Source organism: Lithobates pipiens, unplaced genomic scaffold, assembly GCF_037356315.1.
Source record: "Lithobates pipiens isolate NorthernLeopardFrog02 unplaced genomic scaffold, aLitPip1_a1.2 Scaffold_30, whole genome shotgun sequence".
NCBI lineage: Eukaryota > Metazoa > Chordata > Amphibia > Anura > Ranidae > Lithobates > Lithobates pipiens.
Window position 1 is genome coordinate 60,966,573 of NW_027507791.1, and position 72,089 is coordinate 61,038,661.

A 72,089-nucleotide genomic window follows, 5' to 3' on the forward strand; every position below is an offset into this window, starting at 1 on the left:
TATGTTAGATTCAGAATGTAAATTTAAGAAAACTGAAATAATCTTTCCTCATAGTTGAGCTCCTCCATGCCTCTTATCAGTTTGGTTAAACTTCTCTGCACTTTCTCCAGTTCCCCGATATCCTTTTTGAAAACTGGTGCCCAAAACTGAACTGCATATTCCAGATGAGGTCTTACTAATGATTTGAACAGGGGCAAAATTATAAGCATAAGCAGATAGTACCGAAGGGAATCTAGAGCCCACTTCACTGCTAAACATTCCTTCTCAATCGTGGAGTAATTTACCTCATGGGACTTCAACTTCCTGCTGAGGTAAATGACTGGGTGCTCTTCCCCGTTCCAGACCTGGGATAACACTGCTCCTAACCCAACGTCTGATGCATCAGTTTGTACCACGAAGTCCTTAGAGAAGTCTGGTGAGTACAACACTGGCTGGCTACATAAGGCTGTTTTTAAGGACTGAAATGCTTCTTCAGCCCCTGGGGACCATTTAACCATAACAGACTCTTTCCCTTTTGTCAGGTTGGTGAGGGGCACAGCCTGAGAAGCAAAATGGGGAATGAATCGTCGATAATAGCCAGCGATTCCCAGAAAGGCTCGTACCTGTTTCTTGCTGTTGGGACGTGGCCAACTCTGTATGGCCTCGACTTTATTGACTTGGGGTTTTATCACCCCCCTCCCAATAGTGTACCCAAGATATTTGGCCTCCTCCTGTCCAATGGTACACTTCTTTGGATTGGCCGTAAACCCAGCTTCCCGGATAAAGACTAGGACTGCTTGTACTTTTGGCAAATGTGAGACCCAGTCTGTGCTATGGATAATCACATCATCCAGGTAAGCTGCAGCATATTTCTGATGGGGCCTCAGAATCTTATCCATTTTCCGCTGGAATGTTGCCGGTGCATTCTGTAACCCAAACGGCATTCTCTTATATTGGAATGCCCCATCTGGGGTTACAAACGCAGTTTTCTCCTTGGCCGACTCGGCCAGGGGAATTTGCCAATAGCCTTTGGTGAGATCAAGAGTTGTCATATATCGGGCTGTTCCCAGCCGGTCAATCAACTCATCTATACGCGGCATGGGGTAGGTGTCAAATTTTGTAACTTTATTCAATTGTCGAAAATCGTTACAAAACCGCCAGCTCCCATCAGGTTTGGGCACTAGTACGACAGGACTGGACCAGTCACTCTGGGACTCCTCTATCACACCCAATTCTAGCATCCTTTGAACCTCTCCACGTATTGCCTCCCGTCGGGCCTCTGGTATTCTAAAAGGTTTTAGTTTTACCCTTTCTCCTGGCGGGGTGATAATGTCATGCTCTACGCCAGATGTTTGTCCCGGCAGCTCAGAGAAAATCTCTTTGTTACCAAGTACAAACTCTTTAACCTCCTGTTGTTGGGCTTTCGATAAGGTGTCTGCTATTCCAAACTCAGGAACTAAGCAATCAGGCTGTGCTTGTGACAAAGTCTCTGCGACTAGGGATTCCCTATCCCTCCAGGCTTTCAGCAGATTGACGTGATAGATCTGCTCCGGCTTTCGTCTTCCTGGCTGTCTAACCCTGTAGTTCACCTCACTAATTTTTTCAATCACTTCGTATGGACCTTGCCATTTGGCCAGAAATTTGCTTTCAACCGTAGGGACTAGCACCAAGACCCTATCCCCCGGGGAAAAAGTACGGGTCTTGGCCCCACAGTTGTACACTCTCTGCTGTGCTAACTGCGCTTGGGTCAAATGTTCCTTTACGATTGGCATTACCTGTGCAATTCTATCTTGCATCAGGGCGACATGCTCAATCACGCTCCTGTGAGGAGAACTCTCATTTTCCCAAGTTTCCTTGGCGATATCCAGCAGCCCTCTTGGGTGTCTCCCATAGAGCAACTCGAAGAGTGAGAAACCCGTAGAGGATTGGGGTACCTCCCTAATGGCAAACATCAGATAGGGTATTAGACAGTCCCAATTCTTTCCATCTCTATCCACCACCTTCTTTAACATTTGTTTTAGGGTTTTGTTGAATCTTTCAACCAACCCATCTGTTTGGGGGTGATACACAGATGTACGCAATTGTGTCACTTTGTACAACTTGCATAGTTCTTTCATAACCCTGGACATAAAGGGTGTACCTTGGTCCGTAAGCAGTTCCTTACAAATACCCACGCGGCTAAAAACAAGAGATAGCTCTTTGGCTATGTTTTGGCCGAGGTATTTCGAAGAGGAATTGCTTCCGGATAACGGGTGGCATAGTCCAATATAACCAAAATGTACTGATGCCCCCTAGCAGACTTCATTATCGGACCTACCAAATCCATTGCGATCCTCTCAAAGGGGACCTCAATGATAGGAAGAGGTACCAGCGGGTTACGGAAATGTGGCATAGGTGCCGACTTCTGACACACAGGGCAGGAGGAACAATAATTTTCTGTTTCCTTCATGACCCCAGGCCAATAGAATCTCTGCAGTACCCTCTCTCTGGTTTTCTCGGCCCCCAGATGACCTCCCAGAATGTGCCCATGGGCCAATTCTAACACCAACTTCCTGTAAGGTTTGGGCACTACAAGTTGCTCAATGGTTTCTTCTGCCCTTTGAGCCACTCGATACAGCAGGTCCCTTTCCATAGTGAAGTACGGATAAGTGCAAGTCTTATCTGGGTTCACTAACTCGCCATCTATTTTCACCACATTTTCCCGTGCCTTTATTAGGGTGGGGTCTTTTAACTGTTCTGTGGCAAAATTTTCCCTGTGAACCTCAAGATCTGAAAACTCCACAGACGGCATGTTTTCATCTGAGGATGTTGGCTCCTCCCCAGTTTCTCGAGTTTCCCCCGCCAATACCGACAAGGGAAATTCAGGAGAGTCCTCACCACTCCCAGAGGAATTCTGGTCATCTTCCTGGTCTATAGGGGCACCAGTGGGGGGCTCAGGACAATCCCAGAGTTCCCAGAATTTTGGAAAATCCCTTCCCACAATAGCATCATGTGGTAAGTGAGACACTAACCCCACCTGATGAGAGAGGTTACCTTTGGGGGTCTCAAAAAACACTGAAGTTACAGGATACTCTCGGGTGTCCCCATGCACACAAATAACAGCCACCCTGTTCTTCCCAGAGACCTCTGTAGTAATAATTCAGCTTTTATCAATGTTACCAGGCTACCTGAATCCAGCAACACATCAACATTTCTACCATTAATACACATTTTACATAAATGTTTCTCAGGTCCCCGAATGGCAGTGCATGCAACTGTCGCAAACAGCGACTGACGTCTCTCCCTTATAAAGTCACATTGCATAGGCTCATCCACAACTGGGCAATTGGCTGCAATATGTCCCTCTTGGCGGCAGCGGTAGCAAATAATCTTTTTCGCTGCCTCTTGCAGCCTGGGCTTCCCGGGCTGCTCCCGCCAGACCTTAGGTAGAACTCCCACTCTCTCACTCTCTCCACCCTCACCCCTTGGAGTCATCTTACCCGCCACTGGGAATGATCTGGTCTTAGGGTGGAAAGTCCGTGAGTCCCTGGAAGAGGTGGTCAGGTTCTCTGTAGCCAAGTACCTCTCAACAAGATCCACAAGTTTATCTGCATTTTCTGGATCTCCATGGCTTACCCATTTTTGGATGGCAGTAGGAAGAGCTCTCAGGAAACGATCCATAACAACACGTTCCACAATGTTTGGTGCGGTCAAAATCTCTGGCTGCAGCCACTTTCTGCTCAGGTGAATGAGATCATACATTTGAGACCTGGGGGGTTTTCCAACCTGAAAAGTCCAATTATGCACACGCTGAGCCCGGACGGCCAGGGTGACACCCAGCCGTGCCAATATTTCTGTTTTTAGCACCACATAGTCTTTTGCTTGGTCAGGCTCTAGGTCATAATAAGCTTTCTGCGATTCCCCAGTTAACAGAGGGGCCACCAGTCCAGCCCATTGCTCCTTAGGCCACTTTTCCCTTTCAGCAGTCCTTTCAAATGTGGTCAAAAACACCTCCGGATCATCCTCTCCAGTCATTTTTGTCAGTAAACGGTTCACACCAAAGGATGCGGTATTAGTGTAACCACTTGCCTCATTGGTCTGCGGACGTTGCTGTATTAATGTCTCTATTTGCTGTTGAAAACTCTGCTCTTGCAACAGGTCTATGAAGCGAGCTTCAGATCGCTGCTGGGCTTGTTGCTGAGCTTCCAGACTCTGCTGCAAAGTTGCATTTGTCTGCTGCTGATTTGCATTTGCCTGCTGCTGGGCTGCAAGGCTCTTTTGTAAAGCTGCATTTGTTTGCTGCTGATTTGCATTTGTTTGCTGCTGATTTGCATTTGCTTGCTGCTGATTTGCATTTGCTAGAGCCAGCTGTCTCAGTATCTCTTCCATGCTGGCCTTAAAAAAAACTGCCAAAATTCTCCACCAACTGTGAGGGGTTAGCTCGGCAGTGGGTGTGTGTGACCCCCTGGATGGGTTCACAACACAAAATCAGGCACAGCAGACAGCGTTGTAGGTGCAAAAAAACAAAAGATGCGGTTTATTTATGCTCCATGCAGTGAAACATATAACAGCCAAACAAAAATAAAACATGAAAATAAATCCTGGTCAGCTTGACCTCTAATTACACACTTAGATTCCCTATCTAACAACTGAGAGCAGCCTTGTGCTGCACCAATCCCTGTCTCTGTTGTAGGGGTTTGCCACACAGGCGTTAACTCACCGCACAGAACAGGTGTCACACTCCCCAGTCTATACAACACAAAACTGGTTCCAGGATGGAGCATCTCCCTATGCATGCTGGGGTTTTTTGTAGAGGTCTTAATGAGCCCTCTTACTTCAGCTGGGCTCATTAACTCTCCCCCTCTAGTTGTATGTCTGCATAAAGCCTGAATCTAGGGCATACATATTTCCCATCCTGGATACAACCAGGTGACTTTACCTGCCTGCTGCCACAAACATTACATAGCAAGTCCACTTGAATGTGACAAACTACTACTAGACAGTCTGATGGTATATCATTCACACACATTTGCTCCTTGAGACCAATAATGATGGCCACATGTGGCCTGCGGAGCCCTCTGATGTGGCCCGCGACCTCCTTCTCTGGAAGTTAGCAAGACCAGATCGCAGGATGCCGACCCATCATACCACAGCATCAGTGTTGTGAATGAAGCTGGTGCTAGAGGAAGAAAGTGGCTGCAGAGCAGAGCCCCATAAGCCGAGTCTATGGAAAAGCTCAGTTAACCCGCAGGATAGACACGGGTGCACTATGCTGCACCCGCGGTGTGGGTAAAACGCAGCACAGTAGGATAGTCTTAGGCCCTTTTCACACAATCGGCCCTACCCAATCAGACTCTCAATTCACTTCTACAGAGCAGCAGATGTAAACAGACTTTTGTCCGTTTACTCTCGCCTGCCTCTGATCTTCAAAAAAAATAAAAAATCTGGGTGGATTGGATTGGAGGGCCTGTAGAGTAGCCGTGACCTGTCATCCGCCCGCTCCACTCATTGTGGCCCATGACTGGTTACCAAATTGCTTAAGTGGCCCTCGCTCTTAAAAAGGTTGGGCACCCCTGATATGCAGTATGGAGCAAACAAATAAATTTGCTTTTACAAACAGTTTTTCCTGTCCATGTGTTAAGTGTTATTCAAGTTTCTGTGGGTTTCTTTGCATTTTGTGGTTGTGGTTTGTTAACTGTGCATGAAAAATACACCTATACTGTTGTGAGACTCTTACAAGCCACATGATTGTAATATGGAGGATGACAAAAAACTGACCAGCTGTTAACTACCAAATGTGTTTTACTGCATTGAATCTTTTATCAGTCTTCTAAATTATTGCATTTGTTATTTTGAAAAACAAGTATAAAGTAGTAGTAGGTTTAAAAAAAAAAAGTAACTGGACATGTGGAATTGGGGTGTCCTTGTTCTAAAACATGTCTCTCTCGTCTCTAAAATTTAGGACACTTTTTGACTAGCAGAGGTGTTTGTCTCGCAAGAATGGCTGGTCAAAACTACAAATCCTTCAGATGGTAAAAAAGTAAGCATATATGTATATCTATTTGTGTATTTAGCTTATTGCCTAAAGTTCAGCTTTAAAATAACAATTTCCTGAACACACTCTGGGCTGAACCAAACCTTGGCTTCCTAGAATAACATTATATAACCCATATTTAATGCAAAACAGACCTTTCCGAAGCTTTAACCCCATTTGAAAACCTATGCCTAAGCTACATGCCCCAACGTCATGTCATCTCCAGCATTCACAATATTTTCTGGGACAATACCCAGGCTGATGAGGGAACAGCCTGCTAGGCCTGGGCTAAAGATTTAGACACAAACCTGACAAACACTGCCTGGAAAAAATGTCTCTATCCAAGAGAACAATTATAAAATGATTTCACAATGGTACTGCACTCCCTCTGTTTTACACAGATTTAATGCATCCAGCTCAGATAAATGCTGGAAATGCGGACAAGCACCGGGAGATCTCTGAGCCCCTGTACACATGGTCAGAGATTCCGACAACCAAATCCGTCGGATTAATTCCAGAAGAAGTCCGGAAGTGATGTTGCATAGACACGGTCGAACTAAGTTGTCAGAAAATCCGATTGTACATAACGTGATGACGTTATTTCGTTACGACAGGACTACGTTCAGGCTAGTAGCCAATAGCTTTGGTCTAGGAATTTTACCTGAGCATGCGTGGCACTTTGTCAGTTGGAGTAGGCTACACATGATCGGAGTATGTCCGATCAGAGCATTTTGTCGGAAAATTTTACCGGCAAGTTGGAAAAGTTGTTCTGTCAGATATTCCGAAGGAATCAGTCCGATGCACACCACACACAGTCAGAATATCCGACAAAACCGTCCGATAGGACACATTTCGTCAGAATCTCCGACCGTGTGTACAAGGGCTTACACATATGGTGGAACTGCCAAAATGTTCACGCCTATTGGAAACGGGTCCATGAACTAATCAAAAAAAATAACCGCATACTCTCTGGAATTTACACCTACATCATTTTTACTTCATCACCATGAATCAAATGACACGCCATACTATAAGTCATTGGCCATGATGCTAGTAAACGCAGCTCATATGTGCATACCTACACTATGGGGTACACCCAGAGTCCCCTCCATTTCAGATTGGTATAAAAGAATAAAAAAATTGCAGAAATGGAGGAACTCATCTTAATTTCTTGGAATTCTCTGCATAAATTCACTACTTTATGGTCTTGCTGGACCCATTTTCGATCCTCCAAAGACTATCTGCAAATCATGAATCTTCCTCCCCCCTATAACAATGGCCTCTATATACAAAAGGAGTCTAAGACAAAACTATACTCTACTTGACGTTAACACTATACCTGTAAATGCAACCTGTCATGCTGACAATATACAAATACCTCATCCTAAAAAACCTACTCGTCCCTCCCAATACGAACACATACATACATATACAAGTACGCAGACTTAAACTTAAGTAACACATATAACCACCACAACACACCTCTTACCTCCCTTTCAACCTCTCAAATCTTCTTCCATACCTACTCTCCTTTAGTTCCCCCCTGCCAACCACTATCACTATCCCCCCACCCCCATTAATTTCTTATACAAGACCAGATCTGAATACAATTGTTGTGCTGGACACACATATAAACATACAAGTGAACAACCCCAATGCAGAGTCTACTTTCCCAATTGCCACATACTATCCAAGGCATCTAACAAAGACACATTAGATGTAAATCATGAAAGGAAAGGAGTATGGGAAGCAACATATACAACCTAGACGTCATACGCTCCATTTACATAATTGGTTACATCCTCCTGCCGGAACCGCTAAAGTGTTACCCGTTGTTATTGTTATCATTGCAACCCATTATTGTTCTTAATATCTTACTTGTCACCTATCTTTTTTGATAAGATCTGGTTGTGCTTCTATGAACGTACCCACTTTTCTATTGCACTTTTTTTCTTTCCTTTTACTCAATAAAACAAGATTGGAAAAAAACAAAACAATTTCCATTTCAGCTTCCAGAAATGGCCACCCACCCTAAGCCATTTACAGAAATCCCTTAATCAAGATTCCACAGATCAACAAGCAAAAAAAGGCTTCTACATAGGGTCATAGCTGCTTAGGGTTCCATAGTTCAGGGGGCTCAAACAGTAAGATATAGGCCCAAGGGGGTGGGGGGTCATATCAGATCCCTGGGACACCAAAAATGTTCTACTTTTGCACCTTTGAAAATATTCAAATAATATATATTTTCTTTTATTGTACCGAGAAATAATAAAGAATCAGTTCACCTACATTTTACAGTTGGACTGTTCAGCCCCTGGCTTACTATGGCTTAAATAGTTCAGCAGATCCCCCTGAAATAATTTATAAATACGTTTTAGTTCCCTCTGTTACATTTTTACATAGTTGAAATAAATACATCAATAAAGAAGAGTTTGAACCTTTCATACTGGGAACAGTAGATGTGCGTAGTTGGAAGCTTGAGAGCTTCAAACAGACCTCAATTGAGTCCATTAAAGATATTAAGGACTTGCAGGTGGTTATATGTAGAGTTAAAAGTATATTTTAAAGAATATATAGAGGGATTGAGTGTTGACGTCTATGTCCCTGGTAGGTAAGATTCACTGTCTCCATATATCCTGACCACCATTGTCACTGATTGTCACTGAGGCAGAAAGTGATGGGAATTTTTTATAACTGTCACCAGAACAAGAGGTGAAGAGAAATCTTCCAATGGGGGACACCAGTTTCAGTGACAACCGTCCAAGAGGGGAATTTCTCTCTTTTTGTAGAGACTTCCTCTCCCTTCCCGATGCATCTGCAGGACAGGATGTGAAGGGAAATCTCCCCAGCGAGCTAGAGACAGCAAAACACAAACTGACGGGAGTGTTAAACCCTTCACTATGCCACCTAAAACTGCAACACAAAAAAATGTTTGGCTATACATATGCCTCAATGGTCCAGCTTCTACCGAAGACCGAAATATCGTTTTTCGGTGGTCAGACACTTTAGCCCATTTTCTGCCATTGACATAAGACACATTCTGGTGGCTGGGGGGGCTGTTGGCTTTCAGGTACAGTTTCCATAGACTCCACGGTAAATCCACCCCCCTCTGTGAGATTCCCCCGACCATTTTTCTTGGGTTCCGTTGTCCCATCTGCAGGCCAGGGACCTGCATGGCAGCTATAGAGGGGAGAGAGACCAGCGAACGCTTGTTTGCTGATCTTCCCCAGGTAATAAGAACCCGGAAGCTATGAAGATTTCATCCCTTCTGGTGTCACTTTTCCTGGCTGCTGTGTCCAGGGACTAAGCTAAAAGAGCATGATCTACACGCCCCTGAGGTCTCATAAAGAGAACCTGTCAAATTAAAAATGCTTTTACATAGGGGACTTGATAGCAAAAAGTTAAGTGAAAAAAAGGGTAAAAAAAATGATAGTTACACACAAACATGTACATATGTACAAAAACATCAATTGCACCACGCATATCACATATCACTGCATAAGAGTGACAGCAATAATTCGTTGTCACTCGTTTTACATTTATTCATAGTTAACTCCAAATTGATGTCCTGTAAGGGTTTATAAAACAATTCATATGGAAAAATTTTGATACCAAATTTTGGTGGTGTTTGTCAGCTGCACAATATTTTAAGGCTTGACATCTTGGGTATCTATTTACTCTAAGCAACAAAAATGGGTAATATATTCATTTCTTACTTTGTAATAGTTCATTATTTACTGACAATCTGAGCTTGATAAATTGTTGCTCTAAAATATAGACTGCTATCATTTTATTTTCCAGGGTGTCTGCTTTCAGAAAATATATAATGTTTGGGGGTTTTAACAAATTTTCAGGCATAGAATGCTTTTTTTTTAATATGTATGCAAAAACAAAATAAACATTTTTTTCTAACACCCTAGAGAATAAAATGGCGGTCATTGCAATACTTTTTGTCACACCCTATTTGCGCAGCGGTCTTACAATCGCATTTTTTGGGGAAAAAATTTACTTTTTTGAATTCAAAAATAAGACAACAGTAAAGTTATCCCAATTTTTTTTATATTGCGAAAGATAATGTTACGCTGAGTAAATTGATACCCAACATGTCATGCTTCAAAATTGCACCCGCTCGTGGAATGACGTCAAACTTTTACCCTTTAAAATCTCCATGGGCGACGTTTAAAAAATTCCACAGGTTACATGTTTTGAGGTCTAGGACTAGAATTATTGTTCTCGCTCTACCGATCGCGGCGATACCTCACATGTGTGGTTTGAACACCATTTTCATATGCGGGCGCTACTCACGTATGCATTCACTTCTGCGTGTGAGCTCGTTGGGACAGGGCGCCTGAAAAAAAAAAATCGTATTTATTTTATTTTATTTTATTGATGTTAAAACTGTTTAAAAAAAATTGGGTCACTTTTATTTCTATTACAAGGAATGTAAACATCCCTTGTAATAGAAAAAAGCATGACAGGTCCTCTTAAATATGAGATCTGGGGTCAAAAAGATCTCACATCTCATATTTGGACTAATACAATTTGGACTAATGCAATAAAAAAAAAAAAAAATGTGTCATATGAAAAAATGACAACAAAAAAATGGCCCTTTAAGACGTATGGGCGGAAGTGACGTGTTGCCCTGCTATGGTACAGAGACAGGTGGGGGCCATCTTCCCCTCACTCGTATCCCTACCACGGAAGGAGAAGGACCCCATCAAACTCCGCTATTACCGATGGCTCTGGTAAGTGGCAGAGGGTGCGAGAGAGCGGTGGGAGGGGGGGTGGCCCCTCTCCCACCGCCGATAACAGTGATCTCACGGCGAATCCGCTGCAGCGACCACCATTATCATAAACAGAACCGCCCACTAAAAAGCTGCTGCTGTTACCGAGATATCTATCTTTAAAGTGCCGACGTATATATACAGTGGGCAGTCATTAAGTGGTTAACACAATGCATGCAAAAGCTGAGATAACATTAAAGCTGAAAGCCGGGCAGAGGTGGTGGTGGGAGAGGATGGCACCATCACCGCTGCCACCCCCCCAAGTACCACCGTTGCCTGCCACCCCCCAGTACACCGCCGCTGCCACCCCCAAGTACCACCGCTGCTACCCCTCAAGTACTGTACAACACCACCATTGCCACCCCCCCAAGTACACCACCACCACTGCCACCCCCAATTACCACCGCTGCCACCCCCCAAGTACTGTACACCACCACCGCTGCCACCCCACAAGTACACCACCACCACTGCCACCCCCCCAAATACCACCACTGCCACTCCTCAAGTACCACTGCTGCCACCCCTCAAGTACCACCGGTGCCACCCCCCAAGTACCACTGCTGCCACGCTCCAACTACTGTACACCACCACCTGGGTATATAGAAGACAGGCTAGGGTAGTAAAGAGTTTCCCCCTTCCCCTCCTCCAGGGTCTGCACTTACCTGCCGCCTCCCCAGCTCAGGAACTTGTGTGAGAAAGTTCCTCCCGACTCTATGATATGGGTGGAGCAAGGAAGGAGACTCGCTCTCACACTCATCTCCTGGCTCTAGTTGTCAGTGAAGCTTCCAGTGCGGAGTCAGTGAGAGTACCGTGCGGGACAGTGCTGTGTCAGGTAGCCTGTGATACTCTCATGGTAGGGCTGGCCCTGGACTAGGGGCTATGGGCATCAGATTCAGGGCTCTAGCCTCAATAGCCATACCCTAACAACACCACTGGCTGACATAAATACCTGCGTGGATTCTTTATTGGATCCCTCTGTATTTTTCCTCCCTGCCTGTGACAGTGGCTTGACACTAGGGGGTGGTGACATGGAGAAAAGAACTATCTTGTCACTGCCCAAGTGTGTCTCTACAGTCCCAAAGGTTGATGGGATATCTAGTTCTGTGAGGTACACAGGGCTTCATCGGAAATGACCTGTGGTCCCACACAGGACCCTCCGCCCTGCATCCAGCCATGGCAAGAATTTTGGCCATTACTAGTGATGTTACTGGTAGTTAAAATCTTAATTTTTTAATCAAATTAGACATTTTACAATGGACTGATGATGGAGAGTAGAGGATCTGGAGAAGTGTGAGGTAGACTCTGGAGTTCAGCTCTAATGCAATGCAATGGTGTGAATGGGCCCTAAGGCTCACCAATGCTCACCAATGGGAAAACATTCTACTTGGCACACATTGGTCGGGTGTCCTGAAGCCTGATAACAAATCTCAAACCCAACCCCTCATGTTACGTCATGTTAGGCATATCTGGGTCAACATATCTCTGCTACTCTGAGTCTGTGTGTGGAAGGGGAGGAGGTGAAACTTCTTCATTAAGACATATTTCTGATGCGTAGGCGAGAGTTTGTTCTTTTCTAAGGTATTATTTTCTGCAGCTCCAATTGTACAGAGCATGCCACTCATTTACTTCCTGCTGATCTCTGGGGGTAAGGCAAAATTAAAACATTTTTTTTTTTTTAATACATATAATTAGTAATGTATAATTTGTGTTTATTTCAGTTCTAGATAGATGCTGGTGGCTTCAGTCAACCATCTACATATTATATTAAGGACTGGGAAGTCATCTCATATCACCCACAATTTTTAGTGGGAATTGACTGACTCCCTTTATAGCAAGTAACAGACTCCTAATTTTGCTTGAAATTTGGCAAAGTGAAAATTCCTGTGGATTTATTTAGCAAACGATGTTATATAGCACTGTCATGGTAATCCCTCTTAGTCCAATGCCCCAATTGCCCCAAGTATATGTAAACTTAACCATTAAACTTCCATTAAGGCTTTACCATGTTAATTTAATTTCAGAAAAGTAATGTTTAATGGTTATTATCTTAAAATCTGCAGCATTATTTAAATAATATATGTCGATCCTGCCATGAAGGTCCTTGTTCCGATAATTCTTGTTATAGGGTGACAACTGTCTGTGAATGTTTCCTAAATGTACCCTTGCTTTGTCACCCAGCAAAGGGGCTTCTGATGCAGACCACAGGTGGCGGTTTCAACATGCATTATTAAAGTGGAAGTAAACCCATCGATTTAAACAGTTAAAAAAAAAAAAAAGGCATGCCGGGAATGCTAACTGCACATTGGTTGTGCTCTCAGCCAAACTATCAAACCATCCAATGGCTGGTGTCATAACGAATCACATGTGCAGCACCATAGCAGTTGAAGATTAAACAGAGGCAAAGATGGCAGCTTCCTTGGCTGAAAACGATAGGGGAGTTTACTTCCACTTTAAAGGCATGGCTCACTGTTGTCACCATTAGGAAACCCAACTTAAGGAACACCATGAAACCATTGCTGGAGTGGCGTGCAAAATAATTTGCAACATTAATCACGCAAAAGGTGTTTTGTGACATTGGACGGGACGTTTTACAGAGGAACTCTGTATAATGCATTACTGTACATGGTGTAGGGCTCATCTCTAAGCCGGGTTCTACCTTAACTGATTGCCGACCTGACACTGCAGTTATACTGTGGCAGAATGGCATGGGTAGGCGAATCGCCGTCATGTTACATCAGCTCCTAAGGCTGCCACTAGGGGCGTGCGCTGCTCGCTCCGTGATCGCTCGTAACACGGGGATAACCAGGTGTTTACACATTGATACAATATGTTGGCAACAAATGGGCGATCATTACAATACAGGGAATTGCTACAATATGTGGGCAGTGAGCAATCGGTACATGTAGGCAAAAAATGGCAATTTTTACAACATACGAGTAGCAATTATGGGAATATGACACACATGCCTCATCTTAGCCCAAAAGGCCTCATTAAAGCAGGCTCCTACTTCCTCTGTGTGTTCATGCTGCTGCTACATGTTGTGCATGGCAATCTCAGCCCTGTCATCCAGCCAAAAAGTCTTGAGTAAGCACAGACTAGGTTAGCCATTTTTATTGCACACTGCAGCTTGCTGTATCCAGGATGGAGCATACCCCCTTCGCTAAACAAATATGGCAGTCACCTAAATTTATAGCTGGCTATTAGTGTATGGTGCATATAGAGGGGCTTTTCACAGAACAAGCAAAGTAAAATTTTTTTAGCCAGCAAAAAACAAAACAAAAAAAAACAACAAAACAAGACAAAAAAAAATCTGAGGAAGAAGGTAATCCTTTGAAACGCATCAGCCGACAGTGACCCCTGTAATCTCCTCTGTTACCATCTGGAGTCTGTTGCCACTTTGACCAATTGCTATCATCTGGAGACTATTTGTATCACGAGTTTTCGCCCATACATTTGTGAGGAGTTTCCTATTTTATTCTTAATAAAATGTATCTAAGGATAATGCACAAGGTTGGAGCACCCTTGTTTTGTTTCTTTCCTCAAAAAATAAAAGATGGTGTCTAAATTTTTTTGTTAAAAAAAAAGAACATTTGCAAATATATGTAGAAGCCACTCAACCTCATCAAGACCCCTCTGTGTAGTATAGTCCTAACTCTATCTAAGATAGTTTCCATATTGAAGCATACAATATATCGCAATGGATCAATTCAGGCAGCCCATTCCTCCTTAAAGGCACAGGGACTCACCAGAAGCCCAGCATAGAACAATGGGAGCTGAAGGCATTCAGGTAGTAAGAAATCTGTCCAAAAATTGAATTCTGCATTTGGAGAGGACTTGCTCTGTACTATGCGGTTCACAACAAATAAGATAAGCTACACATCTTTAACCTCTTAAGGACTGTCCCACATACATATACTGCGGCAGGGCAGCCCTTAAACGCAAAATCACATACCTGTACGTGATATTCTTCTTTGGCTCTGGGACGTCCGCCACCGGAGCTCCAATCCAGCTGTGATTGGACACAGCAGGTCTGGCGGAACACGATGTCCGCGGAAACCTGGTGATCGTTCGTAGAGAGGCAGAACGGCAGTCTGCATATGTAAACAAGGCCACCGTTCTGCCACAAAGGAAGATGGAGATCTGCTAAGCAGAAACATGGATCTCTGTTTTCCTTTAGTCAAAGCACATCCCCCCACAGTTAGAAAGCACACATGGGGGACACATTTAACCCCTTGATTGCCCCTGATGTTAACCCCTTCCCTGCCAGTGCAATTTATACAGTGCCCATGCATTTTTTTTTTAAACCGATCACTGTATTGGTGTGAATGGTCCCAAAAAAGTGTTATGTTATGATTTTTTTTTTCATTGTATAACAGAAACAAAGAATTTTTTTTTTTCTTTCTTTTTTTTTCATTTATTTAGCAAACAATAAAAAACCCAGTGGTAATGAAATACCACCAAAAAGAAAGCTCTATTTAAGTGAAAAAAAAATGATAAAAATGTTATATGGGTACAGCCTGAGCACGCAATTGTCATTCAAAGTGCAACAGCGCTGAAAGCTGAAAATTGCCCTGGTCAAGAAAGGGGTGAAAATGCCCAGTACTGAAGTAGTTAAACAGTGCGTTGAGATTGGGTTAAAAGTTAGAGACTCCATGTAAGGATGTTCTTCCACTACATAGTTTGGTGTCATCTGCAAACACTGAAATGGTACTTTTAATCCCAATCTCTATATCACCTACAGGATAAATAGGTTGTATGTAAGGGTCCCAACACTGAACCTTATGGTACACTGCTGATAACCTTAGACCATTCAGAGGATGAATCATTAACCAATACTCCCTGAATACGGTCTTTTAGACATTTTTCTATCCATTTGAGCCTGTAGGCTTTACTGTACACAGTAGCCGTATGTGACTATGTGAAACGCTTTTGCAAAATCCAAGTCTACTATATTCACAACCAGTTTTTGCTTACCTCTTTTACCATTTTCCAAAGTGTTAAAGGAAACTTAAATCTACAATACATGTCTCAATAACAAAGCCCACAGGCTGAATCTGACCCTCCAGGCCATTTCATCTGGCCCTCGCACCTCTCTTGAAGCTTTGGCAAGCCGCTTGTTTCTGCCTCCATCTTGTCTCAGCAGCAGAGAGGAGGACAGAACTTCTCTGCCACATTCTGTGCTTCTCCTGCCAGGCCCTGTGCCCAATACAGATCTAGCATACCCTCATCTCAGCCTCCCCTGGTCTCACCATTCAGTTGGCTCCAACCCTCCTCTGGTCATTTTCCAGACCCTGCACTTTCTGTTTCTCTGCTCCATCTCCAGCTTCTTCCCGGCAGCAGCACAAGGTAATGGGGGGGCACTGTGATGTAAGGGAGGGCAGGGGACTCTTGACTTCTGATGGTGGGGCGCTCTTGACATCTGATGGTGGGGGGTGTGGTGCTCTGGACATCTAGTCTTACAACTGGCACTTTGAGGGCAACCATAATGCCGATGCGGCCCGCAATGAATTGAAGTTTGACACCCCTGATCTACACCATTTAAGAATGCCATTTAAATATCAACAAAAATAGTTTTATATGGGTTGCATTTTCACTGTCCTGCAAAATTACTTTTACCTACAAAATAAGAACATTTGTGAGGTTTTATTCTATAGGATATTGGAGAAGAGTGATTGTGTGCAATGTATATTAAGCCAAAGGTTCACTTTGTTATTACAGCTGTTGGGATATTTCTATATCAGCCCCAGGACATCATCTTTGTAACTGCCAGTGGCACTGTGAATATCTCCTGCATCTCTAATACTACATATGTATTAAATGACATTGGGAGAATTTTCTGGTATCGGAAGACATGGAGAGATGGGAATATTCTGACAAGAGTTGCATCGTGTGCGACTATGAGATCACAAACCTATTCCTGTAGAGTGGACACAAATGGCTATACTATAACATTCTTCAACATTCAGCCTGAGGACTCCGGAATGTATTACTGTTCATGTCTTCATTTAAGATCGTTGTTCTTTGCTAATGGAACAATGATAATCGCTGGAGGTAAACTATTCTCCCTTTCAGAACTGTATTCATTTTGGAACATTCAAGGCTATGCATGCACAACAATCCAAATCTTTGTGAGGGTAAAAATCTTTGTAAAAACTTGAGTTAGAGACAGAAGAAGGAAGGATAGATGAGTAGGATGAGGACTCCAGAAGTGACATTTGCCTGTCACTGCCACTTAGAGCTGTGGTGAACTCTTATGCCGCGTACACGCGATCGGACTTCCCGCTAACAAATCCTTGGATTTTTGTTCGAAGGTTGTTGGCTCAAACTTGTCTTGCAAACACACAGTCACACAAATGTTGGACAACAATTCCGAATGTGGGAACGCAGTGATGTGCAACGCGTACAAGGAGCCAAGGAAAAAGAAGTTCAATAGCCGGCGCGGCTCCTTCTGCTTGATTCCGAGCCTGCGTGAACTTTTGTGTGACGGCCTTGTGTACACACGATCAGACTTTCCGACAACAAAGTTTTGTTGGAGGAAAATTTGAGAACCTGCTCTCAAACATTTGTTAGTGGAAAGTCCGACAGCAAATGTTGGATGGATACACACAGACTGAATTTCCGAAAACAAGCTCAGATCCAACATTTCCCGTCGGAAAGTCCGATCGCGTCATAACCTTTCCCAGGCTTTAAATTAACATAGAATTACAAAACGAGGATTGATTACTTCTACATAATAGTAAAGCTAGGATTTCTGATTGGCAATGGCAGATAGTAGAAATGGGTGATTCAGCCTGCTTTTATTTTAGTTTTGGGTCTACTAACTTTTTAAAATGTAATTATAACCTAAACTTTTTTTGTCATTTGACAGGGATACAAAATGAGTTGTTTTTATTGCCCTTTGTGTCCCTCTATTAATTTCTTTTAATTTCCTCTCCCAGAGATTAAATAGAAAGTGAGACAAAATCTCTCTAAACCATTCAACCCTCACATTTTGGATTTTCTATCACCTTCTGTCTGGTGAAAATGGTCACAAAGGCAAACAGAAAGGGTAAATCTTCATAGACAGCAGGTTCTGATCCAGTGCTGTCCGATATCCTTCAATCAGCCCACCTATATAAAAGACCTGCTAGGCAGCCCACTGGTTAAAGAAGGAGCGTACATGGTAGGCTGGCAATGCCGCTGCTAATGGTAGGGTAGAGTTTTAGTGTTGTCAACCTGCAATAGGAGTCTGGCAGGATCTCCATGTGATAAACCTAGAAACAGAGTCACAAGAAATGATTAAAAACTGAATTTCAGGTATGGACCAATGTATGTACGCATGTTCAATACCTTGTCAATCCCTGTAGAAGTAGAAAATCACTGTAGTAGCCACCACTATATCAGTGATCCTTGCTGTCTTCCAGGTCCTTTGCCAAGAGCCTTTCCTGCTGTATAGTATCCACGGGGGGCCACTCGCTTAGCACGGCACCATTCAGAGAATGCTTTTCATTTACATAATGATTCTCTGCATTCTGCAGAAAGTAACGAGCTATGGAATGCATACTTTCATAGGTCGAAGATGGACCAATGTAACTATGCAAAAATCCATACCTGGAATTCCATTTTCATAAAGTGAGAAAAGAGTTACGTTTTTGTTAGGTTTTTTTTTTTTTGGCGGGGCAGGGAAACAGACTGCAAAAAAACTCAGAAATTCTAATGCTTCCTGACTACTTGTGTTCCAGTTGTTGAGAATTTCTATAACTTTACTTTCCCTGTGGGAATAGGGATACAAATGGCAATATAAACTGACTGAGACTTTAAAGCCCTGTACATACGATCGGACTTTCCGATGGAAAATGTTCGATGACAGGTCGCTGCCGGTAAATCCAACTGTGTGTATGCTCCATCGGACATCTGTTGTCGGACTTTCCGCCAACAAATGTTGGCTAGCAGGTTTTCAAATTTTCCATGGACAAATGTGTGTTGTTGGATTATCTGAGCATGTCTACACAAGTCCATCGGACAAAAGTCCAACGTACAAACATGCAGGCTCTGAAGCAAGGATGAGCCAGAAGCGGTCGGTCTTGTAAACTAGCGTTAGTAATGGAGAATAAACATTAGTGACGCAAATTATGAAATCTCCAAATGCAGAGCACAATTCTCTTCTTCTTTAATTGGATAATAATGAAGCTGCTTTGCTGGTGATACTGATGGATTTATTGCAAACGAAGTTTCAAAGCTTTTTATTATTTTATTTTAGCTTTTATTATGCTTTTTTTTTTTTTTTATTTGGGCAAGTAACCACAACACTAGGGATGAGCTTCGTGTTCGAGTCGAACGTACGTTCGACTCGAACATTGGCTGTTCGGGCGTTCGGCGAATTCCGAACGTTTGGGCCGTTCGCGTCAAAATTCGAGTGACGCGCACGCGGACCACAATGCACTGTGGTGGCGCAGTGCATTGCTGCCCCATGATTGGCCAAGCATGCACTGTGACCCCGCATGCTTGGCCAATCGCAGCGCCGGCAGCGAGGAGAGCCATGATTGGCCACAGGCATCCTGCCTGTGGCCAATCATAGCTCAGGCTGTGTAGTGCACGCCCCGCACTATATAAGGCCGCCTTTGAGGCGGCTTCGTGTAGTGTGTTACTTAGCATCTGAAGCAGTGGGTGTTCTGTGTACCTTCAACACAGTACACACCAATCGTTTTTGGCTGATTTCCTATCTTGCTGCTGTGTAGTGGTTGTTGTCTGTGCCCTGACTGCAGTATACACCACTATATTCACCTCACCTATATAGCTAGTGATCTAGCTTTAACCACTTAACAACTGCCCATTGCCGATTAACGGCTTCAGGGGGGTTGTTTAACTCTAAGAGGCCGTTAATTATTATTGCCAATACTCTGCAATACCAGTGCATACTCTGCAGTACCCTGCCATTACTCTGCAGTACCCCGCCATTACTCTGCAGTGCTGTACCCTGCCATTACTCTGCAGTGCAGTACCCTGCCATTACTCTGCAGTACCCCCCATTACTCTGCAGTAACCCCCATTACTTTGCAGTACCCCCCAATACTCTGCAGTACCCGCCATTACTCTGCAGTACCCCCAATACACTGCAGTACCCCCCAATACTCTGCAGTACCCGCCATTACTCTGCAGTAACCCCCATTAACCTGCAGTACCCCCCAATACTCTGCAGTACCCGCCATTACTCTGCAGTACCTGCCATTACTCTGCAGTACCCCCAATACTCTGCAGTACCCTGCCATTACTCTGCAGTACCCGCCATTACTCTGCAGTAACCCCCATTACTCTGCAGTACCCCCCAATACTCTGCAGTACCCGCCATTACTCTGCAGTACCCGCCATTACTCTGCAGTACCCCCAATACTCTGCAGTACCCTGCCATTACTCTGTAGTACCCCCCAATACTCTGCAGTACCCTGCTATTACTCTGTAGTACCCCGCCAATACCCCGCCAATACTCTGTAATACCCTGCCATAAATTGCCATACCCAGCCATACTCAGAGATACCCAGCCATACTCGGTGATACCCTGAAATACCCAGCCATAGACGCCCCCCACCCCTCACCGCCCTCCGGTGCTTCTACCAACTCGCCAGTACGATCAAAGCCAGAATCTTTTTTTTATTTTTTATTTCAGGCTTCCCAGCCTAGAGCTGAGATGTGGGGTCATATTGACCCCCCAGATTTCACTGTAAAGAGGACCTGTCACCCCATATTCCTATTACAAGGGATGTTTACATTTCTTGTAATAGGAATAAAAGTGATCAAAAATATATTTTTGGGGAAAAAAATGTCAAACTAACATAAATAAAGTAAAATGAACAATAAAAAAATAAAATAAAAATTAAAGTGCCCATGTCCCCATGTGCTCGCATGTGCCACACATGTGAGGTATCGCCGAGAATGTTAGAGCGAGAGCAATAATTCTAGTCCTAGACCTCCTCTGCAACTCAAAACATGTAACCAGTAAAAAAAAAATTAAAGCGTCGCCTATGGGGATTTTTTAAGTAGCGACGTTTGGCGCCATTCCACGGGCATGTGCAATTTTGAAGAGTGACATGTTTGATATCTATTTACTCAGCATAACTTCATCTTTCACTTTATGCAAACATTGGGCTAACAAGTGGTTAATAATAGAGCTTGCAGTCAGTAGTGTTAGGAGATGTACCCAGTACATACCGCTATAATATAGGGCAGGCCCCTACTTTCAAACATCCAACTTACAAACATCTCCTACTTGCAAACGCAAGGAGACAGCAGCAAGTGAGATGAAAAAAGATGGACGACAAAACAAATTATACAGGGGTGATAACCCTTCCCTATGTTTTCCAAAAAGCTTAAAGATAGTTTTTTTGACTGGAGCTACACTTTAAAAATGTACCGGTTGAAAATGACAAACAGATTCAACTTAACACAACAAACCTACACAGTCCCTGTCTTGTTTGCACCGCCTGTATACTGCTGTTCTGAGTATATAGGGCCTGGGGGCCACACGCATTTCCTTTTTTTAATATGGGTACGGGGTTCCCCTTAATATGCGTACAAGACCCAAATAGGCTGGTAATGGGCAGGGAGGGCTACCCATGCCATTTTTCTCAATGATTTTCAACCATATTGCAGGAACCAGATATAACATTAAAACCGCAAGCAGTTTTAAATGGTGTTATTTCCGTTTAATGTCATTTTGTGCAGGGACTGTTCTAAACACGGGAAACACGTGGCACTTCACAGGCATACTACAGACACCCCCCAGGCACCATATTTAAAGGAATATTTCACTTTCTTTTTTTCACTTTAATCGTCATTAAAATCAGTGCTCCCGCCAAAACGGCAGTTTTTAAAACTTTTTTTTGCAGTGACCCATGTCCCCTGAGGCAGGAGGCAGGTCCCCAAACCCTTTTTAGGACACTATCTTGCATATTAGCCGTTAAAATTAGCACTTTCCAATTCGAACGTTCGAATCCCATAGACTTCAATGGGGTTCTAACGTTCGTACCGAACGCGGGGGTCGTTCGCAAGTTCTGGTGCGAACCGAACCGGGGGGTGTTCGGCTCATCCCTACACAACACCATTATCCCGTAGTTTTTAAGATCAAAGCTACAGCTATGTTGGTGTCCCTTGTCAATTTTACATTGTATTTTTTAAAATTTAACTGCCTACTCCCAAACTGTCATTTGAAGTAAAACACATAGCCAAGTATTATTCTCCACAATTTTTTTTATTGTGCATTTAAAAAAGAAAACAAATACAATTAGACATGCAATCTGCCAATAAAACTTAACCAAAAAATTGCATTCTATGCATCCAAAAATATAGAAAATATACCAAATCAAATCATTATTCAACCCAAAAAATAATGTCAAAGCAATAACTCCATGGCTAATAATAAATAACACGTTATCTCCTCCGATTCCGTAACATGTCTGATTGACGAACAGCCATTCAGAAACGAACTGAAAAGTGCTAAATGAAAAAAACTAAAAGAAGAGCGCAAATCAACACTCACCAAACTTCTACTAACACTAAATTAGTAGAAGGAGTCCAAAGAGTGGTGCCAAAGAGTTGAAAAAACACGTAGTACATTGGTATGTTCATAATGTTGGCCAACATTTGTTTGGCCATGTGTATGCAAGACAGGTTTGAGCCAACGCCCTTCAGACAAAAGTCCACTGTTTTGTTGGTCAACAATATAATCGTGTGTACGAGGCTTAAGCGTTTTCTGCTCTGTCCAAAGGAAAAACAAAATGTTTGGCTGGTTGTTCTTTAAATTGATAACATTCATACATTTTGGATTGAAATGTTGTAGAAAGTTCAGTAATCAGATGTTGGTAATTTCACATTTTCAGATAATTCCAACACCAACAATATTGGTTATCTCCTGATTACTTCACAGCAACCTACTCCTAACAGTACTATCCAGCTGGCTTGTATAGCGAGAACGTCTCTTGATAAAGGCCATGTGACCTGGAACATCTCTGGAACACGACACACGGGCAGAAGAACCTCTACAAAGCTCCTTGATGGTACATGGACATTATTGAACCTCCTCACCCTTCCCAGAGACAGCTGGAACTATGGAAACAATGTGACCTGTGAAGTCTGGTTCAGCTCTTCTCGTATCGAGATCCATGGGACAATACCACATAGAGGTAATAATGGGCTTGTCTTTTTTACCACTAAGCCAACTGCCTTGCTAAAGAAGCTTTTTTACCTTATGTATTGCAACTCAAAGAGGACATGCATTTCTAGACAGCATCTTTAGATAGCATTGCAATAAGCTATGGACCACTAGAGTCCTCTGAATATTAATTTTTTTGCACTATAAACAAAAAAGACAAACAATTTTGAATTATTTTTTTTCCGCTATAAAACATATCCAAAAAAAAAAAAATGTAAAAAAATGAAATGTCTTCAACAATTTAGGCCAATACATATTCTGCTACATATTTTTGGTAATCCAAAAAATCCCAATAAGAGTATATTTTTTTTTTTTCAAAAACATTTTATTGAAGTTTACACATCAATACAGATAATCAGATTAGCATATAATAGATGAATAACAATGGTTCAGTTACAATTGCCAAAGAATAACAGGCGGACGCAGCCGCCAACAAACATATGAGAACCTTTAAGGCAGTATGCGACTTTTCAGAAAAAGAACAAGGAAAAATATCAGGAGAAAAAACAAGAATGACATGGGGAAAAAACTGTGAACCATCATGTAATAAGTTGTCTTATTACCTAAACAGCTAAGGTAAACCACCGAATCTCAGAGGCTAATTGAGTGGAGTAAAATAAGAGTATATTGATTGGTTTGCGTAAAAGTTATTTTTTTATTTTTATTTTTTTACTAGTAATGACGGTGATCAGAAGCTTATAGCGGGACTGCGATATTGTGCTGGACAGTCGGGACACTAACTTTTTGGGGACCGGTGACACTAATAAAGTGATCAGTGCTAAAAATATGCACTGTTGCTGTACTAATGACACTGGCTGGAAGGGGTTAAACAACAGGGACTATCAAAGGGTGACTGTGTGTCTGACCAGTGTTTTACTACTGTGGAGGAGGTGCTTTTACTATGGGAAGGCACTGACCCCTATTCCTGCTTTGCAGGCACACAGGATCAATGTGTTCCAGGGGCAGACTGACCATTCAACCACTCGGGCACTGCCCGAGGGCCTTGGGCCACTAGGGGGCCCCATCAGGGTTGCCAGCCTAAGTAAAACCAGGGACAGTATGTAAAAATCTGTGGTTATTTTTTACATCTGTTTCTGAAATGTCTCTTACTGACATCCTTTTGGTCAAAAAATCCAGAAATCATAGCTGCCCCACCTCTCCAGTACCTTCTCAACCAATAGAAACATGTCTGGGTATACTGTGTGTACATGTATGTGTGTACTGCATGATTGTATACTGTGTGTGTGTATACTGTGCGGCCCCATAATCTCTGATTGCCTGGGAGCCCCATCATCTCCTATTGCCCGGGGGCCCCATGAGTTGTCAGTCCGCCCCTGATGTGTTCCCTACTGACAGAACAGATTTGCCATTCTGGCTCTCTGCCTAATGATCAGGGCCGCTGATAGGCCAGTACAACTGGCCCTGTTGTACCGGGCCTGGCCAGCAGGGGGGGCCCGGGAAACCTGTCCACAGAACTAATTAATATGAAAAAAAATAAAAAATCCTCCAGCCACCATGACCAAACATCTGTCTGCTTCATCCTCCCCTTCCCCCCTGTTACTTTTTGAGTTTTTTATTTTTTTTTATTTTGAGCTCAGTATCTGCAGGTGGCGACAGGGGGAGGGACTATTTTTTCTATTTCGGGCACGGAAGAATGTCTCTTCCGCGCCCGCTCCTCATGCTGGCTCAAGTCCCGGCCAGCATGTCGTTTCCTGGCGCCACGGCGTAATTCCTCTCCCTCTGCTCTGAAGCAGTGAAGCGAGCGGGGTCGCCAGTGGCAGAAGAAAAAAAGAAGCAGCTGGCATGACTGGAGTAGTTTATGGACACCGGCACTCTAGGCAGCAGCAAGATCATGGAAAAAGTGACTCCTGGGGCCAGGTGTGTTGATTCGAGATCTACTAATACTACTGCAGCAGCATATATATATATACATATATATATATATATATATATATATATATATATATATATATATATATATATATATATATATATATATATATATATATATATATATATGTGGATATATATATATATATATATGTATATGTGGATATATATATATATATATACATATGTGTGTATATATATATATATATATATATATATATATATATACATATACATATATATATATATACATATATATATATATATATATATATATATATGTATGTGTGTGTATGTGTATACCGTATATACTCGAGTATAAGCCGAGATTTTCAGCCTCTTTTTTGAGGCTGAAAGTGCCCCCCTCGGCTTATACTCGAGTCATCGCCGTCTGACTGCTCGATCAGCGTATCGAGCAGACAGACGGCGGACATACTACAATTTGAAAGCCGCGCCTCCTTCTCCGCCTCCGCCTGTGATAGGCGGAACACTGAATTTCCCAGCAGCCTGTGTTCCGCCTATCACGGACATCGTCTCATCCTCGTCCGTAGTACGAGGATGAGACGATATCGGTGATAGGCGGAAAACAGGCTGCTGGGAAATTCAGTGTTCCGCCTATCACAGGCGGAGGCGGAGGCGGGGCTTTTGAATTTTAGAATGGCCGCCGAGGCGATCCTGGCAAGGCACGGGACGGAGGCAAGGCAAGGCACGGCACGGGACGGGACGGGACGGAGGCAAGGCACGACACGACACGGGACGGAGGCAAGGAGGCAAGGCACGGCACGGGACGGAGGCAAGGAGGCAAGGCACGGCACGGGACGGAGGCAAGGAGGCAAGGCACGGGACGGAGGCTCGGGACACAGGTAGGCTGGACACACACACACACACACACACACACACACACACACACACACACACACACACACACACGGACACACACACATGGACACACACACACAGGGATGGATGGATGGAGACACACACACACAGGGATGGATGGATGGATGGAGACACACACACACAGGGATGGATGGATGGAGACACACACACACAGGGATGGATGGATGGATGGACACACACAGGGATGGATGGATGGATGGACACACACACACACAGGGATGGATGGATGGATGGACACACACACACACAGGGATGGACGGACACACAGGGACGGACACACACACAGGGATGGACAGGCATGTCTCACCCTCGGCTTATACACGAGTCAATAAGTTTGCCAGTTTTTTTGGGGGTAAATTGGGGGCATCGGCTTATATTCGGGTCGGCCTATACTCGAGTATATACGGTATATATATATATATATATATATATATATATATATATATATATACGTGTGTTTTTGTTTTTTTTTCAAAATAGTTTTTATTTTTTTGTTTTTTTTAAAAGTAAAAACCGCAGAGGTGACCAAATACCACCACGAGAAAATAAATATCACTTGTAGACAAGTCTGCACTTTTTTTCAAGGCAAGGTCTGGGGAGGGGCCAGGAGTGGGGCTAAGGCTAGGTTCACACTGCTGCGGGTGGGAGATCCGGATGTGATTCGCACCGCACTGCAGTGCAAATCACATCCGATCTCTGTAGCGATGCGAGTTCAGCCATACAGATAGTATGGCTGAATTCGCATCGCTCCCGCCGCAAACTCGCACGGGACCCTTTTTTTGGTCCGCAGCAGAATCGGATCGCATGGGTGTTCACACCATGCGATCCGATTCCTGTGCGAGTGTGCAGATCGCACTGCGATATGCGGACGGATCTGGGGGTGTCATTAACATTTCATTGACACTCCCAGCAGTCCGCATAGGGCAGTGTGAACTGCCGGCGGGAGGCATGCGATGCGGGAAAACACCGCGGATTTGCGGCGTTCCCGCATCGCTATGGTGTGAACCCAGCCTTAAGGAGGGACCAGGGGCAGGGTCAAGCGTGGAACTGAAGGGGGCCCCGTCAGGTAGGCTGTACGGGGCCCCATGATTTCTATCAGCGGCCCTGCTAATGATGGGTGGGTGTCGGTGGACATTAAGTCCACGGTACCCGCAGATCAGCTCCCGCTGTGTCTAATTACAGTGGGAGTGCATGCCCCAGACCCAGGAGTGTCGGATCACATACTGTAATAGTTAGGTGATCCGGCGCAGAGTGGCTGCCCTGCCGCAGTATATGTGAGGTGGACAGTCATAAAGTGGTTAACACACTGCAGTAGACTTGGCTAGTATGAATGAGCCCCAAATGGTAGCAATTACAAAACTTCTCTATAAAGAGAAAAGACAGAAAGCAATATTTTTTGTTCTAATTAATAACCAAATACAGGTCAATACTGGATGAACATCATCCATACCACTCATAATAAAGGCAAGATTTGTGGGTAAACCACATACTGTATGCTCAGAAGGCAGGCAAGGCCATTAGGGACCTCTCTTGATGATTCACTTACTCTGGTTAATAGGACACAAATACAACACCATGGGGGGTCATGGATTATCTCTCCCTAGCTTAGAGTGATACTAAATAGTGATGGACGAACTTCCGACGGGACGTTTCGCGAAAGCGAAATGCGAACGGACCCAAACGTTCGCGAAACCGAACGTTCGCCGCGGGCCCCATTGACTTCAATGGGAGGCGAACTTTGCAAACCTTCATGTCGAATTTGCGGCCACGTGGTAATTATTAGGGGGTAAAACGTAGTCCCACCATCTGGACAATGACATAATACATGTATGAGGTGAATTTGGGATCGATAACTACAAGCATTTTTATTTTATTTGGGAAATTGTTCTAACAATTCAGGACTATGGAGCTAATGAAGGCAATGGAGGAGAGGGAAGGTCAGGGACCAGGGTAGGCAAAGAAGAGGGTGCAGGAGATGATCACCAGCAGCGTGACATACCGGAATGACACATGCACCGTGATAGAGGCATCTGACAGCAGCACCGTAATACAGAGCACTGACAGCAGCACCGTGACATACAGCGCTGACAGCAGCACCGTGACATACAGCGCTGACAGCAGCACCGTGACATACAGCGCTGACAGCAGCACCGTGACATACAGCGCTGACAGCAGCACCGTGACATACAGCGCTGACAGCAGCACCGTGACATACAGCACTGACAGCAGCACCGTAAGCAGCCCCAGGAGGAAGTCAGCACAGCACAGGGATGGTGTGATCCCCTCATAATAAGAACCCCCAGGAGGAAGTCAGCACAGCACAGGGATAGTGTGATCCCTTCATAATAAGAACCCCCAGGAGGAAGTCAGCACAGCACAGGGATATCATAAGCAGCCCCAGTAGAAATATGACACCGCTCAACCTCTTCAAAGAGGAGGGTAGGGGCATATAGTACGGTGTGCTTTTTTGGGTCAAGGAAGTGAGCAGACTGTACGTCAGTCCCTATACCGCTGAAGGACTGCTGCAGTATAGGGCAGCGGTCAGCAGTGGTGCACGTCAACCCTATCTATTGTGGACCGATAGCGGTCCTTACAGAACAGCAGACTGTACCGCACTCAAGCCTATGTACCGTAGCACCCTATACCAAGTTACCAGTCCTTATAAGAACTTTTGTGGAACAAGTGAGTTGTGAATGTTTAGCAGACTGCAGCAGAAGGGCAGCAGTCAAGTATAATATCCTTTCTATATTTGGAAGAAAGAATATTATACATGTACAAGCCTATTACTGTACCACTGATACCAGTCCTGAAAAGAACCTTTGTGGAACTAATAATAACAGCAAGTCTTTAAAATTACCCTCACTGCCTGACAACACTGCTTCCTTCCTGTCCCTATACAAATTGGCAAAAAAAGAGAACGATTAGTGGTTACTGGAACAGCTCTTTTGTGGACCTTGATAGTAACAGCTAATGATGATGATGATGATGATGATGATGAAAGACTAATCTGGCTGTCCCTGTAGCATACACCGTCCTTTCCCTTTCTCTAAACTAACAAAAGACACTCAGGCTGCTGCAAGAATCAGCAGCACAGCAAACCTATCAACACCTAACACCTATACCAGTCCTGAAAAGAACTTTTGTGTACCAAATAGCTAGTGGTTTATCTCTCCCTACTCCACACAGGAACCTGTCCCTATCGTAACAGAAGAAAGAATGTAAAATGGCCACCGGATCGGGTGTATTTATAGGTTAGGGGGAATGTCCAAGTGTCCATGTGCTGTCATGTCTCAATTGGCTGTCCTGTATCACATGATAAACGTGTCACCAAAGGTTAAAGTTCTTGTATACATTAAACACGTAAGTCCGCCGCGGCGAACGACGGAAAAAGGCGTTCGAACGTGCGGACCGCGAATGTCGGAAATTCGCCGCGAAACGACCGCCGGGCGAAACGTTCGTCCATCACTAATACTAAACACACATTGTTTAATTTACATTATCCCTTATCTTTCTGTATATGGATGATGACACTGCAATTTTAATAAAAAAACAAACAAAAAAAGTACCTTCTTCCTAATTGATATACAGCTGTCACATGACCCAGCTCTTCCCCAGACTCTCTGTAGGGAAACATTGACAGGAGTAACTTCTAGTCCTCTGCTGCTGGTCACATGTTTTATATAGTCATATGACCTGCTCAGATGTGATAGGATAGAAACTCACTGAAAACTGAGCATGTGCAGAGCTGCAAAATCCCTAGCTGCAGTGGGGACATGGACAGAAGGTGGAGATAAAGTACAACAGCAGGATCAACCAGGAGTTTTGCAGAATACAGAAAACAAATCTCATAGTGACTGAGTGAGTATGAACAGCATGTAATACACTATTTATTCATATTTGTTTTTTATGATGTGGGCTTAACCACTTCCGGACCGCCCACTGTAGTTATACGTCGGTAATTTGAAGAGGAAAATCATTGTTATGGCAGCAGTTAGCTACCATAACCCCAGTATCCTCTTCTTGAGTCAGCGGTTCAGATAAAAGTGGTCTCTGCGGCGGATTCGCCACAAGATCACTCTTATCGGCGGCGGGAGAGTGCCCCCTCCCTCCGGTGCCCTTCACTGCTTACTGGAGCCATCGGCAGTGGCGCAGGCGATCGGATCTTCACCCATGCTGGGCATGGAGATGAGCGAGGGGAAAATGGCCACCCATCTCCATAACAATGCAGGGCGGAAGCAATGCCAAAACGTCACTTTCGCCCATAGCTCTTAAAGTCCCATTTTTTTGATAAATATTTTTTTTAATCAAATATATATATATATATATATATATATATTTTTTTTTTTTATTGCATTTTAGCACACAGACTTTTTTACAGCCGCTTTTTTGAGCTTTTTTTGCAGCTTAAAAACGGCTGTCCATGTTAGTCTATGGCTTCATGCCCACCTAGGCGTTTTTGAGCTGCAAATGGCATAGGCGTTTTTAAGCTGTAAAAAAAACCCAGGACCAGTGCGTTCCGTGGCATGGAGCTAGAGCTGTAAAAACGCGAATCGCGGGAAAACGCGCAAAAACGCGCACAAACACGCAAAAACGCTCATAAACGTGCAACATATTTTCTTTGTTTTCTGAGTGCTATAGCCAAGAGATGTGTTTCTTAAAAAAATGCTACTTAACGCTAACGCTAAAAAACGCGCAAAAACTCCAATGCAAAACGCGGTAAAAATCTAATTTTTAACGGCGATTTTTCCAGGCGTCGGAGCTAGCTTTGCAGCCAGTTTTTTAAAACGTCCGTGTGCATGAGCACTTACAAGGGATGTTTACATCCCTTGTAATAGTAATAAAAGTGACCTTTTTTTTAAACAGTGCAAAAATAAAAAATAAAAGGTAAAATTATATAAGGAAAAAAAAATAGTTTTAAACACGCACCGTCCCGACAAGCCTGCGCGCAGAAGCGAACGCATACGTGAGTAGCGTCCGCATATGAAAACGGTGTTCAAACCACACATGTGAGGTATTGCCTTAATCAGTAGAGCAAGAAAAATAATTCCAGCCCTAGACCTCCTCTGTAACTAAAAACATGCAACCTGTAGAATTTTTTAAACGTCGCCTATGGAGATTTTTAAGGGTAAAAGTTTGACGCCATTCCACGAGTGGGCGCAATTTTGAAGCGTGACATGTTGGATATCAGTTTACTTGGTGTAACATTATCTTTCACAATATAAAAAAAAAAAAATGGACTAACTTACTATTGTCTTATTTTTTAATTAAAAAATAGTGCACTTGTAAGACGGATGATAAAAAATTTCATTTGGGTACAGCGTAGCATGACCCGCACAATTGTCATTGAAAGTGCGAGAGTGCTGAAAGCTGAAAAATGGTCTGGGAAGGAAGGGGGCGAAACTGCCTGGTATTGTAGTGGTTAAAGGGCAAGTCTACCTTTGTGATAGAAATAAAATGTATCTGTTTGTGGTTAATTCAAAGCAATCCTCCCAGGACATCAATGTGATATAGTATTTGCCTTCATAAAATATCTTGAAGTACACACAAAAAAATGCACAATTACACAAAATAAGGCATACTCTGTATTCCTTTTAATTCTGTATGTCAGAAAATTGTAGGCTACCCAAAGGAGCATGCACTTCTGAAGGGACACTGGTTATGCTTTATTTAACCACTTGACCTCCAGAAGATTTACCTCCTTCATGACCAGGCCAATAAGCATATATTGATTGGTTTGCATAAAAGATACAGTGTCTACAAACTAAGGTACAGTATATGTATACTGGAATCGTTATTTTTTTTTCTACTACCTAAAAGCTCCTTCCTAAAACTAGTGGCACTTTACCGCTAACACGGCTTGCGACCCAGTAGGAAAGTAGCCTTAGGGGGCTGGAGGAAAAATCAATGGACTACAAGTGCAGTGACATCACCTCACTTGTGCTCCATTGAGATCTACGAGTCCCTCTGCCATGGTGGCTTTCAGAGATCTTTGTGAATGAATTAAACGACCACAACAAATTCAAGAAATGACAGGAGCCTGCATGGAAAATAACTCTCAAATGAGTGGGTACAAATTAACCAAGCTTCATTTTATGAACTATGGGTATGGGGGATGCTGTAAAGAGTGATAGTGTAAAGTGATTTTGGTGCACATTATTTTTGCACTTTTTTCTTTCAAATGATGCAGAAATGTGCTGAGAACAAAAGGCCAACTTGATAAGAAAATCAGTATTGTCTTTGTTTTTTTATAGGGTTCCCATTCGCTGCCCCTTCCCATTTTCCCAATTATTGGCAGTTGTTAGCCTACAGGCCAGGGAGCACAGGGCACTGTGAGTAGGATCCATAATCTGCCCAAAGTGTAGGTGGAGAATATGAGACCTGGAAGTTGTTTGCAAACTCATCAAATGACAAATCCACATGTTACCCCTAGTCTGCATGCAGATTGCTTTTGTGCTTAGACAACCTTGATGATCCCAATGCAGCCTGCAGGGAACATTAGAAAGAGGGACAGATGCTTCATAGTTAGTAAGGTTGAATAAAGACACCAGTCCAACCTGAGTGAGTGTCTACAATTGTCCCTATCCCTGTACATTGCACACTCACATCTGTCCCTACCCTCAAGGAGACCACAACCCAAGGTCCCCATTCTTATACTAGGGCCAATTTTGGACGGAAGCCAATTAACCTACCTGCATGTCTTTGGATTGTGGGAGGAAACCCATGCAGGCACAGGGAGAACATGCAAACTCCAGGCAGGTGGTGTCATGGTTGGGATTTGAACCAGTGACCCTTCTTACTGCTAGGTGAGAGTGCTAACCACTACACCACTGCGCCACCCTCAAGATACTTGATTTGCCTGGATAGAAAAGCAAATGTAAGATGTTTAAAAAGTTCATTTATTCTTCAATATTCACCCAAATTTGTCTGGATGGCTTTAAGAATAAGAAACACTGAACAAATCAACCATTTTTGTTTTCAAAGGTGTAAAAAATAAAAGTTTTGGCGCATGCTACAGCTGGCTGTCTAGTGTGATAACCATAGCTCTTCTTCTGGTTGGAGCTGCTTATGTCCATCTCACTTGGATGAAAAGGAAATCAGTTAACACAAGTAAGTTCTGTAAAATGTAATGTTGACCATTGCCTGTATGACATTTAAAGTGGATCTTGCAACATAATATAAGGTCTGTTTAATTAGATCAAGCACCCCCCCCCCCCCCCCCTTGTAAAAATTACTATAGATGCTAGACTCTATCACATGGCACGCCACCTGACAAGAGTGTTGAATTGGTTCTGCCATTGCCCTCTGAAGCAATGGGTTCAGGTGGAACAGACTCTCTCAGGGATTCTGCTGGACTCTGTTCCATAGTGTCAAGCTTATGTAGTAAGCAAATATGGCTGCATACATATATATTGTTACAAACCATACATAATACGCGCAGCATGCTTTTCCCGGCCCGACTATGGGTACAAGATGGAGAGACAGTCCGGTTCTTTACCTCTCCCCTGAAGATGCCTCCAGGTGGCTGGATACTCAGCTGAACCACCCTCTACTCCATTTATTATCCAGCTTTGTTTGATCTTTACAGCCCTCTGGCTGGACTAATTAGTCTTCAGAACAGCTTACAGACCCTTGTTTATGTTTGCGACACACTTCAAGATTTATGCCCCCAGAACTCACTGGGTGACCCTCTGATCTGCAGGAACTGTATATCCTTGTTGCTTATCTTCCTTTTTGCTGGTACAAGCAGACTCTCCTATGTTGGAACTGTGACGACTTCTTAATGCTGTCATCTCTGGTGCTCCACGGTGCACTTCCCCCATTGGCAATAGCCATGTTTGCTTGTGGGGCCCAAAACAGCTGCCTCATACTTGCCAACTATCCTGGTTTAAATTCCCTTGTCCCTGAAATTTTAGTCTTGTGCTGTGTCCCGATATCTCAGTGTGAAGTGCAGCTACTAATGCTGCCCAGCTCTGCCCTATTGTTATGTACAGATGACTCACCTGCAGACCCTGTGTTTACATGTAAATAACAAGCATTAATATGTAAATAGCGACAGCATTCATATGTAAATGTAGCGGACCAGTGTCATTCATATGTAAATCTACGCGGACCAGTGGCATTCATATGTAAATGTACGCGGACCAGTAGCATTCATATGCATCTCATGCGCTCCTGAAGTCATATCCACCATCACTTCTGCTGAATGCTGCCCACTGGGGAGATAAAGGGACATGCTTGAAAGTCCTGCCTACAACTGTGATCATTCAGCCTAACATCAGCCTGTTCTACAAACGTAAGTAAATTGGTGGAGGAGAGGGTAGTGTGGGGTATGCAGAGGTAGGCACAGTTTGGGTGCACAGGTAAGCAAGGAGGGGATGTATAGAGGTAAGGAAGGTGGGTGCAAAGATGAGTAGAGGAGGCAGGTACAGTTAAAGGGATAGAGGGTTGGAGTGGAGAGGATGGGGGAGGTTTGGGGTGCAGAGGTTAGCAGGGGTTTTAGGGTGCAAATGTATACTAACAGGGTGGATAAAGCTGTAGGTCACGTTTAGGGGAGCCCAATTATTTAAATAGGCTGCTCTATGCGTTAGAAATCCGGAAGAAAGTCCCTAGCGCTTTTTTCAAAATCACATGTCAGCAGATGCGTGAGAGTGTCATTACCAATCAATGGCACTGCAGCACGTTTCTGTGGTGTAAATGTAAACGCAGGCTAAATACATATTTTATATATTTTTGGATGTATAGAATGCATTTTTTGCATTTTTTGGTTAAGTTCTATTGGCAGATAGCATGTTTAATTTTATGTTTTATTATTTTTTTAATGCACAATAAAAGCATTATGTAGAATAATACTTGGCTATGTTTTACTTCAAATGACAGTTTGGGAGTAGGCAGTTACATTTTAAAAAATACAATGTAAAATTAACAAGGGACACCAACATAATTGTAACTTTGTTCTTAAAAACTATGGGATAATGGTGTTGTGGTAACGTGCACAAATAAAAAAAAACATAATAATATTATTCTTGATATCACTAGAAAAAAAAAACCTTAGAAAATTTGTTTGCAAAAACTCCATCAGTATCACCAGCAAAGCAGCTTCATTATTATCCCATTAAAGAAGAAGAGAATGTGAGCTGCATTTGGAGATTTCATAATTTGCCATGTCAGGAATGTTAATTCTCCGTTACAAACGCTAGTTTACAAGACCGACCGCTTCTGCTCCCGAGCATGCATGTTTGTACTTTGGACTTTTGTCCGACAAACTTGTGTACACACGATCAGTTATGCCATGTACGACACGAGCGGCCTTTTCGACGGACTAGGTCCGACGGTCTTCGCGATGGACTTACGGCATTGTTCCGACTGACTTTCCAAACGAACGGACTTGGCCACACGCAAGCACACCAAAGTCCGACAGATTCTAACATGATGACGTACGACTGGACTAGAATAAGGAAGTTCATAGCCAGTAGCCAATAGCCACCCTAGTGTTGGTTTTCGTCCGTCGGACTAGCATACAGACTAACGGATTTTTAGACCGGACTCGAGTCCGTCGGAAAAAGATTTGAAACATGTTTCATTTCTAGGTCCATCGGAAATTTTGGGGGAAAAAAAGTCCGCTGGAGCCCATACACGATCATAATATCTGACGGATTCATCCTAGTCCATAGAAAAGTCTGATCGTGTGTACGTGGCAAAAGACCGACAACACACATTTGTTGGCAGAAAAATCGAGAGCCTGGTAGCCAACGGAAAGTCCGACAACAATTGTCCGATAGAGCATACACATGGTCAGATAGTCCGCTCACTTCCAACATTTCCCGTCGGACAACAAGCTCACAACCAACATTTCCCATCGGACAAGCTCACATCCAACATTTCCCGCCGGAAAGCCAGATCTTTATACTTTAAATTCCAAGGTTTGACTTTTCTACAGATATGTCTTAACGACCTCACCTAATTTGATTATACGAAGTACTGTCTTGAATAATATGTCTTGATGGACTATGTGCCTTACAGTTCTCTATGATGTTTTCATATTCATTTTTTTACATTTTGATGAATAAAAACGTTTCTGTTAAAATAACTCAGTGCCATATCGCAAAAAATGGCCTGGTCATTAAAGGGGTGAAACCTTTCAGTCCTTAACTAATTAAACACACTCTTGTACCTAATGGGAACTGTACAAATATAACAGGTTGCTTAGTTTGCTATAGAGGAGCATCTATAGTTCTGACACTCTCCATGTATATAATCACTCACTGCAACATTATCAGTTCATCTTTCAGTTAAGAAAAATAAGCAAAGAATCTGATAAGTCAATATAATCATTAACTGTAGACAGTTGTTTTTATACATATATGTCTTATCGTTTTGCTGCTTTGTCTTCTAAAAAGGGCAAAAGCAGGCAGAACTGCAAATGGAATGTTTCTAAATGAAATTGTAGACTACGCACAGGATGTAGTCTTTCTGACCACACACATTAGCCTAGCTATTTTAATATACTCTAGTGGTTTGGTCACTGTTAAAACCTTAAATGTCATAGCGTGTTCTATAAGGTGAGAGTGGAACCCTCAGATGAGATCAAATGCTGGCAAGGGTAATCATATTTTTAAAGCAATATTTTTTGTCTTATCATATATTTTTGCAAATAATTTAACTTGTCCTGCATGGTCATCATTTTAAAATGAATACACAGATTTATAAATGAATTTTGACTATGCCAATTTTTACATAGTTACATTGACCAATGCTTGGACCAGTGTTAGTATGAATGTGCCATACCTGTGGGATCCTCGTGGAAGTTCTCAGATCCCATGCCAACCGTCTACACTGCTGCGTACTAAATACAGGGGGTCACCCACTTGACACGGGCGCCATTCTGAGAACACTTTCCATTTTCTCAATAATTGCTTAGTGTTCTCTGATTGTATGAGGTGAAGATTGTGACGTCACTGCCTCGCCTGTCCACCTCGTCCAGCGAACGCTTTACATTAATTGAGAAAATTTAGTTATGTCCACTACAGTGATTTTCAAGCTTTCACGGGGATCACCCAGTTATGGTATATGCATACATACATACGTTCATTAGTCTAAGTTGGATCAATGTAACTATGTAAAAATTGGTGACCCCATGATAGGGATACAAGTTTTTTTCGGAAGGGAGTTTAACAAGACACGTGGCCACTCAAAAAACTATTATGCCGCGTACACACGGTCGAACTGTTTGACGTACTTAGTCCGTTGAAACACATTTCAGCGGACAATCCGCTCGTGTGTGGGCTTCAGCGGACTTTTTCAGCGTGCAGTCCGGAGTACTAAGATTTTCGGTTTTTCCAAAAATCTGTCCGTCGTAGTTTGGTTTCAGCGGACAATACGGTCGTCAGTATGCTAGTTCGACGGACTAAGAATGGCGCATGCCCAGAAAGGATTTACACGGCGGAAGGGTGCTTTGCTGTGTCTTGGACTTCCTATTTCTAGTCCCGTCGTACGTGCTGTACACGTCATCGCGCAAGCTTTCGACGGACTGTTTGTGTATCCGTGTGTGGTCAAGTCCGTTCAGTGGAAAGTACGCCGGATTGTCCGTCGGATTGTATGACGGACTAAGTACGCCATACAATCCGCTCGTGTGTACACGGCATTAGATAAGCAGAGGAACGACCACAACAATATAAAACTCCAAATTTCTATGCGAAACAATGTACCACTTTGAGATGCAAAAATCTGACATAATCATACCATCAGGGAGGTTAAAGAGGAAGTAAACCATGGTGGGTTTTACTTCCTCTTTATTTCCCTGCAAAGGTAAAGCATGATGGGCTACTATGATTCGCATAGTAGCCCATTATGTGTCATTTACCCAGTGGCGTAGCATGGGGGTGCAGAGGGTGCCGTCGCCCCGGGCGCGACATTTATGGGGGGCGCCACTGGTTGCCTCTTCCTAATTTTAAGTCCCTGTGTCCCCCATGCCCCGGCTGCCATGTTCAGTGTCCGGCACCCTGTGATTGGGCGTATGGGGGTCATGTGAGGCATAGGGCTGGCCTGTCCGTGTTCACTCCTGAAGTCCCGCCTACGCACATGACCCCCCCATACACTCAATCAAAGTGCACCGGGCCGGACACTGAGCATGGCAGCTAGAACGTGGGGGAGAGGAGCAAAAATGTGACCGTCCACTGTCTTCTGCTCTGTACACACAGTCGGACATTCCAACGGAAAATGTGCGATCGGATCTTGTTGTTGGAAAATCTGATCATGTGTGGGCTCCATTGGACTTTTTCTGTCTGAATTTCGGACACACAAAGTTTGAGAGCAGGATCTAAAATTTTGCCCAAAAACAAAATTTGATTGTTTAAATTCCGATCGCGTATAGACAATTCTGACAGACAAAGTGACACGCATGCTCAGAATAAATTACGAGACAAAAGCTATTGGCTACTGTCCTCTTTATAGTCCCATCGTACGTGTTGTTCATCACCGCATTCTGAACGATCGGACTTTCTGAAAACTTTGCGCAACCGTGTGTATGCAAGATAAGTTTGGGCCTAAATCCATCTGGAAAAATCTGATGGATTTTGTTGTCGGAATGTCCGACCGTGTAAACAAGGCATTCTCCTCCTCCTATCCTCCGGACCGATGCAGGCCACGACAAGAAGGTGAGTGAGACTCCCTTGTGAGATTTGTGTAAGAGAGAGAGAGAGACGTATAGTAGGGTGGTCAGTATAGTTCTCAGTGTAGTGTAGTGGACAGTATAGTGGTCAGTGTAGTGTATGGTATAGTTCTCAGTATAGTGGACAGTATAGTGTATGGTATAGTTCTCAGTATAGTGGACATTATCCACTTAAGGACCGCCGCATGGCAATGTACGTTGGTGCAATGGCACCGACAGGCACAAGCACGTACATGTACGTGCTCGCCTTCCAGCGGGATGCGGCGGTCCGTTTCGCTGCAGGAGCGATCCGGGATGAGGGGATGGCCGTTGGTTTCTGGCCATCCCCTCTCGATCGCTCCTGGCCAATGAGAAGCTTCCTCCCGCTGTGTATAGTAAACACAGGCAGGGAGGAAGTGATGTCATTCTCTTTGGGGCGGTCTTTTTGACCGGACTACGAGGGGAAGTGAAAGTAAGTGTGCACCAAACACTACACTAACACGTAGGCACACACAGGCACCCCGTCAGGTTTTTATATAGCGCCCGGGACCCCCATATACTACCTAATAAAAATTTGAACCCCCTGATTGCCCCTAGTTAACCCTTTCACCAGTGATCACTGTATAAGTGTTACAGGTGATTCTGGTTAGTTTGCTTTTCATAGCATCAGGGCACCCACCATTTATTACCCAATAAAGGTTTAACCCCCTGATCACCCGGCGGGTGATATCAGTTAGGTTTTAAGGTCAGGGTCTGCGTCGCCCCAGGCAGCGCTAGGTAGGGGCCAGTACCGCTAACACCCACGCGCAAAGCATACACCTCCTGTAGTGGTATAGAATCTGAACAGATCAATATCTGATCTGATCAGATCTATACTAGCATCACCAGCAGTTTAGGGTTCCAAAAAAACGCATTGTTAGCAGGATCAGCCCAGATACCTGCTAGCACCTGCGTTTTGCCCCTCCGCCCAGCCCACCCAAGTGCAGTATCGATTGATCACTGTCACTTACAAAACACTAAACACATAACTGCAGCGTTCGCAGAGTCAGGCCTGATCCCTGCGATCGCTAACAGTTTTTTTTGGTAGCGTTTTATATTTAAATCCGGAAGGCAGTGCTTGGTTTTCGGGGTCCCGTACGTGACTAGGCTCCCAAAAAGTCCCCCACATGTGGTATCACCGTACTCGGGAGAAGCAGCAGAATTTATTTTGGGGTGTAATTTGACTTATGCCCATAGCATGTGTGAGCAATGTATCATTTAGTGACAACTTTGTGCAAAAAAAATAAAAAATAATTGTAATATTCCTGCAACTTGTGGCAAAATATAAAATATTTCATGGACTCAACATGCCTCTCAGTAAATAGCTTGGGGTGTCTACTTTCCAAAATGGGGTCATTTGGGGGGGTTTTGTGCTATTTTGGCATTTTATGGCCTTCGAAACTGTGATAGGTAGTGAGGAGTGAAATCAAAAATTTGCACCCTTAGAAACCCTGAAGGCAGTGATTGGTTTTCGGGGTGCCGTACGCAGCTAGACTCCCAAAAAGTCCCACATATGTGGTATCCTCGTACCCAGGAGAAGCAGCAGAATATATTTTGGGGTGCAATTCCACATATAACTATGGCATGTGTGAGCAATATATCATTTAGTGACAACTTTTTGTAAACTTTTTTTTTTTTTGTGTCATTATTCAATCACTTGGGACAAAAAGAAAATATTCAATGGGCTCAACATGCCCCTCAGCAATTTCCTTGGGGTGTCTACTTTCCAAAATGGGGTCATGTGGTGGGTTTTGTGTTATTTTGGCATTTTATGGCCTTCGAAACTGTGATAGGTAGTGAGGAGTGAAATCAAAAATTTGCACCCTTAGAAATCCTGAAGGCAGTGATTGGATTTCGGGGTGCCGTACGTAGCTAGACTCCCAAAAAGTCCCACATATGTGGTATCCCCGTACTCAGGAGAAGCATCAGAATATATTTTGGGGTGCAATTCCACATATAACTATGGCATGTGTGAGCAATATATCATTTAGTGACAACTTTTTGTAAACTTTTTTTTTTTTTTTTTGTGTGTCATTATTCAATCACTTGGGACAAAAAAAAAATATTCAATGGGCTCAAGATGCCCCTCAGCAATTTCCTTGGGGTGTCTACTTTCCAAAATGGGTTCATTTGGGGGAGGGGGTTGTACTGCCCTGCCATTTTAGCACCTCAAGAAATTAGATAGGCAGTCGTAAATTAAAAGCTGTGTAAATTCCAGAAAATGTACTCTAGTTTGTAGACGCTATAACTTTTGCGCAAACCAATAAATATACGCTTATTGACATTTTTTTTACTAAAGACATGTGGCTGAATAAATTTTGCCCTAAATGTATGACTAAAATTGAGTTTATTTGATTTTTCTTATAACAAAAAGTAGAAAATATATTTTTTTCTCAAAATTTTCGGTCTTTTTCCATTTATATCGCAAAAAATAAAAATCGCAGAGGCAATCAAATACCATCAAAAGAAAGCTCTATTTATGGGAAGAAAAGGACGCAAATTTCGTTTGGGTACAACATTGCATGACCGCGCAATTGCCAGTTAAAGCAGTGCAGTGCGAAATTGTAAAAATACCTCTGGTCCTTAGGCTGAAAATTGGTCCGGGGCTGAAGTGGTTATAGTGTAGTGGACAGTATAGTTCTCAGTATAGTGGTTAGTCTAGTTCTCAGTGTAGTGGACAGTAGAGATGGACGAACTTCCGATGGGACGTTTCGTGAACGCGAACACGGCCAAAAGTTTGCGAACCACAAACCGCATTGACTTCAATGACAGGCGAACATTAAAAACATACAGGTCATATTTTCAGCCACAAAATACTTACTAGCTGTGAACACATAGTCCCACCACATGGCCACTGACATAACAAAAGTATGAAGTGAATCTGGGATCGACAACGACAAGCATTCTTTTTTTATCTGTGAAATTTTGACAATTCAGGACTCAGGAGCGCATGAAGGCAATGGAGGAGAGGAAAGGTCAGGGTAGGCTATGAAGAGGGTGCAGGAGATGATCACCAGCACCGTGATAGAGAGCACTGACACCAGCACAGTGATAGAGAGCACTGACACCAGCACCATGATAGAGAGCACTGTCACCAGCACCGAGATAGAGAGAGAGCACTGACACCAGCACTGTGATAGAGAGCACTGACACCAGCACCGTGATAGAGAGCACTGACACCAGCACCGAGATAGAGAGCACTGACACCAGCACTGTGATAGAGAGCACTGACACCAGCACCGAGATAGAGAAAGAGCACTGACACCAGCACCGTGATAGAGAGCACTGACACCAGCACCGTGATAGAGAGAGAGCACTGACACAAGCACTGTGATAGAGAGCACTGACACCAGCACCAGTACCGAGATAGAGAGAGAGCACTGACACTAGCACTGAGATAGAGAGCACTGACACCAGCATTGTGATAGAAAGCACTGACACCAGCACCGAGATAGAGAGAGAGCACTGACACCACCAAGATAGAGAGCACTGACACCAGCACCATGATAGAGAGCACTAACACCAGCACCGAGATAGAGAGCACTGACACCACATCAGCACCAAGATAGAGAGCACTGACACCACACCAGCACCGAAATAGAGAGCACTGACACCAGCACCGATATAGAGAGCACTGACACCAGCACCGAGATAGAGAGCACTGACACCAGCACCTAGATAGAGAGCACTGACACCACACCAGCACCATGATAGAGAGCACTGAGACCACACCAGCACCGAGATAGAGAGAGAGCACTGACACCAGCACTGAGATAGAGAGCACTGACAGCAGCACTGATACCAGCAACTCGCTGCGGGACCCAAAAATATGACACCGCTTAACCTCTTCAAACAGGAGGGTACAGGCATTTAGTACAGTCACGGTGTGCTTTTTTTGTACAAGGAAGTGAGCCAAAGGTAGAAAAAAGGTCTGTGTGCTCGATTAAATAAATCGTTTATAGAGTTATGCATATACATGGTCTACTGGTCACATGTGTTGAATTCCTCCGAGATCCATGCCTCGTTCATTTTTAGAAATGTGAGGTAGTCAACACTGTCGTGAGTTAGGCGAGTGCGCTTATCGGTCACTTCGGACAGGACACTGGATGAGGGGCAAGCCAACAGTTCCATTGCAAATTGGGCAAGCTCTGGCCAGAGGTCAAGCCTGCCCACCCAGTAGTCCAAGGGTTCATCATTCCTCAGAGCGTCCACATCGGCCGTTAACCCGATGTAGTCGGACACCTGTCAGTCTAGGCTTTCCCTGATGCTGGATCTGGATGAGAACTGTCGATGGGTCGGCTGAAAGAATGACCTCATATCAGAAGTCACCAACACATCTTCAAACCGCCCTCTTCTTGCAGGCGCTGTTGGATTGGTACCCGCAACTCTTTCTCTGGGAGTGGGAATTGCTCCTCTGCCAGCTCACACAAAAGCAGAATGCAGCATTTCTCAAAGCAAGGCCTGGAAGTGCTCCATTCTGACAGCCCTCTGTGACGGTGGTAACATTTCCGCCATTTTGCCTTTGTAACGGGGGTCTAAGTACGTTGCCACCCAGTACTGGTCCTTGACCCTTATGCTTTTTATACGGGGGTCCCTGTTAAAACACTGGAGCATGAAGGCCCCCATTTGCACTAAACTGGAAGCGGTGTGGTGGCCTGGCTCCTGCTCATCATCCAGAATAATGTTGTCCTCCTTGTTCTCCTCTCCCCATCCACGCACAACAACAGGGATCCCAGAAAGGTTTAAAGCATGCTCTTCTTGGTCCTCCTCATCCGCCCCGGCACCATCCTCCTCTGACTCCTCTTCAGACTCCTGTTGTTGACTTGTCTCAGATAGAATAGCCCCCCCGGGAATTCATCCAGCATTGCGTTTTTCTCATCTTCCTGCTCCTGCTCCTCCATGGCTTGATCAATGACACGACACAATGCACGCTCCATAAAGAAGGCATAAGGTACCATGTCACTGATGGCGCCATGGCTGCGACTGACCAGTTTGGTGATCTCATCAAATGGCCGCAGAAGTCTGCATGCGTCACGCATGAGCAGCCACTGGCGCTGTGAAAAAAACCCAAGCTCCCCAGAACCTGTTCTGCCACAGAGTTCGTACAGGTAAACGTTAACTGCACGTTTCTGCTGGAGCAGCCTATCAATCATATAGAAGGTTGAGTTCCATCACATCGGGCAATCGCAAATAAGACGTCTGACCGGCAGATTGTGTCGCCGCTGAATGTCAGCAAGGCGAGCCATGGCCGTGTAAGATCTTCTGAAATGGGCCGAGATTTTCCTTGCCTGCCGCAAGATGTCCTGGACCCCAGGGTATTTGACAGCGAATCGCTGCACGACCAAGTTTAAGACTTGTGCCATGCATGGCACACGCATAATTTTGCCCTGTTTCAATGCGCTAAGCAGATTGGCACCGTTGTCACACACCACTTTACCAACTGTCAAATTGAGCGGTGTTAGCCACTGATCTGCCTGTGAACGCAAAGCTGAAAGGAGTGCAGGGCCAGTGTGGCTCTTGGCTTCCAGGCACAACAGACGCAGCACAGCATGGCAACGTCTCACCTGGCATGTCGAATAGGTTCTGGGGAGCTTGGGCGGTGCAGCGGAAGAGACACTAGCAGCGGAAAAGGAGGAGTCAGCCAAGGAGGAGAGGGAGGAGGATGGAGTAGGAGGAGGAGAAGAAGAGCTGGGCCTGCATGCAATCCGTGGCAGTAAAACCAAATCTACATGGGTGCCACGGGTTACATGCTTGACGGCCGTCAGAAGGTTCACCCAGTGGGCAGTAAAAGTGATATACCTTCCCTGCCCGTGTTTGCTAGACCACGTGTCTGTGGTCAGATGTATCTTGGCACCGACACTGTGTGCCAGAGATACATTCACTTGCCGCTGAACATGGCCTTATAGCTCTGGGATGCCCTTCTGTGAGAAATACTTCCTTCTTGGGTCCTTCCCTTGTGGTGTTCCAATGGCCACAAATTTTTGAAAGGCCGCCGAGTCCACCAGTTTATTTGGCAGTAGTTGGCGGGCTATCAGTTCTGACAAGCCAGCCGTCAACCGCTGGGCAAGAGGGTTATCCGGCGTCATCATTTTTTTACGCTCAAACATTTGGCCCACGGAAGCCTGCCTTTTTCCAGAAAAACGTGAGGATGGCATGATGGAAGGTGGAGTGGAGGACAATTGTCAGGATAGAGAAGAAGGAGAAGTAGAAGACGAGGCTGGACAGTGAGAGCCTGGAGTGTGGCTTTGTGTGTTCCGTTGCTCCCACTGAGCTCGGTGATGGCAGCTCATGTGCCTTCTTAAGGCGGTCTTCCCTAAGTGAGTGTTGGGCTTACCGCGACTTATGCATTGACTGCAAAGATTGCAGATGGCAACACTATTGTCAGCAGCGAACACGTTAAAAAAAGCCCACACTGCGGAGCCATGTACCGGCGTCCTGAGAGCGCTAGATGTGACCGTACATGGTTGATGCCTCGCTCCTGATACATTAGCAGTCTGGTTTGTCCCTCCTGTGAAATGTAAGTTCTTCCTGCTTCTCCTCCCTATCTGCTGGTCCATATCTCCCTCTGAACTCCCCTCCTCTTCCTCTCTTGTGGGAACCCACGTGACATCACTAGACACGTCATCATCGACGTCACCTTCCCCACCGCTGTAATTGGAGATCTCGGAGTAGGCACTGTGTTGGTGGTAGTGTCTTTGGGGGTGCACACAGCAGAGAGTGAAGAAGAGGGTGCAGATCGAGAGGATGAGGAGGGTGCAAAAGAGTAAGGCTGAGTGAGCCACTCAAGTCTGGTGCGTCCTTTGACGTAATCGCACGCACCTTCTGCAATTTGCCACTTTAGCTCAAGCCTGTTGCTCCTGCCCTACCCCTACCACCCCTGCGGAAGGGCCTGCCTTTTCCTCTGCCTGTCATTTTTTAAATTTAAAAGAAAAAAAACCCCTTGGATGGGACTTTGGAAGACCACCAACACCAGAGTACAATTAAAACATGTATATACTTTATTAATAGTTAATGGACAAATATGAATAAAAAAGAGACATGCAGACCTACAATATCTCTGATACATATCTACAAATATACAAACACGTAGGTTGTTACAATAGGCCAACCAATAGACAATTATAATAAATACTCTCCTATATGACTCACACCCGACGCGTTTCCAGTTGCTGTTGTCACAGAACTTTCATCAGGGGTGAAGACTGAAGAGCAAAAACTTGATGGCATAATAGTATTTTTACAACATAAAAACCCATATTTAGAACCACATAAAAGTGCAACGGATGGGGGGGGAAGAAAAAAAAAAGTTTTTTTTTAAAATAATATCAAAATTACAATATTCCTATCACATCGTCAGAGGCCCACCTGGTAAATCGCATGTATAATGAATGTACTTGAGAACACACCAAGGTGTGTTTCACGACATCATATTCTAATAAACAAATGGTGTATTGTCGCCAAATGCTGTCCTTTTTGGAAGATACCAATAGACTACCACTTCAAAATCCACCATTTCTAAACCAAAAAATAAAACAGCAAATAAGAAGGTGAAATAGACAACCTCCATAGGTCGCAAAATGAACCTATATGTAAGGGGGTAGCCAGCTAGTGGTAGAGAGTGCTTTTGAATATAGCAGTACTTTGAAATATAGCCACCATCAACCCAAACATGTGTGGGGTCTAAACACCTACAGCCAACATGAAACACACCGCACCACATGTGAGATAGGAGATAAGTATCAAGAGGGTGTATTGGTCAAGTGATAGTTAACAGTAAAGATGTTGTCTAGGTGGGAGATACGACGTCACTTCTGCCCGGGACGTAGCGTTCCATTATACGCTGTCTGCGTATGGGATGCAACGTCACTTCCGCCCTTCACGCTGCGCTTCAGGATGACTTGTCCGTGCGGAAATGCGGATGTTTTGGATCACAATGAGCGGCGGCCATTGCAATGATGCGACAGGGCTGTTCCTGATTATGCTGGATAACAACCCGCCCCCCTCATATGGAGCGTTGTACTTCCTTACACGTGATTACAGATGGCCAATACCTACAGACCAGCGGGCTATTTAATTTCATCAGCTGTAGAGGGCTGAGCAACACTTACATGCCTCTGACCGGACAACGCCGATCCATTTGTGGGTAAATATATTGGAATTTATATGGGTTTATTTGTTTGTTAGTTTAAGGTTGGTCGGCTTTTGGCAATTCTATGATTATTTTTTGTAGGTATGCAAGCCCACAGGCATTATTGACAACCCCTCTTGGTTTACTTTTTGAGGAAGGGGGGGGACAATTAGGTCCAACGAGGATATTTGCTACTAAGCTAATAACCAAGGATATTTGCTAAGTTAACAAACCCCCCCCCCCCCCCATATGTACCATTGGGTAAGCTTTTTTCTGTGGTCTGTTTGTTTTCACTCTACAAATATATTACCAAGAACACCATCCCCACAGTGAAACATGGTGGTGGCAGCATCATGCTGTGGGATGTTTTTCAGCAGTTGGGACTTGGAAACTGGTCAGGGTTGAGGGAAAGATGGATGGTGCTAAATACAGGGATATTCTTGAACAAAACCTGTACCACTCTGTGTGTGATTTGAGGCTAGGATGAAGGTTCACCTTCCAGCAGGACAATGACCCCAAGCACACTGCTAAAGCAACACTTGAGTGGTTTAAGGGGAAACATGTAAATGTGTTGGAATGGCCTAGTCAAAGCCCAAACCTCAATCCAGGGGCGTCGGTAGGGGGTGGCTAGCAGTGGCTGAAGCCCCGAATGTGTCCCTGAAAAACCCAGAGTATGGTACATTTATTTTATAATTACTAGCCCCGAGTCCCCACCACGCCGCACTGCGCATGAGCGAGAAGGAGCGTCGGCGGCGCCGCACTGCGCATGAGCGAGAAGGAGCGTGGCGGCGCCGCACTGTGCATGAGTGAGAAGGAGCGAGCGCCGGCTGGCGGGACGCGTGACGTCGATACCGCATGTGACTGTATCGACATCACACGTCCCGCCTGCCGACGCTCGCTCATGCGCAGTGCGGCATCGCCGATGCTCCTTCTCACTCATGCGCAGTGCGGCGCCGCAGACGCTCCTTCTCGCTCATGCGCAGTGCGGCGGCGCCGACGCTCCTTCACGCTCATGCGCAGTGCGGCGCTGTGGGAACTGGTGGGGGTTAGTAATTATAAAATAGTGAGAGAAGGAGCGCGAACGGCAGGTAGGTAGGTCAGTGTAGGTAGGTCAGTGTGTGTTAATGTCAGTGTAGGTAGGTCAGTGTAGGTAGGTCAGTGTAGGTTAATGTCAGTGTAGGTAGGTCAGTGTGTGTTAATGTCAGTGTAGGTAGGTCAGTGTATGTAAATGTCAGTGTAGGTAGGTCAGGCAAGTCAGTGTAGGTAGGTCACTACCGTTAGTGTATGTATATGTCCAGTGTATGTAGGTCAGGCAGGTGAGTGTAGGTAGGTCACTATCATCAGTCATAGTTGCCAAAGGTCCTGAATTTCCCGGGACATTCCCGGGATTAGGACATGTGTCCCGAATTAATTTTGTCCGGGAAATTAGAGGTCTGCGGCCGGTGGAGTCAATGTCTCCGCCGGCCGCCATTTTTAAGAAGACCAGAACCTGGTCTTCAATAGAGAACCTGTGGTGCCACCCACCCCCGCTGCCAGCGTGTGTTTGTAAAGTGCAGTGGGTGGCGCCACAGTTCAAAGTTAGTCTCCGCACGGCAATGTGAACAACGGTATGTCGGGGGCCAGTCTGTGGATGGGATGTCATGTCAGAGGGGGCCAGTCTGTGGATGGGATGTCAGAGGGGGCCAGTCTGTGGATGGGATGTCAGAGGGGGCCAATCTGTGGATGTCAGAGAGGGTGCTACCGAGTCTGGATGTCAGAGGGGTGCAATCAGAGTCTGGATGTCAGAGGGGCACCAGATGTTAGGAGGGGCTCTGCTGATGGACACCAGATGTGAGGAAGGCTCCGGTGATGGACACCAGATGTGAGGAAGGCTGCTCTGAGGGGGCATCTAGTGGCAGGCAACGTGGCTAGTGACGCGCTCATGGCTCCCACTGATTCGGCATTATGGTGAGTTGAATGATTTCATTTTATATTACAATGTAATAATAGAAATAATGCGCTTCAATCATCCTGACACCATAACAATCATAGCGCCGGGATGATTGAAGTGTTAACACCAGGTATTTGGAGTATCTGTATCTGCTGATTGTCAAACTCTGGAAAACACATATTGTTATTGTGGTGTAGGATTGGGGGGCGCTGTCCCTCCATCCCTCCCCCCCTTTCCCTTTCCCTCTCCATCCCGCATTCATCTCAGACACTAACCACACCCCTTTGAGCCACACCCCATGTAAGCCATGCCCACTATTTTACGTAAACCCCACCCATACTTGGCCGCATTTTATCCTTTTCCTATGCCACACCTATAACCGCATGCCCCACCCCCTGATTAAAACACAACTCCGCCTACTAAAAAGTGTCACAAATTTTTTTTTTACAATGATGGCATCAGTGTAGGTAGGTCAGGTAGGTAGGTCACTGCCGTCAGTGTAGGTAGGTTAGTGTATGTAAGTCACTACCGTCAGTGTCACGGCCCAGCCAAAAAAAACCTGCATCGCATACAACACCCCCCCCCCCCCCCCCGTTTCCGGCTTGGACTCTGAGCTGAAGCCCCTGGTCCTTTTGCCACCTAGCAACGCCCCTGCCTCAATCCAATAGAAAATCTGTGATTAGACTTTAAGTTTGCTGTTCACAAGCACAAACCATCTAACTTCAAGGAGCTGGAGCAGTTTTGCAAGGAGGAATGGGCAAAAATCCCTGTGGTAAGATGTGGCAAGATCATAGAGACTTATCCAAAGCGACTTGGAGCTGTGATAGCCGCAAAAGTTGGCTCTACAAAGTATTGACTTTAGGGAGGCGAATAGTTGTGCACATTGATATATATATATATACATATGCATTACATCCAGGGCCGTCTCTAATATTAATTTGACCCTGGGCAAACATTTTCTTGTACCCTCCCAAATCCACTTGTCAACCATTTTCAGGCAGAGTGGGCTCAAGGGGCAGCTGCTTTCGGCCCCACAATAATGAGTGGGCCCGGGGCAGCTGCCCCTTTTGCACTGCCTTAAAGACAGCCCTAATTACATCACATCAAACATATATATATATATATATATATATATATATATACATACATATACTCACAAGCATTGAACTGTATGTCAAATCTCCTGCAGAGCTCCAGTACTTCCACCAAGGAAGGCGCGTAGGAGGATTTTCAACAAGAACGCTTTAAATCATTCTATATTGAGATTTTTTGCTCTACATATAGAGCTGCGCTGTGACCACAAGAGAGAGCAGTTGTTCCAATATGACACTGCAAACTGAGGGCATGAAAAAAATCAAAAATTTTTTTTAAAATAAAATAAAATGATAACAGTGTCTGCTTATAATTTTTAGGTCAGAAGCTAAATGCCTGCAGAAGCTGGGACTTTAAGGATGAGGTATGTTCACAGCTAAATTTGATTAAATAATCATAATAATCCTACTGTATGCCTGCATGACATAAGACCATTTACTTCACTAGGAGAAACAAAAACAGTGCTGAAGACTAAAGCTAGTTTTCACCCCTGACAATCATGTCACTGTGTGTGGAGGAGGAACGGTCATTGCTGAATCAAAGAACATGGTGTGTAATAGCTAGTATGTGTATAGAAATAAAAATAAAAAAAAGAACAGCAGATTCCGAAAATATCCAAAGATGAACGGCGCTTGCGCCGTGAGTCCAGGTTCTAGCCCCTCCATCCAAGTGGACATATACAGTGGTGTGAAAAAGTGTTTGCCCCCTTCCTCATTTCCTGTTCCTTTGCATGTTTGTCACACTTAAGTGTTTCGGAACATCAAACCAATTTAAACAATAGTCAAGGGCAACACAAGTAAACACAAAATGCAATTTGTAAATGAAGGTGTTTATTATTAAAGGTGAAAAAAAATCCAAACCATCATGGCCCTGTGTGAAAAAGTGGTTGCCCCCTAAACCTAATAACTGGTTGGGCCACCCTTAGCAGCAACAACTGCAACCAAGCGTTTGCGATAACGTGCAATGAGGCTTTTACAGCGTCCTGGAGGAATTTTGGCCCACTCATCTTTGCAGAATTGTCCTAATTCAATTACATTAGAGGGTTTTCAAGCATGAACGGCCTTTTTAAGGTCATACCACAACATCTCAATAGGATTCAGGTCAGGACTTTGGCTAGGCCACTCCAAAGTCTTCATTTTGTTTTTCTTCAGCCATTCGGTGGTGGACTTGCTGGTGTGTTTAGGATCATTGTCCTGCTGCAGAACCCAAGTTCGTTTCAGCTTGAGTACACGAACAGATGGTCGGACATTCTCCTTCAGGATCTCTTGGTAGACAGCAGAATTCATAGTTCCTTTTATGACGGCAAGTCTTCCAGGTCCTGAAGCAGCAAAACAGCCCCAGACCATCACACTACCACCACCATATTTTACTGTTGGTATAATGTTCTTTTTATGAAATGCAGTGTTCCTTCTACGCCAGATATACTTGGACACACACCTTCCAAAGAGTTCCACTTTTGTCTCATCGGTCCACAGAATGTTGTCCCAAAAGTCTTGGGGATCATCAAGATGTGTTGTGGAGAAATTGAGAGGAGCTTTGATGTTCTTTTTGCTCAGCAGTGGTTTTCTCCTTGGAACTCTGCCATGCAGGCAATTTTTGCCCAGTCTTTTCCTGATGGTGGAGGCATGAACGCTGACCTTAACTGAGGCAAGTGAGGCCTGCAGTTCCTTGGACGTTGTTGTGGGGTCTTTTGTGACCTCTTGGATGAGTCGTCGCTGCGCTCTTGGGGTCATTTTGGGCGGCCGGCCACTCCTGGGAAGGTTCACCACTGTTCCATGTCTTCGCCATTTGTGGATAATGGCTCTCACTGTGGTTCGCTGGATTCCCAAAGCTTTGGAAATGGCTTTATAACCCTTTCCAGACTGATAGATCTCAATTACTTTCTTTCTCAATTGTTCCTGAATTTCTTTGGGTCTCGGCATGATGTGCAGCTTTTAAGGATCTTCTGGTGGACCTTACTGTGTCAAGCAGCTCCTATTTAAGTGATGCCTTGATTGTGAACAGGTGTGGCAATAATCAGGCCTGGGTGTGGCTAGAGAAATTGAACTCAGGTGTGGACAACCACAGTTATAGTATGTTTTAACAAGGGGGGCAATCCCTTTTTCACACAGGGCCATGATGGTTTGGATTTTTTTTCACCTTTAATAATAAACACCTTCATTTACAAATTGCATTTTGTGTTTACTTGTGTTGTCCTTGACTATTGTTTAAATTGGTTTGATGTTCCGAAACACTTAAGTGTGACAAACATGCAAAGGAACAGGAAATGAGGAAGGGGGCAAACACTTTTTCACACCACTGTAGTTAGAATAAAAAGAGCAGAGCGAAGTGAGGCCGTGCCCGTAGCGTGGCGAGCGAAGTGAGCCCACAAGGGGGCCCTCTAATATGTGCAGCCCTATGTCCACTTGGATGGTGGGGCTTGCACCTCGACTCACGGCGCAGGCGCCGTTCATCTTTGGAGATTTTCTGATTCTCCTTCTGCTCCGTACTGCGCAACCGCTGTGCCTGAGCAGTATGGGGTGGACACTTTTCGATGGCCGGACTGTATATGTCACAACACCGGCACTATACTGGCAAAGTGGTCCTGACGTAGAAGAAACAGGAAATTGTTTTTTAAAAAAATGTAATGGCCTATCCATACAGCATATACAGTGCAATGAATAGAGATAAGAAGAATAGAGAAACTCCTAATGAACAGGCAGAATGCCCACAGATGCCAAAGCAGCTCTACCACTGCTCATTGCCTTCTAGAGCAGGGGGTCTCACAGTTTTCTGTACAAGGACCACATTGTATTTTACAAATGTTTGCAGACCAGAAAAACATTTTTTTTTGGAAAAAAATGTATTACATTTAAATGCATTAATAAAGTGGTGTTGCACATAAAAAAATAAATAATCACCAAAATTCCAAAAAAAAATAAATAAAAAAAATAAATGGATTTTTTTTTAACTCATCTCTAAATGCCTGTTGCTAGGGGGTCCCTCGTAGTCTGCCTCCTTCAGTGGCTGGGCTCTTGGCGTCACTTCCCCTCAGCACAGGAAGGGCTCAGCTCTGCCCCCTCCCACCTGTCAACTGCACGGCCAATCACGGCACGCAGCGCCGCTCGCGCATGCGCAGTGGGTGCCCGGCTGTGAAGTCACTGCCGGGTGCCCACAGTTAGAATGCCGGTGCCGCCTGTAACAACTTATCCCGTAATTTGTGCCCACGGGCTGTAGTTCAGAGACCCCTGGTCTAGAGAATTATATAAAAAAAAATATTCAAGGATACGTTGATATTTTCTATAGAAGATCTAAGCTAGTCCAACAGTATTTAGTTGCATAGTTGCATAGTTAGTAAGGTTGAATAAAGACACCAGTCCATCCAGTTCAACCTGAGTGAGTGTCTACAATTGTCCCTATCCCTGTACATTGCACACTCACATTGGTCCCTACCCTCAAGGAGCCCACAATCCAAGGTCCCCATTCATATGTTAGGGCCAATTTTTGGACAGAAGCCAATTAACCTACATGCATGTCTTTGGAGTATTGGTAGTTACCAAGTAATTCTTATCTGGACTTCACTTTAAACTTTGTAATGTGTACATTATTTTTTGCTGTACGTGAGAGTAATATAGTTGGCTTTAAAGGAAACCATGGAATCATAGTTCATCAATGAACTGTATTCAAGTGTAGAGTAATGCCCAACGTAGACTCTACTTGATACATGCTACCCATGAGAAGTCCTTATATGTGTGTTTTGACTACATGATCACCTTAATATATTGCTTTTTGCTTTGTGTAGGGTGAAATTGTTTATGCGGAATTAAATCCTCACATACTTAGTGAAAACCAAGTGTAAGAATACCCTACAGGCTCCAAGAACTTGTGTTGGGAACATAAAAGTCCAAGATTTACTCTCCGTGGATTTGAAACAAAGGGACCTGGAGATTACTTGTACCATTATTTTATTTTACATTTATTTTATTGTTTGTTTTCTAAATTGTAAGATAAGTATTATTGCTAATATACATAGTTACATAGTAGGTGAGGTTGAAAAAAGACACAAGTCCATCAAGACACATAGAAAGCATATGCAAGATTAATCAACAATAAAGATATCTTTTAGGTTTGGAAGTTGGTTTCTGATAAAGAAGAGACTTAGAATTGAATACACTATAACAATTTTTATTATACACAGAGAAAATTCAAGGACAATTTTTGAAAGACACTTCTACATTACCATACAGATACACATATTTTTTTTTTAACAGTTTCAAGCCAAATCTATGTGAGAGGGGCCATAGCACAAAGTATATTACATAGTTGGTAAGGTTGAATAAAGATGCCAGTCCATCCACTTCAACCTGTGAGTGTGTGCATGTATTTATGTCACTACCACTTCCCATATCCCTGTATATTGTGTAGAAATAAGATGCCCATCTAATAGTTTTTAAAATCAGCTAAGGTTATACTGTTGAAAAAGGAGCGAGACTTGAGATATCAACCAAGTGCGCATGCTCACGAAACGCGCCCACTGCTGATGACGACATCCGCTTGAGCCACCTGTATCCTGCGCTTCAAGTCTCACTCTGAGGTCGCCTTACGAAGCCGGCCTTACCATCATATGGAAGTGATTATCAGCCTGGAGAGATGGACTGAATATAGTGTTAAGGAAAACGTCACTCGAGACTTATATACCATGCCTGTTTACCTACTTCTACATGTGAGTGCATATATTGATGCTTATTAAATTTGTTGTATAAAACTATTGCACCCAGAGGCGCCTCTCCATTTGTTGTTTTTAAATCAGCTAAATTTGCTGCCAAAACCACAGATTGCGGAAGGGAGTTCTACATCCTTACTGCTCTAACAGTTGAAAAAATGAGGCTACCACATATCAGTCCACCACAGAGCAGGGGCATACCTAGAACATTTGGCACCCAGGGCCCATCCTATATCTGGCACCCCCCCCCCAACTGTAAAAACACCCTCCCCTGCCAAGATCAGCGTTTTTAAATTCTGCTTTCTTTTTTAAATGGCGCTGTTGGCTACCCAGTAAACCGGAAGTGACACAGTTTTCTACATCAGAGACCTGATCAAAGGCAAAATCGGCTTTGTTCGGGTTTCTGGCCAGCTGGCTGGTGGCTCAGGTCTGCGGGTGGGATGGGAGACCTGGGCGAAGCTGTGTGGGGATGGGGACGTCCCCTCCAGCTCCTTGTAATAACAGCCGATGCTGTTCATTCATGGTAGCCAGTGACAATAGACAGGACAGAGCTGTCAGTCACTCAGGTGTGAGCAGATGCCACATTTTTGGACAGATTGTGCCGCGGTAAGGAAAGTGGAGAGCTGGACTGGAGCTGCTATGAGGGAGACATCAGAGTGAGAAGGGGAGACAGCTGACAATACAAGGTATGGCGCATACTTTGCATTATCTACTGTCCTCAGGGACAGATCTGATCCAGATATCCCACTGTATGGCGATCTCTGGATCGGATCTGTCCCTGAGGACAGCATTGGCACTGATGATTTGATTCAGATTTGGGAACTGACCTGCTGACAAGGTGTGTTGCTTGCTGGAACGTGGATGGGATCTGATGGCCGCAGGGAAGATGGCAAGATGCTGCAGTGACCTGCTGCTTGCTGGACGGATCTGATGGCTGCAAGATGTGGGTGTAAGCCCCCCCTTTATCAGACCAGCTCATCTACTCTATACCTGGTTTGTGAACACAGCAACATCACCCCCCCCTTACCAGGTAAGATCACAGCTCAGCTACTATAGGTGGGTGGTAGACACACAGCAATATACAGCACACACATGCATTCTGCAACCTGTACACAGCACACGCCTGCATTCTGCAACCTGTACATAGCACGCGCCTGCATTCTGCAACCTGTACATAGCACACGCCTGCATTCTGCAACCTGTACATAGCACACGCCTGCATTCTGCAACCTGTATACAGCACACGCCTGCATTCTGCAACCTGTACATAGCACACGCCTGCATTCTGCAACCTGTACATAGCACACGCCTGCATTCTGCAACCTGTACATAGCACACGCCTGGATTCTGCAACCTGTACATAGCACATGCCTGGATTCTACAATCTGTACATAGCACACGCCTGGATTCTGCAACCTGTATACAGCACACGCCTGCATTCTGCAACTTGTATACAGCACACGCCTGCCTTCTGCAACCTGTACATAGCACACACCTGCATTGTGCAACCTGTACATAGCACACGCCTGGATTCTGCAACCTGTACATAGCACATGCCTGGATTCTGCAACCTGTATATAGCACACGCCTGTATTCTGCTACCTGTATATAGCACAAATCTGGAGACTACAACCTGTACATAGCACACGCCTGGATTCTGCAACCTGTATACAGCACATGCCTGCATTCTGCAACCTGTATACAGCACACGCCTGCATTCTGCAACCTGTACATAGCACACACCTGCATTCTACAACCTGTACATAGCACACGCCTGGATTCTGCAACCTGTATATAGCACACGCCTGTATTCTGCTACCTGTATATAGCAGAAATCTGGAGTCTACAACCTGTACATAGCACACGCCTGGATTCTGCAACCCCCCCATCAGGTCAGCTACACTATACCTACTACACAGCAACCCCCCCCTCTATGACAGACCAGGACAGTAAGGATGGCAGGGCAGACACACTCCTCCAGCGTCTTCTCACAGCTCACACACACCCATCACCAGCTCACCTCGGCTCTCAGCTTCAGCTAGGGAGGTTTAGACTCCAGAAGATGGTGTGGACACAGAGTGTAACAGCAACCACCCCCGCGCTGAATGATGACACACTCAGCTCGGCTGCTCAGCAGTGGTGGGTGGAGCTAGCAAGTGAAAACAGAAACTAGACCATACTATTTCGGCCACAGTGCTGGGGGTGTTCAAGCTCACAAAAAACTCACAAAAAACAGAGCAGCCAGAGCCAGGGATTCCCTTCAGGATACTGTCAGACAGTGTCTGAGTGCAGAGTGAACACCATAGCAATGCCACCCAGCCACTTACACCCCCCTCAATGTGTGGCACCTGGGGCGGAACGCCCCCCCGCCCCCTGCTTGGTACGCCCCTGCCACAGAGGACACTACAAGTCCCATCATAGGAGGCTACCACATATCAGTCCACCACAAAGGACACTACAAGTCCCATCATAGGAGGCTACCACATATTAGTCCACCACAGAGGGCACTACAAGTCCCGGCATAGGATGCTACCACATATCAGTCCACCACAGAGGACACTACAAGCCCCAGAATAGGAGGCTGCCATTCTTAGGTCCACCACAGAGGGCACGACAACTCCCAGCAGAGCAGGCTGCCATCAGTCTTCCAAACACAGCATGAGGAGACCGCAGTCTTTCACCCCCATACACTCGCTCACTTGCTGCCATATACTGCATGCGTGCCTCCCAACTCTCACCTTATAATAGTGTCCTCCTGGTGGCCCCTCTCCGGAGGCTGGACGGCATGTCTCACCTCTGGCCTTGGGGGTCCATGTGCACTGCACTGCACACATGGATGATATGCCACTGCGGTTGCATATTGCTGGTGCTCTGCACTAAATACTCTGTCGGTGATACTGTGAAGATGCGATACTGTGCTGGAGATATATGTGAAAAGTGTTGCAGTAGAGTGTTGAAATGCATCTAAGAGTGGACTTTCTTTTATTCTGAATACTAAGGCCTCTGGCCAGGGATGTCATGAGTGGGCCTGTGGCCTGGAGAAATGTGCCCAATATGGTGGACCCAAAGACAGATAAGTGGGGTCTCTCTCCAAGAAGGAGCAGGGCGGGACCTAAGACAGCATGGCACCAATTGCTGTCCCATCCAGATCCCCTACAAGCATGTGGATGTCAATCATGCCATTCATCAACAGGCAATTCTATGAAACAAATCTTAATTTAATCACATAAAAGTAAGAATCCTCCTAAGATATATACAAATTATCAACTGACTCCCTCCCACCTAGGTAATTAATCTTTGAAGTCTTCCTATATACAAATTTACTTAGAGTCTGTGAAACCCAATGGCCTGAAGGAGAAGCTTTACATATAGTGCCTTGCAAAAGTATTCACCCCCTTGGCATTTTCCGTGTTTTGTTACATTACAAATTGTTTTTTTTTTTATCTGAATTATATGTGACGGATCAGAACACAATAGTCTAAGTTGATAAAGTAAAATTAGAAAAATATATACATAAAACTATTTCTCAGAAAGAAAAAACTGATAATTGGCATGTGCGTATGTATTCACCCCCTTTGTTATGAAGTCCATAAAAAGCTCTGGTGCAACCGATTACCTTCAGAAGTCACATAATTAGTAAAATGATGTCCAACTGTGTGCAATCTAAGTGTCATATGATCTGTCATTACATATACACACCTTTTTGAAAAGCCCCAGAGGCTGCAACACCTAAGCAAGAGGCACCACTAACCAAACACTGCCATGAAGACCAAGGAATTCTCCAAACAAGTAAGGGACAATGTTGTTGAGAAGTCAAGGTTAGGTTTTAAAAATATATCCAAATCTTTGATGATCCCTAGGAGCACCATCAAATCTATCATAAACAAATGGAAAGAACATGGCACAACAGCAAACCTGCCAAGAGATGGCCGCACACCAAAACTTACCGACCAGGCAAGGAGAGGCAGCACAGAGACCTAAGGTAACCCTGGAGTAGCTGCAGAGTTCCACAGCAGAGACTGGAGTACATAGGATGACAATAAGCCGTATGCTCCATAGAGTGGCCAGAAGAAAGACATTACTTTCAGCAAAAAATAAAATGGCACGTTTTGGGTTTGCGAAAAGGCAAGTGGGATAGTCCCAAAATGTATGGCGGAAGGTACTCTGGTCTGATGAGACTAAAATTGAACTTTTTGGCCATCAAAGAAAACACTATGTCTGGCGCAAACCAACACATTACCTCACCCAAAGAACACCATCTCCGCTGTGAAACATGGTGGTTGCAGCATTATGCTGTGGGGATGTTTTTCAACAGTTGGGACTGGGAAATTGGGCAGAATTGAGGGAAAGATGGATGTGCTAAATACAGGGATATTCTTGAGCAAAACCTGTACCACTCTGTGTGTGATTTGAAGCTAGGAAGGGGGTTCACCTTCCAGCAGAACAAAGACCTCAAACACACTGCTAAAGCAACACTTGAATGGTTTAAGGGGAAACATGTAAATGTATTGGAATGGCCTAGTCAAAGCCCAGACCTCAATCCAAAAGAAAATCTGTTGTCAGACTTAAAGATTGCTGTTCACAAGCGCAAACCATCCAACTTGAAGGAGCTGGAGCAGTTTTTCAAGGAGGAATGGGCAAAAATCCCAGTGGTAAGATGTGGCAAGCTCATAGAGACTTATCCAAAGTGACTTGGAGCTGTGATAAATGCAAAAGGTGGCTCTACAAAGTATTGACTTTAGGGGTGTGAATAGTTATTCACATTGACTTTTTCTGTTATTTTGTCCTATTTGTTGTTTGCTTCATGTAGCACTAACCCCCAAAGCAGCTGCTGGTTAGATTTGGCATTACCTTTACCTTCTGTTTTCATTGTTGCACATCTAGGGGTGTCCCATGGTAAATGGCCCAGTAACTTGAGAGACCGACAACAGATCCACTTGAATGGATTTTATTTGCAAAACGTAGACAATGAACAGTCTCTTTAATTGGGATCAAAGGGTTGGGAAGGAAATTCAGGTACTCTTAATGTCAAAGTCAAAATCTTGAAGAACTTGCTTACTTTGAGTGCATCCAGAGAATAGCCATTCACAACTGGATGATCACTCAGGTTGGACAGTCCCTCTCTCACAAGGCCTAGCACCCAAGAAGGTGCTTACTCAGGAACAAGTCTCTGCCACAGAAGTTGTTGTAGAACGTACAAGATAATGTCTCTGCCACAGACATTGTTGTAGAACACGTAAGGAAACTTAAACTTGAAACACTTGTAGGATACCTGGATCTTTCAGCCAGCTTGGCGATATCCACAAGACCAGATTCTTTTGGGTACTTCAGCCCTTCCAGGCTCTTACTAAGAAACCAACCCATACGTGGTCTTCTTCTGAAGAGTCCTCCCCTGGAATGCTTGAAGTCACTGGGTCTCTCCCGAACCGGAGACGGCACCAACCACCTCAGAATCCTTCTTTCGTTTCCTTGCCTCGGGCTAGCCAGCCCCGAGACATCAAATTCAGGTGGATCCGCATCCCAGGCCATAGCCTTCCTGGGGGCTGGTCAGGAGAACCAAGACCATGAAATCAGCACATCATTCTGGACCGGAACCCCGAACCACATGACGTCTGCATCTTAAATACCCTCTCCCAGAAAGCACAGCGAGAGCGCCACTCCCACTGGGCAGGCTCCGAGAGAGAGTAACTTAAGCACCTAACCAGACCATAGTTCCATGCCTGCCAGAAGAGACAGTGCCCCCTGTGGCCAGGCTGAACATCTCACAGTCCAGTCAGACTGATAGTGAAGTCTGAATTTAAACAATTGTACCCAAACCAAACTGCAGTTTAGGCATAACTTTAACTTTGAAAAACACATAGTGCATGCTCTTCAGGAGCCGCTGCTACATTCACAATAAAAAAAAAAAACATTTTCAAAGTTGTGGGCATGTTCTGAAAAAATAAATGATGCAAATCCTCAAACAATCCATGTTAATTCCAGGTTGCGAGGCAACAAAACACGAAAAATCCCAAGGGGGTGAATACTTTTGCAAGGCACTGTATTCCGTACTGGGGACAGGGAGTGTTGAGAAATCTCTCCCAATGGGGAGACAGGCAAACATCTAAAACACATTCCTAGTAGTGAGAAAAGGTTAGAAATCCTGACATTATTTGTATTGCTGGCAGTGTCTTCCTGGCCAACCATATGCCCCATTTATTGTACTGACATAACAGGGACAATAAATAAAATATGACCTTTCCAATAGGGTCTTGTTAGTGCCCTTCTTCAGATGTTCTGAAATGGCTCTGAGACCCACACATATACATTATTACAAAGAGGAGCAAAATAATACAGCCATTATATAGATCAGATCCTAGGAGTGTTATTGGGGTAATTGATTTGGGCATACAAAGTCTGTAGGCACACTCTCACCTATGTCTGACTCCTTTTGAATTGTCTATAGACCAGAAAAGAAATGAAACCATTCATAAAACACAAAATTTGACACTTGAGTAATGATTTCCTTTGTAAATGGTTAAGATATACTGATAGTATTTAGAGTTTACAGCTGTAGTTGGGGGTAATTGACTAGGACATAAGAAGCCCAGGCACACCTCTCATCTCATTATAACTTAGTAAGAAAAAGTATCCTATTGAAATGTCCATATGCCTGTGATCAAATGCTTATGTGAAAAAAAAATCAATTAAAATCATAGCAGCACCTAAAATTCATGCCCCCTACAGATAAGAGCCACTAGAGAACCAGTTTTCTTGTTGTTAGTTGTAAATCTGTGGATCTATGGCTCATCCTCTTAACATTGTGCGTATACATATTGTGGATTTCAGAACCATCTTCAGAATAAAGCCTGCAGATGGGCCTTGTTGGTTCTTGAAAGGTTGCATCTTTATTAGCTTAAGGTAGCCAAAGGGTATTATTTAAGCTCCAAACGTTATGCATTAATGGCTAACATTGTACAAGATTCCTCTACTACTACTTCTCAAAGATAATAAGATGAAATTTGATTTGTTATTTTAGGCAACAGCGAAACTTTATCTTCAAGTTTCTTGTAGGGTTGCCCCCTGTCCTGGATTCATGTGGACAGTCTGGGTTTTGAATCATGTGTCCAGGATTCATACTCCCTGAAACCCAGACACATCATTCAGAGTGGACTGTGGCCCCCCAACTTAAGCGTGCCCTAATCACCCAGTGTGGTGTAGATTTCCTCTGCTGCCTGGTTTGCACACACCTATGCTCCCAACTTCAACTAATCAAGTACCACAACTGCCAAGTGCATAGGCCCCCTTCCTCCCTTCTCTCTCCTGCCTCTGAGCGAGTGAGTACACTATGGTAAGAGGGACTGAGATGCAAGGGTGCTCTGAGGACTCTGATGTATGGAGGGCTTTGGGAACCATGATTTAAGGGGGAATGCTGGGAATTCTGATGTAAGTGGGGGTTTTGGTGAAACCCCTTATTATCAGAGTTCCATTTTACACCAGAGCCCACAGTGTTCCCCCTTAAAAAATATGTTAAAAAATTGCAGTGTGGAGCTAAATTGTTTGGGTTTGGCTTGAAGAAAAGGTGGCAACCCTAGTTTCTTGTCTCCATTTTGTTAAACCTATCTTGTGTGGTTGCTGTATGAGCACCATTATACAGTATGAAAATGGCCGGTCTGTATTCCACTGGAGAAGAACTCATGCCTAGATAAACACTGTGGTGGTTTAATGGTAACTTGTGTTTTGACTGAAGCAGAGTATACATGGACAAATAAAGTCCATAATGATCCTGCGCCAAACTAACAAGTGTATAAAATGATAAATAATATATAAAGTGACAAGTGCTGAGGAAAAACAAAATAAATGTATATAGTAAAAAATCAGAAAGCAAGCACCAGTAATAAGTCCATATAAGTAAGTCTCTTAATGGTTTAAACGACACCAAAGGCACTGAAATAAATTCCCATCAGAGAAACAAAGATAAAAAGAGTGCACAGAAAAATATGGGCTCTCAGAACTCTCACTTCCACTCCTTGATTAAACAGCACATCAAGTAGAATACAGGAATCCTCTGTCCGTTCTATCCTCTACCACCAGGGGGTCTTCTACTGTTGGCAGCTTGGAAAATGTAAGCACCCACATTAGACAACCAGGGGGCCGCCCATCCCTGTAGCAAATGTGTTAAGAAACTGGCAGCGACCTCCACACACGTGTATGCCACTCAGTATAAAATGCAGGGAAAAGGGAAGTGAAGGCTCCAATAGTGTAGTATTTTAAAACAAAGATCCAATTTATTAAAAATATAGGTTAAACTCTCACATTTAAAGATTAGTGTAAACAGCACATAAGAAAAATAACTTCCCAGCATCTTCCGCAAGTCTTACGTCACTTCCGGTATTACGTCTGACTCACGGCCACTCCCTACGCGCTGTGTCAATCACGTGACTTCATCAGGGGAACCCGTGTATGAGGCTGCCCATAGATGTTTTTTTTTTTTTCTGCAAAGCCAGTGGACTGATTGAAAAATAGAAAGGGATTCTTACATCTGCACAAGTGAGGTGGATAGAGGGAATCCTCCACCCGCTGTGCTATTATATTCTGACAATGGTGACTCCTCCTCTGTCAGAATACACCGCAACCACTGATCTAATGAAAATTTTAAAACATTCCTATTCGACAACAGATCGACTTCTGCCAAGCAAGAACAGCAATAGATAGACTGAAATTTGGTGGGTCCCTGTTGAGCCAGCCAAGTTTCTATTGCTAAAAAGTGTATATTTTTTCACCAAATTATTGAATCTTATAAAAAAGGCTCATTGTAAATTATGTTAAAGTACTGTATATTCTGCAGAAATTCATCATTGATGCATTATAAACATATTCATCTATTCAACAAAATAAGAATTCTTACACATGATCGGACTATCCGGCAGACTTAGTCTGGCGGACCAGAGTCCACCGGACAATTCGATTGTGTGTGGGCTCCAGCGGACTTTTTCTTCCCAAAAGTCCGGCAGACTTATAAAGAAGACTTGCTTCAAAATTGTCCCTAGGGCAGCTATTGGCTACTGGCTATGAACTTCCTTATTCTACGTCATCACGTTCGAATCCGTGTGTGTGGCCAAGTCCGTTCGCGGCGGACCTCAGCTGCAAAGTCCGTCGGATAGTCCAATCGTGTGTACACAGCATTAGTGTCAAGCAATGATAGCACTGCACTGGACTGTCAACGCGTTTCATGAAACAATTGTCCACTTCTTCAAGAGAAGCTGGAGGATAAAAGATCTACAACATCTAAATATGTGATTGGCATATTACCTTATTGGGCAAGCCTATATATCAACATACTTAGCTTCACTACAAATAGAGAAGAGTATGGCGTCATCACAGGGTGGGTGGCAGGTGATCTCAGGTTGGATGAATCACAGCCCTGGATCAGAGGTCCCCCTCACACGTACCTGGAGTTGGTGAAGGGCCTGGAAGGGGGACTTGGGTGGGTATATATGGCTTCACAAGGTAAGAGGGGAAAACTCAACAGGATTGGTTAGAGGGTTCTGTTTAAAAAAAATATTTTAGCCCAAAAAGAGGTTAAACTGCATACACTTACAAAAATTTTGACATATGGAATGCCAGTCAAATTCATGTGTGTGTGTGTGAACCCATGCACACCCAGAAAGAGAAGAAGAGCCAAAGAAGACAATCAAGGTAACAAGCCAAGCCCCAGTGTTATCTGTGAATATCATACAGGGTTCATATAATAATTATTTTAATCAGTTTGCAAAGTCCATGTATGCCCCCCTGAAGTTGGTCACCATGGTCAATTAACTGATCCACCTTCAGAAGAGAGAAACAATGTCTCTACTGCTTCTGCTCACAGTTCAAGCGTTTGAGGCAACATGAAAGCAATGCATGGATGAAATCATAACTTAGTAGTTGTTAAAGCGGTTGTATAGTCTATTTTTAAACTTTAAAAAAAAAATATTTCCCCGTGACTGCAGCGGCGCATGCACACAGGGGATTCTTGGCTGAAAGCTCGTCAGATGCCAGACCTTGCCATTAAGAAGTCTTCCACACGCATGCGCGGGAGTGACGACATTGCAGCTCCAGACACTCACAGAGCCACAAACATGTCATCTCCTTCGGCATGGACCAGGTGAGTTACCGACGCCTCATTCTAAGGTGAGTATTACATTACATAATGAGCTAGTATGTGGTGCATACTAGCTCATTATGCCTTTTGCCTTACAGGGGTATTAAAAAAAATGTTAGCGGGTATACAACCGCTTTGAGCAGATAGGCTATTTATTTTAGCTCCTTAAAGCTAATATTTGGCTTTGCCCATATATGACAAAGTAGTGGGTTTGCTTCAGCGTGCAAAGGTTTGACAGCACAATAGCCAGGAAAAAAAGAGAAATAACTAAAACTGTTTTTACTAATAACAATAAACTAAACAGAATTTAGATGCATATTTGCAAATGTATACAACAGGTTACCAATTGTGTGATAACCTCAAGAACAGAGGTAACAGACGGACATTCACACAAGGTCTTATGACAGGTAATGAGCAGGAAACAATGTTACATTTTGCCAAAGTTCACTTTCTCCCATAGTATAATCACCAGTAAAACATATCCAAACTTAATAATAAAAATTATTATTTATTATTATTATACAGGATTTACATGGCGCCAACAGTTTTCACAGCGCTTTACAACATGAGGGCACACAGTACACTTACAATACAAATCAATACAGGAAGTATCAGAGGTCCCTGCTCGTTAAAGCTTAGAAGGGAGGGTCAAGTGGAAACAAAGGGTAATAATTGTGGGGGATGAGCTGATGGAGAAAATGAAAATACAGTTGTTAGGAGTGGGTAGGGTAGGCTTCTCTGAAGAGAAGGGTTTTTCAGGGATCGTCTAAATGCTAATAGAGTAGGAGATAAGCAGACAGATTGGGGTAGGGGGTTCCATAGGATTGGAGAGGTTTTGGAAAAGTCCTGGAGGCGAGCATGGGAGGAGGTGATGAGAGAGCTAGAGAGCAGGAGGTCTTGAGAGGAACAAAGAGAACAAGTAGGTTGGTAGTTAGTAGACATGTGCACACTGAAGTATTTTGTTTCAGAATTTCGCTTTCGTCCGAAAAATAAATTTAGTTACTCCCGAAATTCGTTTTTATTTATTTTGTTTCGTTAAAAAATGCATTCGTCTGAAAATCCGAAATAATTAAAGTCGAATCTGTCATTGAAGGCTTATGGTGTCTGTTGAATCTTCATGTCAAATCTTTTCTCTCTATGTCGAATAATCTTGGACTAATAGAGTTAGGTTAGGCACATTTGACCACAGCTTCGATGGACACAGGTCGCTATCTTCAGTGTCATGTCGAATCTCCTATCTATATCGAACTGTTGTCGCAACGAATGAAAATGAAAATAAAGCATTTGTTTATGTCAGATCTTTCGGTTTTCGGATTCGGCGCGTTCATTATCGTTTGTTAAAGAGGAAGTAAACCCTGATGGGTTTACTTCCTCTTTTTTTCCCTGCAAAGGTAAAGCATAATGGACTACTATGCATCGCATAGTAGCTCATTATGTGTCACTTACCTGACACAGGAGCCAGCGAAGTCGCCGCTGATCCCTGTAGTCCGCCGCGTCCATCTTGCTGGTGGCGTCTCGCAGCTCCGACCAATGACAGTGGCGCAACCGCGATGACGTCACTCCCGCGCATGCGCACGGGAGTCGCGCCTCGCAGCTCCGTTGCTGTCATACGGCGAAGCCGCGATGACGTCACTCCCGCGCATGCGCACGGGAGTCGACAAATTTGGCAAATCCATTCTTGGATTTGCCGCATTTAGTGCGCCTGCGCGCCGCTGTCTACGGCGCATGCGCCGTAGACAGCGGTGCCCATTTTCGGGCAAATATCTCCTAAACCATATAGGTTTAGGAGATATTGCTTGGACCTACAGGTAAGCCTTAATCTAGGCTTACCTATAGGTCCAAGTTGTTTGGAAGGGTTTACTTCCTCTTTAAAACGATAACGAAAATACCTGAAGTTCAGAAGAAAATGCATTCGGACGGAAACAAATGCACATGTCTAGTATTTAGAGACTAGGCTAGTGATGTAGCTGGGTGCTAAATTGTGGATGGCTTTGTAAGTAGTTGTTATAAATATAATGAATACAGCATACCATTACTTAAATATAGTGGCTACATTTTTTTTTTCTTTTTTCCATGCTTTTTTAATTTACTTACAATTGATGATCTTGCCAGTAACACACTTTCTGTCCTAGGGTGCCAATGCTCACTTACTGTACTGTACTAATAGAGGAGTAATGTTGTCACCCTAGGATAGCTACATAATACCCCCCTCTCCCCCACAATAAGGATTGGGGGTTAGTCCACAGTAGAAATTTGCAATTTGTTTGGATAATTTTTGTTATTCGGAGATTCAGATGTATCTAAATTTCTGACTTACAATAGTAATGAATTTCAACAAATCTGAAATAAATTATAATGAAAGGAAATAATGTAACAAAATAATGAATTTGAAGAATTGAACTCAAATTAGAAAAAAAATATAAAAATGAATTAAAAAAAAAATTGAAAATTTATTTGAATTTGAATCTATTCTTTTCTATTCTTATCATCTTATTTCACTTTTATTTTGCAACATGTATTACATGTTTCCATTTCAAAATCATTTTCAAATTTGAAATGGAAACATACTGCAATAAATACAGTAGAGTATAAAAGTGAAATAAGATGATAATAAGAATAGAAAAGAAAAAAGTTGAAAAAAATTGAATATAATGCTTATTTCAGGCAAGGAACCCGATCGCCTGAACATGGCAATTGGCTCTGCCTCCATCCAGTAAGGAATGGCTAAACAGCATGAATGCGGAAATTCTTAGCCCTTGTACACATGGTCGGAGATTCCGACAACCAAATCCATCAGATTTTGTCCGAAACTGTTGCATACACACGGTCGGACAAAGTTGTTGGAAAATCCGACGTGATGCCGTTATTTCGTTACAACGGGACTACGTTCAGGCTAGTAGCCAATAGCTTTGGTGTAGGAATTTAATCTGAGCATGCATGGCACTTTGTCCGATCGGAATTCTCTACACATGATCGGAGTATGTCCAATCGGAGCATTTTGTCGGAAAATTTTACCAACAAGTTGGAAAACTTGGTCCGTCGGAGCAGTCCGATGTAGACCACACACAGTCAGAATATCTGCCAAAACGGAATCTCCAACCGTGTGTACAAGGGCTTAAAGAGAAAGCGGTATATATAAAGCAAAGTGCGTTAAGGAAATATGAACTGATTTGGAAACCTTGGTGGGATGCAAGAGGGATTGATCTGTAAACCTCATTGAGAAGTACTGATGTGATGGGAAGTGATCCAAACGAATATTGCTTAAGAGAGTTTGAAAGACGAATGATTGGATGGAACGAGTGGGCAGAATGAGTTGGGTGGGTGCACCGGATGGGTGAGAAGCTAGATCCAAATAGAATCCCAGACAGGCTCCCCTTAGGCCCTCAGATCCCCCTAGGTAATATTTACAAAGTGCGTGTCACATAATGCCCCTTTTAAAGGGGCCGAATGGACGTGGGGGGGGGGGGGTGGGACTTGGGAAGAATGTTAATTTTTTTTATATATTGTTTGTAATAATTAAGAAACTGTTGAATAAAGAAATAAAGTTAAAAAAATAGAATAGAAGGAACACAGTCCTCTTCCGAAATTCAAACCGATTAAAAAATAAAGAATATAGTAACCGAATCCGAATATATGAGACGAATCCCAAAAACGGATCATTCTAATATAACAAATATGACAACATTAAATTATTAACTTAATGAATGGATCCAAAATGAAACACATTTTTCGGTTGCGCACATACAGCTATTTATATAGTAACAAGACTTTAAATATTGCACATTAACATCAGTCCCTGCCCTCAAGGAGCTTACAATCTAAGGTCCCTAGCTCACATGCGTACATACACATACTAGGACAAATTTGGAAAGAAGACACTTTAACCTACCAGCATGTCTTTGGAGTGTGGGAGGAAACCAAAGGACCCAGGGTAAATCCATGCAAGCACAGGGAGAACATACAAACTCCATTTAGGCAAAGAAGTGCAATAACTCAAAGCAACCAATCACAACTGTTCTGAACTCTGTTTGCTGGCTTGCTGCACACGTCAAGTGTTTTTGTTCTGATAAGTTATTAAATAAGACAGCAGTTGCATTTTTTTAATGAAATACTTCTAATTCATATACACTAATTCTTAAAATGTATATAATTGTGAACATTTTTGCTATAGTTTTGGACTATAAGAGTAAGGAATGATTTAAAGAGGAAGTAAAGCCAATCAAAAAGAAAAAAAAATGCACCCTGCAAGGCAAAGGCATAATGAGCTAATATGCATAGCCTACTAGCTCATTACGAATAACTTACCTGAGAACGAAGCCCCCGAAGCGATCCTCCTTCTTCATCTCCACCGCTGCCGTGTATCCTGGAGTGACTTCTGGGTCTTGCAGCTCCAGTGCTGTGGCTGGAGCCGCAATGACGTCACTCCCGCGCATGCCCATATCGCCGTTAACAGCGGCGTGCTCAGTGCGCCTGCGCCGTAGACAGCAGTGCCTGTCTTTTTGCAAATATCTCCTAAACCTTCTGCTGATCTCAATGCATCATATGCAGCACCTCTGAAGGGCACCTCTGAAGGGACTGAAGTATCTCTAGGCAAACAGATAAGAAGAAAAGCTGGGCACAATCTCAGTGTAGTATATTAACTGGGGCTGCTACTGACTTAAATTTTCGTGTTTGATTAATCGATTTTTTTTTATCGATTAATCGACTAAGTTCAATTAATTATAATGCACATACAGATCCAAATACTTTTAGCTGATCTCCTTGCATTGCAACTCTGCTTTAGTCAGTGGTAAATGTGGTATACACTATATACAATCACCCGACGCAAGTTAGTTTCCACAAACCATGACTTAACTTCACAGTTCACACAAATACGTTTTAAATTCAAACTGTAGCACTGATATAATTTTTTTTCCACAGTAGCGTGACAATCCCTCCACCTCCGGTCTAACTAATCACTCTCACCTTATGGCATGGACCCCTGTGCAAACAGGTGGTCATGCAAGCGGGTATCAAAAGGGTTAACATTGACCATAAACTTCTCTCACGTCTCTTTAGATCTCAGCAAGGACGCCAGGTCATGGGTAGAAAGAAAAGATCTAAGTGCTAATCGCTTAAGTATAAGATTACATTTTTGCGTTCAAACACAAACTACTCACATAAAGTTGATAAAAACACAGCATGTAAAGACGACAATCGTGTTAGTTCCGTAGGGCAGCAGAGGGTTACGTCATGCATAGCTCCTCCCCTGTACGTGTTACGTTCAATCAGAACTTCGCAGTCACCGGACTCCTACCCCCTTCCCTTTGTTAGCAGATGGAGGCACTTGGGGAAGGGGGGAGGAGTCTGTGACGTCACCGGATCTCCGACGAAACTCTCTGAAGACCCGGAAGCCAGCAGAGAGGTGAGTACCGATCAAAAGAATTTTGATCGATAAAAAAAATTAATCAATTAATTGAGGCATTAATCTTTAATTTCCACAGCCCTAATATTAACAGATTGATTGTGGTGAAAAGACAAATGGCAACTCCCATTGTGACATGTAAAATCAGGCTCATCACATGGCAAGGGCTTCCAATGGACAGTCTCACAACAACAGGGAACCTCAGACCAAGATAGAAACCTAGGGTGGATGGATACACCCTCAGGACCAAGAGAACACATTGGGGAACACCAAACTAAGTGCAGCATTACCAGTACTGAGAAACGCTAATAAATTAGAAATTCACATGGGGAGAAGACACGGCACTTTTTGTGTGTAATCCGTGAGTGGTCGGTTCATGAATCTGGGATAGGGCCACCTATGCCTCTTTCTCAAGCATTCAAGATTGAGAAAGAGGCTTGGGCAGCCATGAAATGCATAGCCCCGCCCCCCTGAAATCCTGATGACATCACTTCTGGTCTGTTCTGCATCCCACAAGAAGCCTTCCGCCATCATTTTGGTTTCCACTTCCTCATCTAAGCTGTCATCCAGCCACTGCGGGCTTTCCAGGCGCCAAGTTCTAGGAAGAGGCTTCCCATCTCAGATGCATAAACCGGCCACTCACGGATTACTTACAAAAAGTGCAATTTTTTCTACCCATGTGAGCTGCTAATTTACTAGTGTTTCTCAGTACATTAAATGCTGCATGTAGTGTGGCGCCCCCCCCTAGGGTATTCTCTTGGTCCTGCAGGTGTATCCATTCACCCAGTGTTTCTATCCTGGACTGAGGTTCACTGTTGTGTCCATTGGAAGCTGTTACTATGCAATAAGCCTGATTTTAACTATCACAATATGAGTTGCCATTTGTCTTTGCACCACATTAAATTTGTTAAAATACTACACTCAGATTGTGCCCTGCTATTCTTCTTTTCTAAGAGAGGAACATAACCCATTTATTTTATATTTTTCTACAATCTATGTCCGATATTTGGGAGATTCCCTTTACTTCCTGTCCTAAAGCCAAAACATACAAAAATAGAGCGACAATTTTGAAAAAAACGCATTATTTTTTACTTTTTGTTATAATAGATATCCCCGAAAAATATATAAAAAAACATTTTTTTTCCTTCAGTTTAGGCCGATACGTATTCTTCTACATATTTTGGTAAAAAAAAATCACAATAAGTGATTATTGATTGGTTTGCGCAAAAGTTATAGCGTTTACAAAATAGGGGATAGTTTTATGGCATTTTTATTAATAATTTTTTTTTTTACTAGTAATGGCGGCGATCAGCGATTTTTATTGTGACTGTGACATTATGGCGGACACATCGGACATTTTTCACATATTTTTTGAACCATTGTCATTTATACAGCAATCAGTGCTATACAAATTCACTCATTCCTGTGTAAATGACACTGGCAGTGAAGGGGTTAACCAGGGGGGGACAGTGTAGGTGTTATGTGTTCCTAGGGGCGTGTTACTAACTGTGGGGGGCTGGGCTTTGTGTTAGTGAACACTGATCTCTGCTCCAATCACATGGAGCAGAGATCAGTGTCACTAGTTGCTAGGCAGAACGGGGAGATGCTGTTTACAAAGGCATCTCCTCGTTCAGCCTCCCCGTGAGACGATTGCAGGTATCCCCGCGGCGATCGAGTCCATGGGACCCGCGATCGGACTCACGGGGTTCCCAACCGGCACGTGAGCGCACTGTCAGCAGCGCTCACGCGATGGCAGGTCGGCATATAGAAATGGACGTACCTGGATGCCAATATGCCTGCCTGTGCCATTTTGCCTATGTACATCGGAGTGCGCCGGTCGGGAAGAGGTTAACCGTTTGCCGACCAGTGCACGAAGATATACATTGGCACAATGGCACGGCTACACAAATGGACGTACAGGTACGTCACCTTCAAGATGCTGCATTGTGGCCGCACACACGCTCCATGACCGTGCCTACTGGTCCCGCAGTCTCAATATCCACCGGTGTCCTGTGATCGTGTCATAGAGCGGCAGAACGGGGAGATGCCTGTGTAAACAAGGCATTTCCCTGTTCTGCCATTGACATGGTAGAGATCTACTGCTCCATGTCATCGGGAGCAGTGATCGATGTCATGTCCTAGGTAGCCCCCCCCCCCCCCACAGTTAGAATCACTCCCTAGGACAAACTTAACCCCTTGATCGCCCCTTAGTGTTTAACCCCTTCCCTGCCAGTGTAATTTATAGAGTAATCAGTGCATTTTTATAGCACTGGTC

At 44.0% G+C, this 72,089-nt stretch overlaps 1 protein-coding gene across 2 annotated transcripts; it reads left to right on the top strand.

The window, feature by feature from the left end:
- Nucleotides 1-12,278: 12,278 nt before the first annotated feature.
- On the top strand, nucleotides 12,279-54,332 carry LOC143942906 (uncharacterized). Of its 2 annotated transcripts, XM_077464325.1 has the most exons (6): nucleotides 12,285-12,421; nucleotides 16,495-16,827; nucleotides 22,629-22,931; nucleotides 32,732-32,857; nucleotides 49,906-49,949; nucleotides 53,367-54,332. In XM_077464325.1, the coding sequence occupies exons 1-6, from the start codon at nucleotides 12,388-12,390 to the stop codon at nucleotides 53,421-53,423; spliced, it is 897 nt and encodes a 298-aa protein (XP_077320451.1). In that variant the 5' UTR covers nucleotides 12,285-12,387; the 3' UTR covers nucleotides 53,424-54,332. The 2 variants fall into 2 exon arrangements, with proteins under 2 accessions (XP_077320452.1, XP_077320451.1); XM_077464326.1 differs by lacking the exon at nucleotides 16,495-16,827 and having other exon boundaries at nucleotides 12,279-12,421.
- The last annotated feature ends 17,757 nt before the right edge of the window (nucleotides 54,333-72,089 follow it).

Excerpts from the sequence above, each read along its gene's own strand:
- LOC143942906 (XM_077464325.1), top strand. The coding sequence starts at position 12,388 with ATGCCACTCATTTACTTCCTGCTGATCTCTGGGG. Across the intron at positions 12,422-16,494 it reads CTTCCTGCTGATCTCTGGGG|CTGTTGGGATATTTCTATAT; the intron begins GTAAGGCAAAAT and ends TTGTTATTACAG. Across the intron at positions 32,858-49,905 it reads AAGGAAATCAGTTAACACAA|GTCAGAAGCTAAATGCCTGC; the intron begins GTAAGTTCTGTA and ends TATAATTTTTAG.